Source organism: Scomber scombrus, chromosome 7 (assembly GCF_963691925.1).
Source record: "Scomber scombrus chromosome 7, fScoSco1.1, whole genome shotgun sequence".
Taxonomy (NCBI): Eukaryota; Metazoa; Chordata; class Actinopteri; order Scombriformes; family Scombridae; genus Scomber; species Scomber scombrus.
The window spans coordinates 4,545,675-4,617,763 of NC_084976.1; the positions used below are offsets into that span (position 1 = coordinate 4,545,675).

The window sequence follows — 72,089 nt, forward strand, 5'->3', positions numbered from 1 at the left end:
ATGACAATAAAGGCATTGAATTTCCTTTATTAGTTTGTCTTAACACATATGCATCAAAGCTACAGTAGTGTGTTTGCAATTAGAGAAAGAGGAAGATCGAGAGAAGAAGTGAGGAAGACGGGTGTCATCGGAACCTATGTGATGTCTCCTGCTGTGTGTGATCACATACACTGTTTTAATGCAGCTGAATTCACAATGTAATTCACAATGTAATTGACATTTTCATGTTTTTCATGTTTTTCATGTTTTTCATGTTTCTGTTTCTGTTATCGGAAGTAACGAGATTTGATTGTGGCTAGATTTTAGTCACTAGTCACGAGCTGCCGATAAACTCGATATGATCAATGACATCTGACAAAAAAGAACAAAAACAAAGGCTGATGGCAGCTGTTTTTCTGTGAGATCAGCTGTAATGTCATGTAAAATGAGTGATCACACAGGAAGCTAGAGACACAAAGGATTGTCATATTGAAATATAGCCACGTTGCATCTGTTACCACATCTAAACAAGCTACAAATGTGTATCGAATATGCTCGCAAAACAAGAAGAAAAATCTGGAAAGACATCTCTCGAACATATGAGAAAACATGGCTGCTCTGTGAAATGTTTCCAGCGGACGTTAAAACAGCCGACGGAGCTGTGGCACAGCCGCTCCTGCAGACACGAGTGAGCTTGCGACACTTGGAGCTGGGGATGATTTTTTGTCCCCCAGACGGTCGGCCTAAAACATGGTGTATCTGTTTATACGTCTCCCAGGGCTGACGAAACAAAACAGATACCACATGAATCAAAATAAAATATTCTTTTAATAGCTTACTGAGCCAACATGACAGCAAAAAGTCTGCTGCTTGCTCCCATCTGTGTCCAAGTTTCCATTATTGTGAAACTCCCCTGGCAAACGGAGTCTCGTACAATGGTCCGGAGAGCTTTGAGACACTGTGCACCATCACACACATCGAGGACGAGACAAACATGACAAACTTGAATACAGAAACTTGAATAGTCAGTTGGCAGGTGTTAAGCAGCATACGGCCTAGCACAGAGCCGACTGTGCTTCTTAGAGATGGTCAACCACTGGCGATGACAGCTGAAATTGATTTTTAAGTAAGTACACACACGCCCACACCTACACACACTGTCACATGTAATAAATCGGTCGAATTCAATGTGGGTGTTCATGGGAATTACTTTTTCTTACTTTGGATCCTGAATCCATCCCATAACACCCATGATCTCAGCGGAGCAGTCACGACCTCGACCGATCCACGCTCGGAAGCTTCAGAGAAATAAATCGCTGTATGGTTTCAGATTCTCTGAACGACAGCAGATATAATGTTGCAGCGTTCAGCCTACTCCCTTCTACAAGCAATTATCATAAATCATGTTAAATCTAGCGGCCGTAGTATCATTTACCAATTCACACACAATAGAAAAATCCAGTTGCTAAGGGTTTTTAGCATTGATGTACTTTCTCACCCGCATGGTTAAAGTGTCATCTATATGTCCTTCAGACTGGAATGTATGCTGTTTTTTTTATCGGTTCACATATACAGTACATGCAAAGTCAATGTGAACTTGAAGGCTTTGCCCAAAAACGGCCAAGAAAGTTTGCAAGATATTGTTTAGTTCCACATGGTGACTGGCTTTCATAAATACAACTAATAGGAAACTGCTCTGCTTTCCATTAGAAGAGCCGTCCAACGTCTAAATATATCAAGACAGCTTTCATCAGCACAGCTCAAAGATAAAAGATGGATTTATTTATTATTGCAACATCAGTTTGTTTTGTCATGATTTTGGTCATATTACCTTACTCAGCATTTCAAAAGAGAGCACAAGCACCATCCAAAATACTTAACAGGAGAGACAATAGGCCTTTTTTGACATGTCACAGTGGGAAAACTACACATGTAAATAATAAAAGGAGGGATGGCTGAGTTCCATTGATCAGTTTCAGGGTCCTGTTGTTGTGCGTTCTGGCTCAGAAACACATTATCATGGTTTACGGGAACACCTGCATACAACGAAGCCATTGTTAATGTTATTAGTGACACCTGTGCTTTTCCTACAGGGGAAAAAGGTTTCTTATCTCAACCAACTCTCTTATCTAACCAACTTAATAAAAGATAGGGATTTTGTATTTTCCTTACAGTCAATAAATCCCTTTGTGTGTGTATCCAAAGTCTGATATATCTCACTCCTCAGCGCCATGGAGCTCCGTTATTGTCCGAAAAATATTAAAACACATCAAGGCACCACACTGTTGCACTGAATGACATGTTCTTTCATTACTATGAACACACTCACTTTAGTTTATTGTGGCTCAATCTCATACACACTGTCCTCCTGCTGGAAATACTTAATAAAGCTCCAAATGTGTATCAATCCACGCCTGAAAATAGTCCCCAACAAATGCAGTATTTCCTCCTGATTGTTAAAAATAACAGTGTGCAGGTGGTTTGGGAAATTACTTTTTTATTTTTTATAATGAAACTTTATATTCCTGATTGTGATTGAGCCACAGAAAGGGTAGGAAGTAAAGAAGTATAGAGTAACACACTGGTGCATTGTTGGTTTTGTCTTTTTAATTATAATTGTTGACAAAAAGTCAAATCTGGAAAAAAAAACTCAGCATCATCCTTTAAAGGGGCTATATCTTTTTCTTCTTTTTTCTGTTATGATGTTGGATATCTATGCTACTAAACATGGTCAAAGTTCCAAAAGATGAATGTATGTAGAAATGTTGCCTGCAAGTCAGAAAGCAGGGCTTCAACCAGTTCTTAACAAATTGTTTGCAATATTTTTTTCTATCTTACCAAAGAGCTGACATCTGCTCTGTAGCCTTGGTATCTAAGGTTGTTGCTAAGATTTTTCCCATGTGTTCCATGTGTTGTTTACGTTGTCCGCTCTGGATCAGATTCCGGCCCCGACATGTACGGATGTATTTGAGAAGTTGATATTTTAAGTAAAGAGCGAGAAAAAAGTAGTGAAATCCTACTACCGCATTTGTTTCATGGTTTGTTGACGTGGCTTCCCAAACCAGCAGATGTGTGGCGAGAGAGGGGTGGGCTTCTAGGAAGGTGGGCCCTTAAAGAGACAGGAGCTAAAACGGCCTGTTTCAGACGGAGGCTGAACTGAGGGGCTGCATTAAGAGTCAGTATGAGTTAAATGATTTTATAATATAGTTTTTCTTCAACTGTTAATCTCGAAAGATATTTCATTGGAGCCCCAGATTTTAAAAATCACTCCCTATTGTAAATATGAGATCTTGGAGGAGCACTTCTTTTATGTATGTGTGCACACACTGTATTACAATATCCTGTAGTATCATTCATCTAGTAGGGTTAAATTTTGCCTGATAACTTGTGCTAGTGATTACATGTGGACTGTTATAAAGCTGGAATCTCTGTGAAACCAAATGTCAGCACTTAGTTGGTGAGTAAAATGTTTTCATAACAAATGTGGCCGGACCTACATATAGGCAATACTAAAATACTAAAATACACAAATTCTTCAGTGGTTCCAAAGGAAAGAGAAACTTCCAAAGTTTCTTGAGAATAGACTGCTATTTTAAGACCAAAATAAGACCAAGGTTGTAAACCCGGGAATTTTCCTTGCAGTTCCTGCTTAATATAAAAGGATTCCACTTTTTAGACATTAAGCCAAACTCAGTTTATTTAAAGTCCCGGGTCATAAAACATATTCTACTACAGCTGTCATGTGGGACCCAAAACCAAACAAGGCTCCAGCTCGCTGGTCCCTGACCTGCAGGCTGAAAGAGCGAGGCTCCAGAGGGCTGCTGAGGAGAGGGGTCGACCAGGGCTGTGAGACTCTAGAGAGTGCGTGGCTCGGTTCCAGTGTTGGTAAAGAGCGGCATGTCCAGACCTGCTGCCTCATATGACCAGACAGGCAGGCTCGACTTTATTATCATCTTGTCACTATGGGCTCAGTTTCTGTGCTGCCGTCAAAATACAGCTCAGCTCACTGCCAGCGCTGCCATCAGTCAGCAATCTCATCCATCACATATGCACACAAGCCAGTGTCCCAATTGTTCCTCAGGTGTTATTTTAGAATGTGTTTTGTGGATGTAATGTAATGATGAAGGATTGGAGCATGTCTCTCCAGGCTGCATGTTTGAAATGTGCACAGTTGACATTCAGATGTTCAAGTGACTGTCTTACTTACATACTTGTAAAAATATTCAGTATTGCAGAGGGTTGTAATCCAAGCTTTACACAATGTTTCACAGGCTGCATATAGATCTCTGAAACCTGCCAAAACACAGGTGATCTACTCTCAATACTGCGCCTGAATGCATCGTGTAGAGATGTGCAAACAGAGTTGATATGCTAGCATGCTTCTTTTTCTATGTAGTTCTATGTAGCCTGTGTAGACATTGTGTTACACTGGTCAACATTGACATGGATGAACTATGCATCTATGCAAGGTACTTCATCACGTCAAAATTCACATAGAAATCAAATATTTCCAGTAAGGAGGCCTTGCTGGAAAAATATGTGGTGGTTGACATATTTCTGTCATCTCATGGTTTATATTGTCAGTCTAAGAATTAGATGAAGGACTTTATTTCAAATCTTTTGTAAAATCGTCCATAAATGACAAATGTATAATATGGATACAACAATGTATAACAAATACTTTTCATATACAGCAGCAATATGAAAGTAAAACATACTGTTTCATATAATACTGATCTAAAAAAAAACAACAAAGTGTGACAAAGTGGTTGTGAAGCCACAATATGCCCCGATTACACTTTATGTGTCTTTCCACTTGTCATGTGTTTGTTTAGCCAGTACTCTATATGTAGAATTCTGTTCCATTCACACCTGCATTGTTGGTTTAATCAAAACAGGCACTACTTTAAATTCACTTACTGTTTATTTAATTAAATCCTACATTTCTTTAGTTGTAGATCCGCTTGTGTTTCTTACCTTACTCACCATGCACCCAGAGGACACAGGGTGAGCCAACCCAATGACTTCCTGCTTTTATACTCTCACTGACATCAGCAGTGAGGTCATGGGTTAGAAGTCTCCGGAGGATTTATTTTACTTGGTTAATGTTTTGTTTAGTAAGCTATAAATATGTACTTATTTTGGCTTGTAACAAGGATTGATGATGTGTTTTGTCATAAACATTGTTGACTGATACAAGTAGCACTGTTATATGTCAGCTGGTATAAGGGAAGAAATGTGGTTCTGCATATAGATTGGAGGGCCAATGGGGGTTTAGGGAGAGCAGGGATGAGAGGAGGACAGAGTACATGATTATGTTAGTTATTATGTTAGGTTAGTTTGAGTTATCCTGATTTAATACAGTTAAATTAGATTACTTTTTGAATACAGAACCTTTCATAGTTACACTTGTTGTGTCACACTAAACAGAGTAAATCTCTATTTTTACTGATTCAGCAAGTCTGAGTCTACCTCTACCCCCTTCCTAGCCACTCTGGTCAGGCTTCCTCACAATCTTTATCAATGTTTGTTGATCCTCTTTAATTTCCCAACAAAAAAAGTTTATACTGTACACCTTAAAAATCCCTTTTGGACACTTTTTAAGACTCCTACCACTAATGTCTTCAATTACATGCTCTATAGATTTTTTTGACACTCAAAATATTCCATGTTGATAAAATAATTAAAATTCCTGCTGCTGTATGTACCCAAGCAAACTAGTGAAATAAATCACTCATATTCTGAGGTATGAAAGTGAAAAATGTCTTCTCCTGCAGGCTGCTGGGACTCTGTTAACTGTAAGTCTACACTGAGTGAAAATCTGTGGGGGTACTGTGATGTTATGCTGGCAACATTTCACTGCCCTGAGTTTATGTAAATGTGTACAGAGCTGTTTACTGTTCCGATTTCCAGTATTTGGATAGGTAATTACACACACACATACACAGGCAGAGAGAGAGAGAGAGAGAGAGAGAGAGAGAGAGAGAGAGAGAGAGAGAGAGAGAGAGAGAGAGAGTCCTCCCTCCTGTTTCCTGTCTTGTGTGTGTGTGTGTGTGTGTGTGTGTGTGTGTGCAGTGTGTGTGTGTGTGTATGGATGGTTCAGCAGTGAGTCTCCAGCTGCTGAGCGGAGTGGAGCGGACACAAACCCGACTCATTCCTCCACTGGACTGTGGTTTAACTTTACTTTGAATCTGAATGAGAATCTCTGGGGCAGAAGACAGAGCAACATGAAGCGACAGCGCGGTTCTTTATCTTTACTGGGAGCTTTATCTATATATTTCGTTACGGCGCTGCTGGAGCCCGGAGCTGCCGGTGAGTTACGCGTAATCTTAAAACTTAAAACAGCTCTCTGTGCTTGTTTCTGTGCCACCGGCTCACCACACTCATGTCCTCTGACAGTTTCCGTGTATTTAACCAAAACTTGAAGGTTGTAGTTGTTATGAGCATGAGAAAGTTTCCTTTCAGGACGTTACGCATGGCTCTCCGGAGGGCAGCGAACAGCCAGGCGCAACAGGTGACTCATACAGCGGTCTGATACACAGCTCAGCTATGCTCCTCACTGCTGACTCCTCTTAACGTTACCTAACTGTTGTCTCTTGTTTAAAGCTGCACATGTGTTTTTACACTTGTGAGAAAGTCATTTTTTTCGTTATCAGGTCACCACAGCAGCCTGATCAAGACTTTATTTTTTTTAATATAAAGTATGAAGAATTTAATGGTTAAATTAAATGATTGTTTGAATATGGTGTAATAATCAACTCAATATCAACCACTTCCACTGCAGTAAAGGTTCAATGTAAACAACATCTCAAAAAACACAAACCAAAACGATTCATCTTAATATTTCCATGAGATTTGTCAAATATAGTGTCATTTTCATGTTTGAGGACTTTTGGGGACAATTTTACACAATGAGATCAGCTTACATGTGACATAGAGTCTCAGCATGTGTACACAGTTGTATAATGACTGCTGTGACTCTGGAGGAGCTTCTTAAAATCTAAAAAAAATAACTGATGATGTATCTTGGAGGCAAATTATTTAACAGAAAGCTTGTGTTACAAATTTGGGATGTGGAGTATAAAAAAGTGTAGACAACACTACTGGGTTGCATTATGGGAATTGTAGTATTGTATGATTTTGAACATTCTTTTACTAAGTCTGTGTCCTGTGAGTCTCCCAGCTTTCTGAAACTTCACTGCTGAATCATGTAGTTGCTCCTTTAAGGTTCTGCTTAGTCTTGCAGCATCGTATTTCTTCTGTATCAGCTGCAGTTCTTTATTGCAGCTACATGATGTTAAGACTAAGGGGAAGGTGTCTTTTCATACACATTTCACCCCAAATTAAGCCTGGCATGTGTGTTATCAGTGTAAACTTTGGGGATGGGATATCTACTTGAATTTAAAACAAGGCTCCGTGCATGAGAACCAAGTTTGGGTGCACAGCTGTCTCATTCGTCCATACGTGAGAATTAAACCGCATGTAATGAAAGAAACACATAGTGACAGAAATGTTTTTGTGGTAATGTTGTTACGTCTCTTTGTGAGTCATTTGAAAGGCAGCTGTCCACTTTCCCTCCTGTGCACTGTAATTCTGTGTTAACAGTGGCGGTTTGAACTGACTTGGCTCATCTCCATGTGTCATATAGTAAAAGCAAGAAAAAAAAGTCTGAACACCAAAGCTCCCAACACAGGTAGATTTGAGCTTGAAATGTCACTGGTGGTATCTTGTTAAATCTACCTGCATTGGGAGCCTTGGTGTTTGGACTTTTTTCTTGCTTTTACAGATTTATTATTTGGTCCAGCACCTGCTTTCTCACACCAGATGTGGGCATCTACCACAAACTTTTTTTTTTTCTTTTTTTACATCTGTCACATATCGCTTCCTGTTTCAATAATCAAAGAGATGCCCCCAATTTTTTTGACAGGTGGTTGAAAAGCCAAATGTGCATCATGTGTGGACTTTCCCCCCCTCCTCCTCCTCTTCTTCTTCTTCCTCCTCCTCTCTTCTTCTCTGCCCTCTCTTCCTTGTCTCTCTGCCGTTTGTTCCTGCCCTCCTCCCACGGTGCGGCCTATTTTGAACCTGGAAATCCCACATACCAAAAGGACTGTGTGGTCCTGCTTGCATTGTATGTGTCACAAATAGACACACACACATACACACACACACACACACATATGAACACTGACACATACAAACTTCCACCCACAAACCCCCACGCTCCCCACAAATACGAATACACACACTTTTTACGCACACACACTCCTTGTTATTCCTCAAGTTTTGTGTAGTGTAAGAGCACCTCGGGACAGAGGAAGTTGCTCACCACTCTCTCAGCGCCTGAGCAGCTTGACATTTTGGTTATCCAAACACCGGGGCCGGACCTTGTTGTTTTGATCTTTTCTTCTTCATTTCTTTGCTTTCAATTGATGTCGATAACCATCCGCTCGCTGGGCCGTCACAGGAAGATTCCTCCTTCCTTCCTTCCTTTCCAGGGAATCTCTCCCTCTCTTGTGTCAGGGCAGAGGCCACTGTGAGCATGTGCGTTTCAAACTTCTTGAGCTTAGCCAAGACGGTGCTGGACACAAGATGTTTTGAAGTTGTCATTCAATAATGAAAGGCAAAGGAAAACAGTAGGCAGTATGTGAGAGGAGAGCTTTGACTTTAAATGGGTTAGTCCACAGAGTTGTTTGTATTTTGGGTGATTCTTTGACTTTATAAAAGAGTTTCCTTTGTATATTATTGAAGCTGAATTAGATTACATCCTCAGAGAGCCCTTCTTACTGTGAAGTAGTACATGTGTGTGGGCTCTGCAAAGCCCCGATTCCATATAGTGTTTACACTGACTTCACTGGGCTTTAGAAGAAGAAGAAATGAAAAGAGAAGAAGGGGTCACCCACTTTAACCTCACCGAAAGTGTCTCCCTTTGATTTTTTTTTACCATATTAGCCGACTTCCCCTTATACACGCTCCCCCTCTCGATTCGCTTCGCTGAATCGCCGGGTCAAAACAACAGGCGTACGGTGGCAGGAGGAGAGAAGGAAGAGAAGAAAGTTAAAGGAGGAAGCTAAAGACAAAGGAGGAATGAGAGGATTAGCGGCGAGTTTGGAGAGAGGTGGATTAAGAGGCAGTTAGAGAGGTGGGAGGATAACTTTCAGGAGCAGAGGGAGAGAGCCGAGCCTCCCGCTGTGGCAGTTATGTAGCCCCGCGCAGCCTCTTGCCAGTTGTCTCCCCTCATTTTGGTGACAGAAGGAGACCCAATAGCAAAAAGGAGTCTTATTTCCACAGCGATACTGTCAGTTTTTATTTGACTCCCAAAAAGTGTCAGCTCATTTTGTAACCTGACCTTCTGTTTAAATGACCCTGGCCTATACAGTAGTATTCCTGCCTGGTATGCAGATTTTTTTTTTTTTCTTTTTTTAAAAAACTTTTTCCATTCACATTTGAACAGTCCTGAGCCGTCTTTTCCTGTGAGCGGGTGATAAACGGCAGTCAGGCTTCCTGTCTGTACGCCCCGTCCACTGCGAGCTCACATTCTCAACGGTTCGGAAAAAGAAGGAAAGGGGGAAGACGAGAGGGGCGGAAACAGAGGATGGTATTTCAGCTGATGGGACAAGGTGCTCTGTCAGCTTTTTATATGACAGGAGCTGGAGTTTCAGAGTGGAGCTTCAATGCTGATATGCATGATTGTGCTGAAGAAAAATACAGTTTGCATTTGAACTTGGCAACAGATTTATTAGTGGATATAGGATGTGATGGGATGATGTTTTTATGGGCTGTTAAAAGGTCAAAAATGTCAATACTAAACATTTAAAATGTTTTTAAAATTCACAATCAAAGGAGTTAGATGGATATCAATATTACTCACATGTCTGCACAGTAAATATGAGGCCAAATATGTCTCAAAATGTCAAATTTAATGGCATACGTATGGGGTTTAGTATAGGTTTGTGGATTGAAAGTGATAGCAAATAGGAATGGACTTAAAGTGTTTCTGTTATTTTGACCATGTATGCATTTCCCATTATAAAAATCACATTATGCATTTTATATCATTCGAAATGTTTTGGGGCCGTTTTTATCTCTTTGCAGCAATGATTTCTTTAACATAATGTAAAAATGTACCCTTATTTTCCATTGACTCACCACCATTAATATTTAGAGGATGATGTTGGTTCCAGTCTTTACACTTTTTCTTCCCCTTGCTGGTGCTAGAAAGCTGAAGACATGTATTTATCACGTCTCCTCTTTGGTCTGACGGCCAGACGGAAGCCCGGTCACAGTAGCATGATTTCCCCTCCCGCTGTAACAGCAGCACAAAGAAATCTCAGCTTTCAATTACAGCCCCTTCAGGAGCCATCAAGAGCACGGTTAATGACGGTCCACGCTTTCCTTTGACGCACTGGGGTCACTCTTGTTTTCATACTATGATTCCTACACATGGAATTGCAGCAGGGAAAAGTTCAGTTGTAAAAAAAAAAAAGGAGAAAAAAAAGGAAAACGAGAGAGAGAGAGAGAGAAAGTCAAAGTGATTTAGCAGCTGGAATAATGACCCACATACCTCCACAGACCTTTATGCGCAGTTGCCCTTTAACTTTCTGCACCGGCACAATCTGCTGGAACTTCAAAGTAAAGGCTGTAAAGCTGCAGCCTCTAACTATCTTGATATCAGCAGCACTGTTATTTTATCATAAATCTAGAAAATATAGCATATAAGGACATTTAGGGGAGCGTTTTTCTTTTTTCTTGCTTCAAATAAACTGAGTTCCTCTAATTCTTCTAGACAATAATTGATCTAATAATAAAAAGCTAATGGCTAAATGAGGTTTTGATGTGCAATCAGTGTTGCACAACAATACAATAAAGATTAATCAGCACCATAAAAGACTCACTGGCTGCACAGAGGGTAATTCTAACCCTGTTGCTCATTCAGATCCATTCGCTCTGTAGCACTTTGCTGCACTAAATCAGCAAGATTTTATTTCTCTCTGAGGTTGTGTGTGGGTGTTAGCGCTCTGCTATTTCACGCTCCCTGTCCTGCCCCTAAACCGGAGTCTGTGTGACGGAATGTGTCTTGAAAGTATATTAACCGTGCTTCCTGTTAAATGAATAACCTGGCTTATATGAGACTATGATCAGGTGTCACATAAGCGCACGCACACACACACACACCTACACCCAGATAAACACACACTGTATCAGGGGGCGCCGGGGTCTGAAAGGAGAATCGGTGGACTTTGACGACATGACGGAGGGTAATGAGCGTTCGTGCGTGTCGGACCTGAAGCCCTCCCGTTGTTCAGTTTCACCCGTTTGACTGCAGACGTGGTGCCGTGTCAGTTGATGCTACGATAGCACAGACTGCGCCTCATGCAGATGTTTTGTCTATGTCTTGGGTTCAGACTGTTGTTGTTGTTATTTTTGAAAGAGAGAGGCCTTTCTCTTCATGGTGATGTGGTTATCTGCCATATCAGACATCCTTCGTTTCTAAATCTGTAGAGTGTCTTAAGTCAAAAGATGTCTGAGTATGTATTTCACCTGCATCTCTGACCCATATCTTTATCTTAAGAGTTCGCATTGAACCTTTTAATGCTGTTGATACTGGCGAAAAAACCTAAGAAAGGGCCAGCTGATTAGGATTTAGTACAGCTTACTAAAATTGACCTGACAGTAGTTCAGTCAGAGCTGTTGCATTCACTGATCAGCATCAGCAGATTCATTCATGCCTCACAATCACTGGCTCATTCACCAGCAGTTTGGCTCCCAGCTGACGAGCAACATCCAATCATATTAATAGTCGCCGTAACCTGACACTTTTCTCTATTACGCCACCCATCATTGCCATCCATTCAAACCAGAACTGTAGGTAAGACTGATGAAAATGGGACAAAGCTGGAAGGAATTCAAGGTCCTGCTCAGTGAAGCTGAACCAGGGCAGATGCTTGGCGACAAGGAGGCTTAAACTCAGACCTCCCAGCTCAACGAGGGTTTCCATAGCTCTGGAACCACCCTGCTACACCTAAACCCTACTGTATATACCGGCGTCTTCATGCCACCCTGCAAGTCAGGATTATTTAAACACAAAAGCCCTCATGGAGCAACTCATCCCTTCCTGCCCTTCCTTCCCTTTCTAGCTTAAAAAACATAGTTTAAAAGGCATTGTTTAAGCTGTGCAAACTTCAAACTCACACAGGTTAACGTGGCTTAGTTGGGTTTTTTTTTTTCCACAGTCTCTCCGAGGCCAGAAGTCAGGGGGGCTTAGAGGCAGAGAGGCAGGTCTGAACAGGTTGGGAGATCAGAGAGGCGTAGGCGGCTCGGGTCGCACTAGGGAGAATGACAGGGATAAGATTTGACTGATTATGCAGCCGGCCCACGAGACACGCGACCTACTGTACCATAGGCAATACCTTCCAGGCTGCCAGAGTGATGATATCTGGCAATGAAACCTTATCTGAGGACTGATTATCCCTTTTAATAATAAAAATAAACACAGGACTGGCTGAAAATAGAAGGTGCTTGTGACATTTCTAAAAAATAATACATGACAAACAATTGTCATGTGGAGTTACCGCTTCTAAGTCTGTGCCTACATTTATAATTATCCACTGTTAGTCATGTTTTTTTGTTTTTATTCTTGGGAATCTTGTGAGTCATTTGTTAGATGGATTCGACTTCACACTTTACGCATCTAAACATTCATCTTTCACACTTTCAGGAACCCTGCAGCACTCAAAACAGTAAAACAGATTAGCAAACACTCCACAGTCTATCTTTGATGCATAAGTGAATTTTTAAAAAGACGGAACTTGATTTATTGCTCCTTTCAGAAAATTGCTTTTTTTTTTACAGTCATTTTAAAGGCATTGGTTATGTTTCTGAAGTGGTTTGATCTAAGAAATTGCTAAAACTTGGCACAGTCATATTGATTCAGCTGTGGTTGTCTGTGCCGGTGGTTTAGTGTGGTCGTGGCCTATTTTTGCATAGCTCGATGGTTTCCTTTGGCCTCTTGGAGTATATCTGAGGTGGTCGATCTAAGCACAGGCAATGCAACTCAGTGGAGGTGTTGACCCGGTTGCGGTTGTCTGTGCTGACAGTTGTTTATGGCCCTGACCTGGTTGGATCCCGGCAGCTGATGGTGCTGTACAGTGTGGGATCATGGCTCCAGTATAGGGCTTGAAGTAGCAAACCTGTGTCTTCTGTGTCATGATCTACTGCATGACTTCTGACAATCTTGCCAACCACATCATCATGTTCACTGCCTCCGCTTACTGTTGCTACGCCTGTCAAGTTTTCCCTTCTCATGCAGCATATAACGCAGTTCCAGTGGTAATAGTGGCACATTAGTGGCACCACTTGAAACTCTAAGTGAATTTTGAAACAGTGGGTTTTTCGGTTCATACTTCTCATATCTAGCCACTGAACATTGATTTTGTCAGCTAAAATGACGATGGTCGTAGCTAATTAAACTTTAGCTCCATGAGTCGATTAGAAAAGCAGTCTCTGGCTAATTTGTAATATTTTACTAAATATTGTACTATTTTAAAATGAGAACCCAAAGCGGTCTTAAATACTGTGATATATAATAATATAATGAAATAAAGCACTTGTGTATACATACACGATATTGTGCTAAAAGACAGAAGCTAACTAGCAAAAAGGGCGGCAAAAAGCTAGGATGGTAGCTTTTTTTTGGGTTGCATTACTTGTATTGTTAATATCAGACTATTTTCATTCTAACATAACCCTGTTTAGACGCTTAACTTACATACTTGGACAAGCAAGAAGTCAGATGTATGTTTTATTGTTTGTATTATCATATTTGTTCATATTACAGTATTATTGGTTTTGGACAGGCTTAGAAAAGGAATTGCAATCCTAACTCTTTATAAACATAGTATTGCTCTAACTGCACCGCTTCAACATGTTGTGAAATCAAATGCTTGACAGGCCTGCCTCGCCTTGTTACAGTTGGCGATGATTGAACATTTGCTTTTGGGGGGATGGGGGGGTCAATAGCGGGGCAACAATTGTAAAGTTTTCACTCAAAGTGGCTCTAAGGAAAACATGTGAGATTTCTCTCCTTGTAGGAATATGTTCAGTAAATGTCACTGTTGAAACATGAAGCCAGCCTGATTGATGCTTTTTGTGTGTTTTCTGCAGGTCTGCCCCAGTTATTCCCCTTACATCAGCTTTGTAAGTTTTGTGATTTGGAGCTTTCCTCCTGTAGTGGTACAGGAACCTGCATGTCCAACTGCTCCATCACATCCACCTGCTCATTCGTCACTGAGGTCTGTGTTGCTATCTGGTAGGTACCTGAGAACAGAAAAAATGCCTTCATCATCTCACGGATGGGATTTATTACATAGCTATAACAATGAGTATGCTGTTTGTTCATTATATTTCTGCTCTGTCTGTCTCAGGAGGAAAAATGACACCAGCTTCTCCATTGAAACGCTCTGCCATGACGCATCCAAGCCACTATACGGCGTCATGCTGGAGGACTACAACAGCACCACCTGCGTGATGACGGAGAAGAACACAACGAGTGGGATGGCTCACTTCTGCTCCTGTACTGAAGAGGAGTGTAACGACAGAGTGTCATTCTCCCCCAGTGAGTGCATTTATTTTAACCATGGATCAAATGACTAAGCGTATTGTGAAATGGGTCACTTGTAGTAGTGATCCAACCCACAGAGAATTACAGCTGCAGTTCCCTGTCAGCTCTATGGAGCATTTTTGGCATCTTTCATTCATTGTTGAGGTTTTGCTACCCACAATTACTTCATTAATTTAGCTCACTCCCAGCACACCCTCGTTAACTTTGTTTCAAATGAAGCAAGCAGCTGTTTTTAGTGACAAAGTTATGATAAACTCATTGCACACTACCTGCAAAGGACCAAACAACTGAAAAACACAGTAAGTGACCAGCTGAGGAACATAGTGGAACATTTAGCATCTAAAGAAGCCTCTACCACCTCTCCTTAGGAGGTGATAATATGTCCCTAAATGGCCAAAAATGTAAATGAATACAGGATTAAAGCTGGTTATTATATCACCAATAAAAAGACCAAAACAGCCATAAGACTATAGGTTCCTACTGAAGATGTTGATCTCATAGATGTATAGTTTCATGTTTTAAAAACACAATTTCTTACAACGTCTGGACATTGTAGTACAATTGTTACCCAAACAGCAGCAGATTGTGCACTTGTTGGGGACTATTTTCAGCCGTGGATTAATACACATTCGGTGCACTAGTGAGCATTTATTGCATTTAGTGGGATTGAATCCAAATAAAGTATAGTGTGCTCAGAGGAATTAGACATTATCAGGATCTGAATGCACACACAATACTTCAAGGGTCAATTAAATGACAGTATGAACCATATGGAATATTGCTAGCCTCATCCTTTCTAAAAAATAAAATAAATATGTACAGTATATTTGTATGTTCACAGCCTGTTCTGAATGTATTTGACGCAACTGCCTGCACAGGAAGAAAACAGACCAAACGTGCAAATCACACCCACGTTTGCACATCTGTTGCTGCATGACTAACCATCTATAAAATCAGTTGGTTATCAGTTAAGGCAGCTGTACAGTTTATCAGAAGCCACCAAGCCTAGCAGAACAATATGCAGTCCTGCCCCATATCTCAGCTGTAAATGAGTAACCAAGTGTTTGCTCTGTCTGTCCTTGCCTCTCGGTTCCCTATAACTGTAAGTAAACTCTGTAACTGTAAACCATCCATCATCGCTTCTTTCTTTCACTCATCAATACATCATTATTCCTCTTCACGGTCATCTTCATACCTCATCATCCTCCTTCCTCTCTGACTCTGACGCTTAAAGGTGTTCACATGTATGACAGAATTCTGACTTTGTTGTGGGCGGGTTTTTTTTTTTTTTTTTTTTTTTTTTTGCACTACTGTTTGTGGTCTTGTGGAATGACTGCAGAATGCACCATCATCACAAACAGGAAGTGGAAACCTGTTTGCATCACACGTAAACATCATTTGGGGGAATCCTCAAGTGTGGTCGCTGACAACGCAGCTGGGGGCGTTTCTACACTGCATGCGTGTTTTTTGGGCTGCTGGTTCATGCAGTGCTGGGAAAAAGAATTTGGGTGTCTGTCTTTGCCTCTGCATGTGTGTGTGTGGTTGCGTAGGGCAGCCACGCTGGAGAGCTCAGACACATGGTTTCCTGTCTGTGTTTAACTCAAATCAGAAACATCTCCAGCACATGGTGAACAGGCCCCGCAGATACAGAACACCTCAGTAGTGAATGACAGTGAGGTAGACTCAGTGGGTTGTTCTTTGGGTTAGGTAATTTATTCTCTTTTCTGTGTTACAGTATAATTAAAGCAGATTACATTCCTCCTTTTTTCCCCTCAGCCCACTGATTAAACTGTAATGTTTATGTGTCGCACATACTGTATCTTCTGTAAATAACACGGGAGGTTGAAGGGTGGCCATTTTAACGCCTACGGTTGGACAACATCGCTGAGAGATCAACATTCACTGACTGAACTGCATTTCAAACAAAAGGCATGTTTTGTCACTTTTATCTAGTGGTATCAAGCTATGCAAAAGTTAGATTTTATTATCAGGGTTTTGAGATATCTGTCTCCAAGGTTACTGCCACCACCCCTGGGGCCTGATAAAAAAGCAACCAGTGATCTAAATCTGAGGTCAATCTAATGTCAACTAGTTTTTAGATTAGATAGGTTTGTGATTGTTTGATAATGCCTGGTGCCACCCAAATACAATGAAGGTGAGTGGTGAATTTCATTTGTGGTGATCACAGCAGTGAAAACATTAAGTCATATTACTTCATATAACTCTAAATAATCCACAGATCTCACTGCAAACAACTTTTTATTGGAAATACTGCTAAAAGAATAAACCCTATTAGTGCTGTGTATCGTTAAAAAAATGACAATACCATTAAAGTGATACCGATACCAACTGAGTACTTAGTAGTTTAGGTGGCATCTTGGCTGCTGAACTGCTAAGCACGCTAATTCAAATTCACCGCGACTTCACCACCACAGACGGGTTGTAGCTGCTGTGGCAGTGGACCAATCACGTTGCATTAAATCAGAGAACGCTTGCGTTGAATGGCTGTGAGCAAATCCATATAAATAGTCATATTTTCTAGCTCTGGGTGCAAAAAGGATCGATTGCAGGTATCGATTAGCGGGAAAGGTTTCGATACTACTTGGTATCGATTCGGTCGATACCTTGAAGATATTGAGTGCTGATACCCAGCCCTAGAGCCTATGGATTATCCTGAGAAACAAGGACATGCAGCTTTTCAATTTTATAAATGTTGTAATTCTTAAAAAAATATTTATCCAAGTTATGCTATCACCACACACTGTTGTGTGAAATGCGGTTCTTGAAGGGGTCAAAGGTTAAGTAGGGTTGGTGGTCTGGTTTAGGGGCCATGCAGGAGATGAGGGGTTTTCTTACCTCCATCGTTGCTGTTTGTACAATGTGGTGTGGTTTCCTTGGAGGCTGAGAAAAGAGCCGGTCCTGTTTTTGAGTGTTTGTACTTTCTGCATTCAAAGCGACCAGGGGACTTTCACCTACAGTGTCATTTATCCACGCTGTGAGCGCCACACATCAAATTCTTCTTAACTGCATCGTGTTGGGGTTGAGGCAGAAGTCTCACAGCCATAACACAACATAAAACCACACCTTCCTGTATGATACTGTACAGTAGATACCATTAGCGGTAACTGAGAAAGTCTGTGTCTTGTCATTTTAGTGAACCATCATCTCTTAATATATACAAATAACAAGTACATATTCACCACATACACCCTTCATTACTCACTACACGAGCAAACTGCACACATTAGCTATAAAACTGACACATCAAAAGTGGCACCCTCGCTCTCTGCACCGCCCTTTATAATTGGCATCTTTTGATCCTCACTTGCCTCACTTGCTTGTGGTGATGTTTCAGTGTCATGATAATGAACGCAGCTACCAAATGATCCTCTTTGTGACACATTTTAAAGAATTTACATGCTACGATTATTGAAATAGGGATGAGGGCAGTAAATTAGCTGTGATTGAAATATGCATAGGCATGAATCGCACTGGTAGTGAGGTTCAATAGGCTGTTCCGTGCACACAGTTTGCTGGAATTCTGACATCTCTGACACTGCACGCTGATCTTCCTGTTATTGATTCCATACAGGGGTCGACAAGACAACGCTGGCCTAAGAAAAAAAAAACACTCCAAAAAAACAGATGTACTGTCACAAGAAAGTCCGGGAACAAAAAAACAAACAACAACACAGCACTTCATACTGAATTTGGCAATCTCAGTAGCTCTATTAAGGCTGTGTACTTTAGTCTGTTTAAATTATAATCCATCTTTGTGTTTGTCTGTCTGTATCTCTTACTGGAACACACACACACACACACACACACACACACACACACACACACACACACACACACACACACACACACACACACACACACACTCTGGCCTAAGGGTAAGGGTTGTGGTTCCTTCCTCCCATTGAGGACACATGCAGCAGGAAGTCCCTGTTTGTTTATTGGACCAGTGCCATGGGTTATTCCTCCACAAATGCCTTGCATTGTTCTTCCCCTGCATTACATTCTTATGACGTTCCCAGTAATAGTGTTTTTGCATGTGGTTTGTTGCTTGGGAGTCACACTTGCGGGTTCTGGTGTGTGTGTGTGTGTGTGTGTGTGTGTGTGTGTGTGTGTGTGTGTGTGTGTGTGTGTGTGTGTGTGTGTGTGTGTGTGTGTGTGTGTGTTTGTCCATCCAAACATGTGCAGCAAATGTCACTCTTGAGGCGGTGAACATTGTGATCCCACAGCGGCAGACACAAACAGGGCTTGTTGTGGTTTGATGGACAGCCGAGTGAAAGCCTGTTAGATAATCAGACGGGGGGGAAACATGGGCTGTGTTGTCACTGTGTCAGCGAGGTGATAACATTGGAGCCGCTGTTTATCAAATCAGCTCAACGCTGGATGCACAGTTGTGTCCAGTTTAGAGATGTAGCTATTGAAAAAAGCTATTTTTTAAAAGAATAAGTTCAAAAAATTTTCAAGTCATGTCCTAAACCAGCAGTGAGGTGTCCATATGGACATGCTGTATTCACTCCTCCTGTTCATACTGATTATTAAAAGATCTCCTTCTTATGTGCTTTCAATGGAAGTGATGGAGGACAAAATCCACAGTGTGTCCACACAGTCATTTAACAGTAGATGATCAGCTTCTATTCAGCTTCAGCAGTCCGAGTTAGTCATATCAAGTGATATCTGACACATTTACAGTCTTTTTAGCATCAAATTCACTCTTAGTGTTTCCCTGTTGAGCTGTGGTGGAAGTCTAGTAACAAAAAGAGGAATGTTAGCACTAAAAACACTGTAACGTTGAAACATAGAAGACTTGATTTAACTCATTTGGACGAGTGAAGCTTCATATCAGCTTCAGATCAACTTTTAAATACATTTTTGTGGATTTTGTCCTCCGTCACTTACATGTTAAGTGCATTATGAAGGGATATTCTAATGGTCAGTATGAAGAGGAGGGATGGTTACAGCAAGAAAAACAGGTTTCAATGTTCATTTAAGCTCCTGACTGCTGTTTTAAGACAGATTTGAAAAACTGTGAAACTGTCCTTTAAGCTCTGTACATTTCTGTTACCCTGCTTAACAATCGTGCAGTACCAATGTAACACACAGCATCATGTTATTGAATAATTGACTGTCTTGGGTCTGAGATTTCACTATTATGTTATACTTGTTAGGTTACTTGTGTGCTTTAACACACACAACACCACTACTGAAAATGACACATTACATGGTGAATTGCTTTGGAGTCCTAATTTGGCCAAAAAAAAAGATTGTTTTTCAAAGCTGAGGACAAGCCATTACACCCCTCCACACAGCATTTATGGAGATGTTCATGGTGCATTCTTTTTCTATTTGAGGCAAATCTGTCTTTCAGCAAGCAGTGTGGGGAATGCCACAACTGTAACTTGAAAAGTTACAGCAAATCTGGATCCACGTGCAGTCTTTTTGTTGATTGTGTGTCTTTAGTGGAGGTGTGTATGAGCCTTCTAGTTTGTTATTGATTCTGAATTCTAATATGAACAGCAAGATTTTAGAAAAGTAAAGTGAAAACAGAATGGACAAAATCTCATTTGACACATTGGCAGATCTAACCACATTAGTGACACAGCAGTTGTTTCCAATTAAGAAGCTGTAAAGATGATTTGGGGCAGGCTCATGTCGCCTCTCAGGCAGTGTCAGTTCCACATGTGTTTTGGAGCTTGTGAACTCGTTTTAGTGGGAAGAGAGGCATTGATAGTAAATGCTGCCTTGTCATAGTAACATGCTGTTTGTTTTAGTGCTGTATTTACGGCTGTGCTCTCGTGAAAGTCGGTCTTACATGCTCGGAGGAACGGTATGTGAGGAATGAGATGTAGGTAATTCATTTCTAACGCGGATTCCATCACTTGTACTGTCTGGTGTTTTTTTCGCACAGATGTCGCCTGATCTCCTCCAAGTTATTTCATGGGTTATTTTGGCAACTGTTACGATGAATGAAATCTTCCTCATGACATGAAGAAGTGGGGATTTTTTGATGCCAAAGGGGTCTTTCTATTTTGATGATTAAAAAAGAAGAAGAACAAGAGATAAAAATAAGAAATTTGTGCCACCTCTTGTGTGCAGCCTGCAAAGAGGAAGAGGCAAAGGAGACAGATATGGATATAGAGGGAAAAAAATGTCTGTGCATGTTCCAAAAAGCTGCTTTTTTTTCTTATTTTTACAGTTCCTCCTTAACTGTGGAATCTTGGCTTGCCGTCAGAGAGTACATCAGTCATTCAGTCACACAGCAGACCGCTTTATAGAGAAATGAGTCAGGCGGGCCAACTTGAAGATGCATAAAAAGGAGGGCAAAACAACAGCACGGTGTCCAGGACAAAGAGATGAGATGAGGAAGTAGATGAGAGACGCAGTGATGGAAAGACGGAGAGAGCCGGAGAGATATGAGCCATGTTAATGAAGTAGTCTGGGTCGTAAAGGCAGTGCCGTTACCATAACAAGTAAATAGTGACTCCGATATTCAGTTTTAGTCAGGGCTAGCAGCCTCCCTGCGGCTGGATTCCTCCACGCTCCGCCATAATATGATACCAGCCTGGATAAAGGCAGGTTATTTATATGCATTTAGGAGGGTAAAAACTCCACAGAGAAAGATGGTAAACAAACTTTATTGATGTTAAACTTCTTCAGTGTGAGGTTTCTATGCTGTAGTAAAACCCATACATATTGCAAACATTACCCCAAGAAACACTGTGTGGAGATAAACTGGAGAATATCCAACAGCAAATATTAAACAGAGCTACAAAATTAAGCAGAAACTGTTCTATTTAAAAAAAAAAAAAAAAAAAAAAAAGCATCTTATGAAGTAAATTTTCATCTTTATTTAAAATATATAAAAATCAGCCATGCCAGTAAGGTTAATGACTTCACACAAATGATTTAATAAGGATTCAGTCACCTTTTATAACAGTGCATCAACCCCTGAGAAAAAACATCTGGCTCTTTAGCTGCTAAATGACAGCTAGTCGCTCACTTTGTCTGTCTGCTGTTCGGTGCTGGACTCATAGTGTGTGCAGTGGGTTTATCAGCGGCTTTTTCACTGAAAACAGCTGCTGTTGCTACTGCTGCTGCTGCTTGAAAACAAAGTGCGCAGGCATGGAAACCACAACAATGAGATACTCAGCAGATCTCAGAGCATATGTGCAAAATTGAGTGAAATATGTGTACTTTGTAGTTTTCTTATACTGACGTGGAACCTCTGAGCCTCTACTCATTCACTTATATGCACGTCATTAAGGATATGGGGAGATCAGAGTGCCACAAAGTCAGTTATCTTTCTGTTGTGGTTCTTATCAGCAAATAGCAACTATTTTTAAGACATGATCATAAAGCTATCGTGCACTAGACATGATATCATCCTTCACCTGGTAGCTGTTATCTCCATATCACTGTTATGGTTGTTTGACCCCAGGTGTGCAGCAGTAAAGTGCCAAACAGACTTTCATTATGTTTTGAAAGATGTCAGGAGACTTCACAGCACATTAACTGTAAGAAACAAAAATCTAACATAAATAAAATACAAATAGCCTTTTCCCCATGATGTGACCAAGGACAGTTCACAAAATAGCACATCAGGATGTTACCATTACCTTTGAATGGAAATGTTTGCTCCAGTCAACATGAGTAATGATAGTAAAAACCCTTATTAAAAGTCTTTGACTTGCGCGACAGACAAACCGGTGCAGTGTAGGCCTGTTGGAAGTGATTCCAACCTCCTCGCTGTTTATAATGGATTCCATCTCTTCATCCATCACCTGTTTCGAACATGAAATCATGTCTGGCTCTGTCATTTTCCGAGGGGAAAAAGTTCCTCTTTAATATCCAACTCACAACTTTGTTATTCACAAAACACTGTGAGGATCCAAGTAATTAGCAACTGGTTAGAGCATTAAGAGCGTGAGTCATAGATTTAGTGGTCGCAGGATTCAAAATCCTAGCGTATACATCCTGAAACACACACTTCTACATACTGATGATGTGTGTAACTGCAAACCGAAGGCGAGGATTGCTCTATTAGTCCAAATGATGTGTCAAACCCCATTGAACAGTGCATGAGAACACTCTGGCATCCTGATTGGAAAGCAGTAACATGAGTCCTATTACCAGTTTGTCTTGGCACTGCCTGATTGGCTGAGTTTCTAGCTCTCATACACACACTCTAATCACTGTAGAAAGACAGCAAGGAAATAAACGTGAAACCTCAAAAACCTCTAAGCAATCTTAAAACCCTTAAAGCATACACACATGTACAGACACATGGAATTTGAGAAGTAGTGTCTGACTGTCTGGCAGTCTTATTTCGCAACCCACTTCACTTGCAGACTTTTGAAGTTGTCTCAAGTGTGTGCAAAACTCTGTGCATGTGTTTGTGTTCAGTTTTTTTGATTTATTGCGTCCGCCGCTTTGCCCAAAGTAAATTCATAAAGAGATGATGTATTCAAAGGCAATACATCTTCATAGAAAAGAAGAGTTTAAAGCATGTAAATCAGACGTACTTAACAGTTAACGAGGCTGTATAAGTTTATGTCAGTTGTTGGTTTAGGCACAGCAGTTCAAAATAGCTGCATCTATTACGGCAAACATTATAACCAAGGTTTGAGAACGTGTGTGTTTATTTCACACAGTAGGGCAGACTTTGCTTCTTCATGATGCTATTGCCTGTTTATTGTTTCTGCACCTAAAAAGCTGTCCATTCTCACAGGGTACATCCACTTTTAAGTGATGCTGGCAGGAGATTTACCATCAAACACAGTCATTTTTTAAATTATGAGTCTCTGATTCCAGACAAAGGTACATTAGACAAATGAAGGCTTCATATCTAACCTGCAACCCTTGATTTTGCTGGCTAACATGACAACTGTTGCTGGCGGGGGGCAGGGTAGAGCACAACCTGCTATATGTTCAGCCAAATGAACCACTCTTTGCAGGGCTTTGCAGTCCTTCTCCATGCTGTTTCTGTACCAGGCAGTGATTTTCCCAACGAGGACCCTGTCAGTGGTGCAGGATTAGAAATTCCTCAGTGTTTGAGAAGATACCTGGAATTTCCTTAAGCGTCTGTGGTGAAACAGTCCCCGCCTCACCTTTCTTACCACTGAGCTGGTATGCAGCGATGCAGTGATGTGGACACCTAGGTATTTAAAGCTGTGTTGTCAGCAAACTCCAGTGTTACCTAAACCCCTTAGTGTCTGCCTGTCAGGGAGTCAATAATCCACATGTACGGTGAAGTGTTTAATCTCAGATCCTTGAGCTTTGTGATGAGCCTGGAGGGAACTATGGTCTTGAATGCTGAACTGCAGTCAAAGCACAGCTATCCTCACATAGTTACTTTTCTCATCCAGGTGAAGTAGGGTGGTGAGGAGAATGTGTGCTGTACCCTCTTCTGTTGATTGGTTGGGATGGTAGGCAAACTGTAGTGAGTCCAGTGTGCTGGGTAGTGAGGGGCAGATTTAGTCCCTTGACTGGCCATTCAAAGCACTTCATCACTGCAGGGATGAGTGCCACTGGGCAGCAGACATTCAGGCAAGCTGGTCCTGTTTTCCTGGGCACAGGAATGATGGTGGACTCCTTTAAGCATGTGGGTATGACAGACTGATCCAGGGACAGCTCGAATATCATTGCGAACACCAGCACTAGTTGGTCAGCACATAGTTCGAGGACCTGACCACTGGTACCATTTTGTAGTGCTGCTTTCTTGGTGTTTAAACATTTGAAAGCCTTTCTGGCGTCATGCTCAGAAAGGGTGATAGGTATGAAAGTTGTACCTGCCCATGCATTAACCTCTGCTTGAGCTGTTTTTGCTGGCTGGCTGCCGACGGTCTCAAAATGCTTGCTAGAGAAACATCAGCACTTGACATAATCCTTAGACCTTCCTACATGCTTCTGGGATTGCCCGCCTGGAATTGTAGTTCCACTTTCTTCCCACAGTCCCCTTTTTGCCTCCTTTACTCCCGTATTTACATTGTAAGCTGCTGCTTTGTGTTAAGGTTTCCAGAGTGCAGCGCATAGTTGTAGGCTGCAGTGCTTGTGTTTAATTGCATCCTGGATGGTTCTGGTAATCCCTGGTGGCTGGCTGTGCAATGATCTAAATGTAGCGTAGAGTACTTATTTTCTTTTACAAATGAAATCCACCACAGACATAGTGAATCTGTTTGTCATCTGTGGTATTAACTGTGATGTCCTGGAATTTGCTTCAGTCTGCATCATGTAATACAGACTGTAAGGCGGCCTCTGACTGGCCCGACAATTTCCTTACCTCTGGCATCACTGACGTGCATTGTAGTGTGTTTACCTCAGCAAGATTGCTGCATGGTCAATCTTCTAGAACATAGGTAGTGATTCTGCTCTATAACCATGTTTTAATGGCATGTAACAGTGATCCAATGTTTATTCCCCTTGTGGTGAAGTTAGTATTCGGTGAAACACAGGACATTAGAGATCCTGATATGCTGTTAGAAACTCATGTGAGCTTGGAGATCATCCAGTTTTTTATCCCACGCCTGTACATTAGCTAGCAGGATGCTTAGTAGAGTGGATCCATGAGGCTGTGACCGTAGCTGGTGTTTAAACCCTCCATGTTTTCCCCTGTGCTTCCTCTGATGTTGAGATGGATGAGATGGTCTTGCTGTCCTCTGTGGTTGCTATCGTAGATGGTGTTTATCCTCCTCTCATTCCTCCATATTTACATTGCTTACTCCAATGTTTACATTTGAAAACCTCGTCCGGCCAAGTAGCAAAGTCGGCAGGAGGGAAGTTTCCAAAGTGGTGAGTTGTACATTTCTCTATCCTGATGACTGACTCATAGTCATGTTATCATTGTCCAGCATTGTCCAGTATTGTTCGGCGAATGTTCACAGAGCTGATGAGTCGAATGGAATGTTCTGTTCCTTCTAGAAGTCAAATGTATCGCTGAGTATTGCTCCTATTACAGCACTGTGCACATTAATATGTGGAGAAATAGACAGGCTGTGCTTTATTATGGCTGTTAAGCTCTGTTTGGACAATTACAGGTTGCAGCATGGGTGTCAGTTGAAGCCGTTACAGATGTTTCACACGATTTTGCTCTATCGCTCTACAGAGTCATGTACATGGAAAATCCTGAAGTACTGATTCATAAAAGATACAGAGTGGTGAGACTTCTTCAATGGTCAGTTCTTGGTCCGAGCTCCTGTATCCTGCCAATGTGGCAGCTTTGCTTAGGAGGGTATAGTGTTCCCCTGAGAGACTCAGTGAGACACTCTTTGAAAAGGTGCCCAGCCAGAGCAGACCAGGCCGGGCCAGGCCAAGCCGAGGCAGACAGGCTCTCGACTGTTTTCTCACTGCCACTGGAGTTCTGAGGGTTGGCTGCCGGTCTGTCCAGGCTGGCAGTCAGCGTCAGAGGAGGTAGTTAATGCTATAGCTCATGAAGCTGTAAAAGCTGCTCACACTGTTGGCAGTGTCCACTGTAGGCCTATTGACTGAGTACTGAGTCAGCTCCCTACTGAGATCACAAACTTTAATATACAGACCCATATGTCGTGTATTTTATACTCATTGTTACATTGAAAAGGTCAAGATTTACAGCTCTCTGTGAAGTGGGGAATAGCATATTTTTTTCATAGCATGGCATTCAAGAATGACCTTACTGTGGTGGCCTCGCTTGTGTTGGACTGATACTGTATGGGTAGTGGGAGGAAATTGCAATGAGCTGCTGCTGCATGCAGCACCCAAAGCACACAAATTAGGCCGTGTGTCCTACGAAGACCTATCTTTACATCACTACCTTCTCTTTCAGTTACTCATATGTGGAAATAGTGGGCTGTTGCTTCTTTTTGTGTGTGTGGGAGGTAACCTTAGAAATGTTTACGAGCACTGGATAAAATAGGGACTGTCAAGGCAAAAATGGAATCCAGGCAATGTTTATTCTTCTTTAGTAACTTGTAGTTTGCAGCCTTTACAACTTGTTTTAAAATAATTTCAGTGATTTATAGTTACAATCCTTATAATTTAGGATTTTTTCTGCGCTAGACATTCAATTATATTGACTTTAAATTCAGTGATTACATTTCTGTATAGTAGTTTTTGCTGTTAATGGCAGGGTCTCACCACAACTGGGCTGGAATCAAATCGCCTTCACGTGTACGAGGGCTTTACAGGAATCAGTACAGCTCACTATGTAATCCATCAACATAACACATTTCAGCCTAATGGCTAAGCTAACCAAAACAACACTGCCAACTATGCCCAGTATGGATGGTGAACTACTGGAGCAAGCAAAAAAAAAAGATCTTTGACCTTAAGGAAGTTATGTGTAAAGTGCCTTTCATGATGTCTGATGCAATGTTGTTGTTTTCATGTGTGTCTTGTAAGGTATCCTTGCTTTGAAAGGCGACTTTACATAAAATACATTGTTGTTATTATTATTATATATTTACACCCACCTAGGAAACGCTATATATTTGGCGTTGAGTTTAGTCCTTATGCTGATTGTTCATCAAAATACATCTACAAAGCATTGTTTTAGATTTTAAATATTTCAGGGAATAATGAAACAAGGAGCAGCAGCCACAGAACTCACAGTCACAATTTCTCAGCAAGGTTATATTAAACCACACTTCCTGTTTTGATGGTAACCACAGTTTTTGCCAAACAAGAAGGACTGAAATTTTAAAGATTATAAACAGAATCGTTGCAATATGTGTCACATGTATCAGATTTATCCTTAGCCCCCCAAAGTCCATGGGTGGTGGAAATGAACCTGTTAGTTAAACTCAGTCCACAGTGAAACAGGTTTATGTTACTTTTGCTCCCCTGTCATTAGTTACTGCTAATATCTTTTTGGCAGCTATTCATACTAACTCATACTAACATACTAACTCATACTAACTCAGTTGTCCTTGCTCCTGGTGCCAGGACCAGCAGCCCTGCCCACGCATGATAATACAGCCCTACTGACAACTCAAGGAGGAGGTGAGCAGCATTGTGTTAAATTACATGTCACATAATATAACTGAAGGGGGTCTGTGGGAATTTCTTTTTATTATTATTGTTGTGAAAAAAAGAAAAATTGATTGAATCATTTTCAGTAATAAGAACTGGTAGTATATTAAGTTCAAAATGTGCAGCTGATTGTATAATTTTGGTTGTTATTATAATTTTATAGCTGACAATGTTAATTTTACTTGCAGAAGTTAATTTATATTTAAGTAGTATTTTCCTCTTCATAATTTTACCATTAAGATTACATTTAGACTGTAAAAGATAGTCTGAAGCATATTACTTCAAGAGAATATCAGCTTGCATCAAATATTGAATTTAATGTCAGTAAATATTGTACAGTTAGTATTGAACTACAAAAGAGTTGCAAGCATGTACAGGTAGAGGTAATTTAGTTTTGAATGGGTATGTTGGGCTCTGGAGGTGTGGTTACATCAATTGTTCATGGTTTTCTCACGGCGCCTTATACAGAGCTCCTGTGTTGGCTGTTCAGGTTAGCCCAGTTCTGTAAGCAACTGTAGCCCTTTGCCTAAAGTAATCACTAAACCAATTTACCAAAATAACAAAATCGTAGAAAATGCTCAAATATAGATTTAGACCAAGTTCAACTTCTAACTAGTCTGACTTGTCCTGCAGCTGCTTCACAGTAAAGCCGTAATCTCTTCTCTTTACTGGCTTTTACATCAAGGCATCCACTTTGCTTAGATTGCATTAACAGCCTACTGATATTCCCAAAATGACCACTACTTTGGTTCGTCAGCAGCACTTGGCCCCTATGTTAGTGGTTATAGAACTCGCTATGTCAGCCTACCTTAACTTTAGATCTGCAGGGGAAATCCTGCATACGCACACATTCATGTATCTAGGTGAAACAACGGGCATGAGAAAAAAGCATTATGACTCATGCTTGCAGTTTTCACAACAAAAATCCCATGCTACATTATAAACATGTTTAGAGCTGACATTTAACATTTAGTTCAAAGTGAGTCTTAATGTCACCAAGAACTCACAAGTACTTCAGCTCTTGCATGGTGGAAATTTTATTTCTTACTAGTAATTAAATATAATTCTGGCATATCATGAATGGTGTGTTGAATTTACCCTTCACTACCTCATGTTTGTACATGTGTTAATCCATTTTATTCTGAATTAACAATCTAGTATTATCTAACCCTAACCCCTACCATTTGAGCCTTTTGGTATTCTTGCCACATTTTTACTTATCTCTTCTTCTTTCCTTCTTTTCCAGTTGTGGATCCAACTCTGGACGATCCATTGGTGTCTGTGATCCTAGTGACACTGCTGCCACTCCTGCTGGTGTTGTTCGTGGTCGTGGGCATGTTCTACTGGTACCGAGCCCATCGGAGGCGCATGCTCAACCAAGAATGGGAGAGCAGCATCAAGAAGCGCAAGTCAAAAGGCGGTGGATTGGACTGCAGCGACGCCTGCGCCATCATGATGGATGACGACCGGTCAGACAGCAGCTCGACGCACGCCAACAATCTGAACCACAACACTGAGCCGCTGCCTATAGAGCTGGATCTACTGGTACAAAGACATAGTAGTGTTTTCGAGTTGTTATGTCGAGCTATTCTACTCTCAGCTATCCTAACAAAAAACGTTTGATTCTTTCCCAGGTGGGAAAAGGTCGTTTTGCCCAGGTATACAAGGCGAAGCTGAAGCAGACCACATCAGATCAATTTGAAACGGTGGCTGCGAAGATCTTCCCCTATGAGGAGTACGCCTCATGGAAGAACGAGAAGGACATCTTCTCTAATACAGACCTCCGACATGAGAACATCCTCCACTTCCTGACAGCTGAGGAGAGGAAGGTGGAGAAACAGTACTGGCTCATCACCGCCTTCCACCCCAGAGGAAACCTACAAGTTAGTAACACTGACTATTATGTTGTAAATTGTAAATTTTGACTGTAGGAAAGGTTCTCCAAATTCAAAATACTCCCAATCCCATCATCCCTTTTCCCTCCAGGAGCACCTGACAAGGAATGTGATCAGCTGGGAGGAACTGCAGGTGCTGGGCAGCTCTCTGGCCCGAGGTGTCGCCCACCTCCACAGTGACCGCCTCCCCTGTGGACGCCCGAAGGTAGGACCGTGTGAACGTCTGTTTGCTCTCTATGCCTGTCATTGAGCGATATATCATTGATTTATACGCTGAATCGACCCAAACATAAGACGAAACTGATTATAAGACAGAAAATGGAAAAAAAACCCACATCTGTCAGATTTGAGTTGAGCTTGTAACACACCCACTCATACATCCACACTCTCTCCTGTCAGGCTCTTGGAAGCAATTAAAGTTATTTTCTGCGGCGGTTAGTATTTGTCTGAATTTCTTGGCTGCTTGACAGATGCTTGACGTGGGAACCCGCCCTTTAGAGTTTCATTTTCCCTCTGCACTGGCAGAACTTGACTGACAGTGGTGCTAAAAGAAGGGTCAAGTGGGGTCACCAAAACACATGCTAATTATCCACAGCAAATTCCAGGCCAGTTACTTAACATAAAATGTGTGTATTTGCTATTTGTGTGCACTTTAAATTTTCATGTCTACCATGTTTTTTGTTTTTTATTTTGAAAGTTAAAATGAGTTAGCACTTTTGACGCCTTTACTTTGATTGTGCCTGAAGGTCCCAATAGTCCACCGAGACCTGAAGAGCTCCAACATCCTGGTGAAGAACGACCTGTCCTGTTGCCTGTGTGACTTTGGGCTGGGACTCCGTCTGGACAGCACCCTGTCCGTGGATGACCTCGCCAACAGTGGACAGGTCAGATGACAAGTTTGGAACTACTGTTAGGAATATGTGTAGTGGGACCAGACCTCCCACCACTCCAATTTTGCCTTCAAATGTTATTATGAATAATCGTCATAGGCACGGATCCACAAGTTTTGTGTGTTTGTCCCAAGTTGCCAAGTTATGAAACACAATCTACGCTTACACAATCCACACACACTGCATACATCAACTTATCTGTTACCACAACCTGGCAACTGACAACCGGATTCCAAGGGCGTGTGTGCAGCTGTTGTAAAAATGTCAGTGCAGGTTGGCGCTCCACCTAAAAAATCGAAACACACATACTTACAAGCACACAACAACAACAACAACAACAACACACACATAGAAATATAGAAGCAAATGCATAGATAGACACATTTATTAATATAATATTCATGGGATAATAGAGTTAATCCTCCTGTTGTCTTTGGGTTAATTTTGACACAAGGACAACATGCGTTAACTCAAATATGAGGTATAATTTCATTTAAATGAGGCCTATTAACCATAATTTCCAAACATATGTGTAAAACTTGTGGTAATAAGTTGGAATGAAGTTGGCTTAAAAAGTCTAACACAGGATTGGGTGATCATTTAGATCATATGCTTTATAAACAGTCAAACCAGGTCAATTTTGAGATGCCCGGTCAACAGGAAGCCAACAGGAGGGTTCATATGAACTGATATGTGTTTTGGTGATAAATTGCCTCCTGTATTTTTAAACCTAAATGTTGGCAGGTATAAATGGAACAGCTCTCTGTAAATCTTTAACAGTGGTTACAAACATAAATACTACTGTCAGGTGTTGAATATGCGGCTACAAGCTGCGGCTTTTGTAGGGAAATCATATTATCTGCTGTTATGGTAACTCTCTCTGTTTGGCATCAAGGCCCTGCATTAGAGGGGCTTTGGTCTGGGTTTTTGGCGAGGTATGAACTGGCTGTGTTTGTTTTGCCGTCTTATATCTAACTCCTTCTGTTATTAGTGTGTTTTGATGGGATACACCTTGTTTGCTGACACAAGCAATCTGAAAGAGACAGACAGACAATCAAAGGATAAAGAGAGAGGCATTGTTGTGACATGCAAAGTCCCCAAGGCAGATCCCAGCTCACTCTCAGTCCGTGTGACTTTGCCCTTATTTGTTTGTGATTTATGGTTTCCTGGCTGGAAATGCAACCGTGACAGGTGATAGGGTGTCGACTAACTTGCTAAACAGACACTTGTGACCCCTCTTTGCCACCCTGTACTCACACACATCCACACATACAGTACATTCAATTCAAACACAGAAAAAGCTCTTGCTCTTGCACATCTACCACTGCCGGCATTCTTGTTTAACGGTTACCTTGCGAGGCAGCCGGATTCCGGCGAGATCACAACATCACAAGATCGTGCCAGAGCCCATCCTTGTCAGGCGTCGAGTTATGCGCTTGTGACCAACAGTTTCCAAGGACAACTACTCAGATGTTCCTGCGTAACAAACCATGTGGTTAATTTAACAGTGCAATACTCTACAATTGTTCCTGTGCTATTTGCAGCATCAGTTTATCCGTTCAAATGTTCAAATCATGATCCTTTCCTGTCACGTGTTTTCCCCTTCACAATTGGAAGCTGGAATTTCCCAGATTGCAGGTTGTAATTATAACCTCTGTGTGTGTTCAAGTGCGGGTCCAGCTCGGGAAAAAATGTGTTTAGAAACATACGGACAGCCACAAAATTTTCATTTGCTGCCTAAAAAAATTGTGTTAGGCATGCAACAGCAGGTATTATGTCAGAGAATACTTTGCAAAAATAGCAAACAATCTTGTTTAACTTTCTGTGTTTAACCACATACCACCAAGGTATTTTGATGGATTTAAAGTTGTGCAATGTTGACAGTCAAACTTAAGAGTTGTTTGATGGTTTGGAAAGCAGCGGTAAAAGTAATACCGTGGAGCATTTACAATGTTTTAGTTTCTTCGTTTCCTAATTCTGACATGAGTGACCATGATCTTTTTCAGTTCGCTCCAAAAACTGTGTTCCCCATCTAACAGCAGATGTTATGTCAATACGATTTTTCGAACACAGGCAGCGAGCTTTTTCAGCTTTATCAGTACACCACAGAGGCATTTTCATAGATTTGAAGTCACGCAGTGCTGAAAACCAACAGTTAGAGTAATGCTATGCAGCCTTTATAAAGTTTTAATTATATTCTTTCCTTAATTCTGACATGAGCAACCATAAGTTTACAGTTTTCCTGGTTATAGAATGCAGATGGAAGGTAGCATCAGCAAATGATGAATACTAATACTAATGAATACTGATTCGTTAAAATGTCGCTTATTAAAAAGGTCAAAGCTGTAATTTGCAGTCCATCCATTAGCTATAGTCACTTGTCTTTGTCGAGCTTTTGCAGGGGGGCTGAAAATGATCCCAGCCGACACTGGGTGAGAGGTAAAAAGAACATGTCGCCAGTAAATTACATGACTGACACTTGAAGACAGACAACTATTTACACTCACAATCACACCTACTGGCAATTGAGAGACACCAATCAACCTAAACAGCATTTTTGTGTGTGTGGGAGAAGGGAGGAACCAAACTCTGTGCCAGGGCGGTAGAACTGTCTTGCTCTTAAGGCCAAATCAAAACCGACTCGTAGCTCAACCGTACTCGTGACTCCACTTGGAATTACTTGATATCCTCTCCAATCTTAAAGTGGGGGCCAATGTGTGATTATTGAATAAAAGCTTGCAATAATCTCAGTTTACAGAAGTACTGTATGAGTGTTACATTTATATTATTGCAACCAACCAAAGGAAATTGGCCGTTGGCCAACAGAATACAAACAACTTCTTAATTTTCACTGTGACTGACAGGCCAATAAAAACAAAGACATAAAACCTGCTGCAGTGATTGTTAACAGCTGTTACAGGAAGTGTAGAAATAAGCACCACAAGCATCATCACATCATCAAAACCTCATCTTTCTTTTTTCTCTGAGGTTGTCATAAATCACTTGTTTCGGCGTGATGAAAGCCACCTGTTCATGAGGAGGTGAACCTTTGTGATATTTCATTACCAATATAATTGAAGCTCCTAAAGATGCCATTATTATGTTACATGCTCTGCTATAATTCTTATCAAGTTTCATTCACAAAAATGTTACCAAAGAGTAAAATAGTTACACATTGTAGATTGTCATGTCCTATTTTACCTAAGACATGAAAATATAACATAGCAATAATGATTGAAATGTATTTTATTGAAAGTGAAAATGACATCATAAAAAGAAATCCTCATAACTACTATATTATTAAAGCTATTAACTATTCATTTACCTATGTCAATAGATACGGCTCAAATTCGACCCAGAACAGCCTCAATGGACAAAAATCTGTACCACCTATACAAAAGTATAACACAACATAATATTTAAACATTTTTTTGTTTTTTGCGCCACTTTAGGAAAAGTAATCAAATATCAGGGTGAAAGACTTTTGGGTGTTTTTACAATTGTCAAATGTCAAAACAGGTCAAATTTGACCCGAATGGTATGTAAGGGTTAAAAATATGAATAGTAAAAAGTCAACAGTGTGTCATCAGAGCGGTGCTGTACTGTGACAGAAATAAAGGGGGAATGGTTCGACATATGGTTCGTTGCCAAAAAAGCAAGTGTCTTTCTAAAGCAAATTGGTATGTGACTAATACGGGAGATGGTCAAGTCATGTGGCTGTCACAAGAGAGATAATATTATAGTCTACAGTACTTCTAACATGAGGCCCGATGACTTTATGTCACCTCTTGTTGCAAGTGCCGAACTCCCTTCACAGATTGTACAAGGTTCTCATCTGGATGGCACAGAAAACACACTGCGACACAACACCAACGTGAAAACTGTAGAAGTCATGTTAGAAAATATAGTGAAAATGTGTAGTCTTGTATCTTGTCCAACATCTCATCCAGTAAAAAAATGAAGCCAGGAAGTGAGTCACATTTACTGTCACTGACGGCCGCTCCTGCAACAGCACCATAAATCAAAAGTTAGACAGAGAATGCTGTTGATCCTGTATTTTATTTTAATTAGGCCATAAGAACAGAAAGTGAATTCTTATATATGCTCTGTGAATGTGTGAATTCTTGTGTGTTAACCCCTTCCTCCTCGTCTCTGCACCGCAGGTGGGCACGGCACGTTACATGGCTCCGGAGGTGCTGGAGGCCCGGCTCAATCTGGAGAACATCGAGTCCTTCAAACAGACTGACATTTACTCCATGGCCCTGGTGCTGTGGGAGATGACGTCGAGGTGTGAAGCGATTGGAGGTGAGCGCACGCGCGCACGCACACGACGCTAACACATACACGCTTAGTAATTAGCGGGCCTTGAAGCCGCAGGAAGTGTGATGTCATGCGTCACACGAACATGCACTCACACGTAGGACAAAACAAATCACGCTGAGGTTAAGTGTCAACCGCTGAGATGACGCAACAGCGACAACATATGTCAAAGGTTTCGGGGTTAGAAGAAGGTAACAAGCTCAACAGGCGAGCCGATTGGACGGCGGTGATGTCATGTTGTCCAGGGGATATTTTTGTCATATAATGAAAGGTATACGTCAGGTATCACCTATGGATCAGTGCTCATATGTAGCAGTGGAGGCAGCTCGTGTAACATCTGTAATGTCATGTGATAAACACGACTGCTTGGCCTCAGCTTCTTGTGAATTTTTCTGGAGATGATGATTCATCAAGTGCAGGAAGTTTCCTTGTAAAGGAATATTTTTATACTGTTATATTTTCATTTTACTCGAGAAAAGTGTTAGAGTAATCCACTGCTGACAATGCAGTGTGCGCTTACTGAATGTCTGTGTGTGTGTGTGTGTTTGTTTGTGTGTTTGTGACCTACATAGTGCAGGCAGTGGGCACAGGCCTACTGTTTCCTGTTATGCAGTGAATGAGTTTGTGTGTCAACAGTGAAGCTGATGGTCTTGTCTGTCGGACTGCACCTCGACCTCAGCTCCAGGTCTGCAGTGGGAATCTGTGGAATGTTTGATATGTGAGGGAGACAATCTAAACTCTGCTGTTGCCCTTCTTTGGGCAGGAAATCAGGGAGAGAGTTGAAACTGTACCTGTTTCAGCAGTGTGTGTGTGTGTGTGTGTGTGTGTGTGTGTGTGTGTGTGTGTGTGTGTGTGTGTGTGTGTGTGTGTGTGTGTGTGTGTGTGTGTGTGTGTGTGTGTGTGTGAGAGAGAGAGAGAGAGAGAGAGAGAGAGAGAGAGAGAGAGACTGTCTGTGCTCATGAGGCTTTAAAGTCCTCACAATAATAGGAAGATTATATATTCATTATAACTGAATGCTTAACCCCAACCGCCCAATATTTAGAGAAGTTTGAACCAATTTGAACTAACACAAAATTAGTTCCAATTATTTTGAATGCAAATTAAACACAGTTATACTGGAAATTGAATGCTGGTTGAAAAATGCCTTCTCTCACCATAATGAGAAAATCTTGTTCATTAACATATTTGGCAAGTTGCAAAAACATTAATAATGAACATATGAGCCACAGAGCCAGAGACAACATACCTAGTCAAAACATCCGATCTTGCGGTACGATATCCGCTAGAAGCTACAGCATTATATAACTTTTTTCGGTTATGTTTAGGCACTGGCAGCACTTGGTTAAGGTTAGAGAAAGATTGTGGTCTTGGTTTAATGCAGAAAAACGTCAGCAGTGACTTGTTCAACATGTTTATGCGCATTAAAGCGAAACCAAAAACTTTCACTTACCTTAACCACAGGGATTTTGTCGCCTAACATGAACACACATGGGACTCAAGATGTAAACCTGAGTCTTGCATCTTGTATGTTCTCAATCCACCCAATACCTCCTGCCTCTGACTTCAGAGCGATATATATATACAGTATATATATATATATATATATAAATGTAGCGTTTCATTCTTTCAAAAAACCTGTGAACATAAGGCAGCGATTAACATATGCCAGTGCAAAGTAATTGGGAAAGCAGTTTAGCAGTATATGAAGAGGGAGACACGGTTGAGCTGTGAAAATATCCCTTTCTAATGCAACTTCATTGCAAAAGAAGCGGGCACAAAATCACAGTCCTCAGCAGTCTAAGTTAGCCATCAGTTATAGTATTGCATTGTACAAAATGCCACAGAAAAGAAAAGCAGAGATATGTACTGGTGATATAAGTTTGTTATCGGGACAAAAAAAACGGCCACTAACTTACAACTGGCTGCCACAACAAAGATGTACTTGAACTAAGACTTCTGAAGACTCATAAACTTGAATGGTCAAACTAGGCAGCTGGACTGATTATAGCAACCAATGACTTAGTATGTCTTTAAAAAATTGAAACCTACCGCTCAACCCTCAAATTAAGTCTCAACCCTCAAAGAAACCTTTGAACGGGATAAAATGTCCTCGCTTTCCAAAAATGTCCCAAGTCTTCATTCTCAAATTGGACCTCACAAAGATAGATGTACACACACACAAATGATTTGCTCTCCTGAGAGTGGAGAGAGAGAGGGAGTCTCTCCGGTCCACCTCCTTCCCTCAGTCTAGTGGGCTTTTCTAGACAGTCTGAGACATTTAGAACTAGACAGTCACATTCCAACATGTGTCTAGTATGTGTATTTATTTCAGAGAGTGAGGTACATAGAGATAGAGGAAGAGAGATTAAGGGACGCCCTGATCTAGCTCTGTTTCTATGTCTCAGTCTGGGATTGTGTGTATATATGTGTGTGTGTGTGTGTGTGTGTCCTCTGTCTCCACCCCAACAACAGGGGGCAGAGTGGTGGATAGAAATACTACCCAGCACTGGCATTGTTGTTGTGGTCAGTTATAGTACATTCTCCCGGAGCATTTTATTTACATATCCTAAATTAGTCTGCAGGGCGAGGCAGGGCCTGTATGTTCTGTCTGAGCTGAGGGTTATGCAGGGTAATGGAGCGGGACGAAGAGTTTGGACTGTGCCAAGCAAAAGGCCTGCGGTCCACGAAGGGAGACACCCACTGGCAACAGCTGGTGAAGGGGAGATCATTGTACAGTATCCTGCTGGTGTAAGGGCTGTGAGATAGAGGACACTTCTCACCTCTGTACCACTCTTGGAGATGGGAGACAATTATCTTAGTTTGCATAAAGACTGAAGGCAAGGAGAAACAGTTGGCCTGGCTCTGTCAAAAGTCAGTTATCAGTTAACATGTTGTATCACATTAACATATTTAACGTGGCAATAATCGATATTTTTTTAGTCATAATACATAAAATGACTGTGTAATGTGGACACACAGAGGTTCATATCGTCTTCCAGTTTTGCAGACTACAACTTCACTGTTTTGGTTCACTCTCACTGTTTTCATAGCTTACTTTTCATCCACAGCAGACAGATGTTTTCAGACAATACACTAGATTGTGAACATATTAAAGCATTTAGCACAAACTGAAATGTAAAAACAACAATTTGTAATTTAATGGAAATCATGTCCTGTAACTATTTCTTGGTGAACAACAGCCAGGCACATTGAGTTCCTAAGGCCGCCTGTACAGAAGTGCTGGGCAGACAGAAAAAATAGAGTTAAAGCACAAAACTCTCCCCCAAACTGACAAAAACAAAATGTTCTTGCACTTGTGTTTGAATATGGATTCAACAAATGAGAAACAGTGTGTTAACTAGTAAGCTTTAGATGCCTTCATAGCCTTATTATTGAACTTTGTAGAAAGCCAACCTAGTCTCAATCACATTAAGGACATTTAAGTTAATTTAAGTTAATTTCCGAAATTGTCGAATTCTTTGCTTCTTTATTATTTAACTTTGCGGAAAGCAAAGCTAGCTATTTTCCTGTCAAATGTTTCTGCTTAGCTAGGCAAAAAACCTCACTCTGGCTGCACTTAATGCAGACATGAAACTGATGTGGTTTTGTAGTGTCAGTCACATTAAGAAAGTTCATTTCCCAAAATGTCAAACCACTTGCTCCGTTATTTTTGCAGAGACAAACCACATTAATTAGCATCATTATATGTGGCTCAATGTTAGCTATGTGCCTAATTTTCACATGTATATTTTGCCATTAAAATTAAAGCAGACAACAGAGAAAGGCGAGTGAAGCACAAAAGCAAGTAAACAGGATGAAAATCTAAAAAACGGAATGTCAACCATTGTGCATAGCAGGAAACATACGATGCAAGCAATTTATACAATGCAAAGAACGTGCAGACGGTGTAAGCAGTGAAAGCATGGCCGCATATAATAATTAGCGGATGATAACAGGTGGTAAAAACATCAGAACAGTAGTGTGAAAAAAAGGGAACCAAGAAAATTAAAACAGATAAGTGTAACCTGCATTATGTAAAGAAGCACAGTCCAACTCTGGCCTTTAACTCACAACCCCGGACATGGGAGGCGGGTGCACTAACAAGGAGGCTAAAACCTATTGGCGCTAGCATCTGTAGCCAGCATGTCTCTTAAAGGTGCACTGTGTAGGATTTAGTGACATCTGGTGGTGAGACTGCAGATTGCAACCTAATGAACATCTCTCCCCTCCCCCTTCCCTCATGAAAGGCCCTCACTAGAGCCAGTGTTTGGTTTGTCTGTCCTGGGATACTGTAGAAACATGGCAGTGAAACATGGAGAGAACCCACTCCCTATATAGCTATAAATGGCTCATTTTTAAGGTAATAAAAACACAACTATTCTTATTTTCAGGTGATTATACACTTATTAAAACATATTTATGAATCTTATATTCCATTTTCTGCCAATCCTGTTCCACTAGCCACTACTAAATTCTACACACTGCACCTTTAAAGTGTCAGGGAATGAGGTTTACTCACTGCACAGCACTGTCACCACTGCCTCCTGTTACATAAGCAAGCAGGTATGATAACTGATTACGTAACACCTCAACACCAAGTTTCAAGATCATGCACAAAGGCTTAGTAGTGAAGTCAATCATGTTCAGCATCATAAATGAACTTGCCGTCAACAGTTTTTTAAACAGCAACTATATGAAGTCATTTTCAGGCCCTGGCATAAATACAACTAATTTACATTCACCTGCCTGCAGCAAAGGCGTTCCCACTTTTATTTTAGCCCCATCAAACTAGTGGTGCTGTTGTTAAACTTTCACAGCACCATAATGTGTTAGCCACAAACCTGCCGCAGGAATTCAGCCCAAAACCTTCTCTGGAGATGGGCGGATACCCCGTTTGGACGGAGATCTTGTTTTGATGAAAGAGTGGGGTTCATTAGAGGTTATGCTGGTTCGTTTCTATGTAGGACATAGTATGTTCTGCATCAGTGTGGGATCAGTCTTATGTTATACGCCTATTGAGGGTCTAAGATCTCTTGAACTCCAAACATAGAGCTGTGTTTCTTTCTAGATAGCAGATCCCAGACAGTGTAGGCAGCCACAGAGGTTTCTGCTAACCTCCAGGCCACAAAGGTTTCAGACAGATAATCTGAAAAGGAAACTGTCGTAAACCACTTTCAGCCCCTTAGATTGGATATACCAGGGTTTTAACTACGGGCCCCAGACAGCGAGGGAAAAGTGAGACTGAGGCTCTGGTTGCAGTCTCTTGTGAAATCTGTTCTCAAACCACAGATGAAATTCTTCTCATAGCTTTCAAATGTCCAGAACTCCTTAAGAGACGCAGGCCACACCTCGTAGACTGCAATGATAGACGCTGTGTCCACTTTTTTAATGCCCCAGATATCACTTATAAGGACATGAGGACAAGTGTGTAATAGGCAAATCAACTAGAGCATGAAATGAGATTTCTACAATCCATCATGTCTTCATGTTTAAAAAGTGCTCCACCTCTTTTTATTTCTGTTTTCGACTTTCTCGTTTTAGAATCAGCCCTCTGCTGTTCTTTCAGCTGTAAGGAGTCCAGGAAAATGTGTGGTATTTATACCAGCTCCACAGCAGGAGATCTAAACAGCAGAGAACAGAGCACAATACTAGCCCTGGCATAAATAACCTCCAGGGGAATGGGCCGGGCTCAGCTCGGTCCTGTTTTAAAATACTAAAAACGGGGGAAGTTCCACATGTCAAAAACAGGAAGTGTGGGCCTGTAGAGTCAGCTTCTCTGCGCAGCCCCGATCCCAGCCTTCCAACTTCCTGTCCGGGGGTTCCACTCAAACCTTCCCACTTCCTGTGTTTGAAGACACAGCGGCAGAGACCAGAGAGGCCTGGTTAATATGAAACTACTGCACCTTTTCCTAGAACTCATCATACCATCTTAATGCTAATTGACATGAACAACATATGGTATTTGCACCTGAGAAAGCAGAGGTCTAGGTCCATGTAGTAGCAGTTTTGGAGCATTTGTTCATATGACATGATCATGGAATTATTGATCCATGACATAACATGCTCAGAAAATAATGGATATTTGATAAACTACAATGGCCCGTTCACTAAACCTTTACTGCAACACCTATCAAGCCATCCACATTTTCACTGCAAATGTTCCGCTTCCAGTAACAAATTTACAACTTGAAATGTATTAGTAAGTGATTCATGATTTGAGATAGTGGAAATGAAAGCAGGCTTTTCATTTCTTGCTGACAACTCATTTTGCTGGATGAAATGAGAATTGTCAGTGGCAGATTTGATCAGTTTTAACTTGATAGATAATTAAATTGACATCAACTCCACGTTTTGGTTGAAATTGCTCTCACTGACTTATAACATAAAAACCCTGTAAGAGGTCTTAAACATGCGCATGTAAAAGGCATCCATGTAGAAGGCATAGAGATAAAGGATGGAGGGGTTCAGCAAACAGTCTATTCTTGACAACTTGGCGAACTCCATCTGCTGATGATGGTGTGATCTGATTGAAAGCTCCACAACAGCGACTAAATGTCCCGCTGGGCTTGATTATTTTCTCAACGGCTGTTCCCAAGGTCAGGAGTAAAGTTTGAAGACTAGTTGAAGTTTGATTTGATTGGAGGTGAATTCTGAAGTCGGTGTATGCGTTGTAATGTTTAGTCTTAGATACTGTATGTGGGCGAACACACAGATGGAAGGACCAGAACACCAGCTGTGTTTTACAGTACTAAGTACTTGTAGTATTCTAGTGTTCAAGTGGTTATTTGTCTTGACAGTAAATATTTAAGATATTTTAGTGAACATGCCCAAAAAAGGCTCAGATGCTGCCAAATATAACACGACCCAAAAAGTACACCTAAGTGAATAATACTCAGTGTTTGACAGGTTGTGAAATACATGAAGTAGAAACTGTTACATGGAAGAAAGAGAGAAGGTACTTGAACATGATGCTTCTACTTTTGGTGAAATATTTGTGAATCATTTTCTGGCCCAGATGGGTAAACAAGGATGACTGTACAGTGACTAGTGTCTCATTTCACAGCAACTGTGAGATCTTGACAGCTTTCTCTTCGGTGGCTGGAGACAGACTGCAGCTGTTGTGAGTTCGGTTTCATGAGGTCTGGACCAAATCCCGGAACTTTGTGTTTCATTTTTCATGGTTTTGACGTTATACTCTTTCTTTCTTTCTGTAGTAAGAAAAAAAAAACAAAAAAAACACAGATTGTGAGTTTGTTGTTTTGTATGGTCTGAGGTTGCGACTAATTGCTTGTTAGCGGAAGCTGATTTGTTGTTTTTAGAAACAATCATCGTTCAAGTGCCAGAGCTAACATTTTCTCTCCCATGGAGACATCATAAAAGCCATTTTATTTCCCTCTGTCAGCATAACTGGTGCCAGTGCACAAAGCTGGCAGGTCACGAGAAAATCACTGCCCAGTGGTTTGGGGTAGGATGACCTCATACCAGGATGCTTTCACACTTCAACACACCACCTGTTTCACTCTGTCTTCCTCTTTCATATTGTTTTAAAAATGTAATAACATGACAAGTTTGACTGTGTCAGAAACCTTACCATGGTATGTGTGCTTGTTTAGTGTCCCTGAACTCATCACACACACACACACACACACCTGCCGAGAAATTTTGCAAATGACCCGAACAAGGAAAATGTGATTTTGCTTAATTTGAGACACAGGTGATGACTTGCAGTCCATATCTGATCCACGGTTTGTGTTTGTGATTGCAGAGGTGAAGGACTACGAGCCTGCTTATGGCTCTAAAGTGCGAGAGCACCCCTGTGTGGAGAGCATGAAGGACAACGTGCTGAGAGACAGAGGAAGACCTGAGATCCCTGACACCTGGCTCAGGCATCAGGTCAGTCACATTAGTGCACTGTACATACTGCAGGGATACACCACAATTATTGATCTTTCTGCATAAATATCTGAGGGGAAAACTAAATCTGTACATCAGCGCTGAGAATGATCTGATGATGTGTGCATTTAGAAGGGCAGTCATTAGAATACATGAAAACAATGTTTTAAACGTCTCTTCACATATTTACTCAAAGCTGCATAAACTGACCCCTCAGAGACACAGAACTGACAATTAAAAACCTTATAAAGTTGGTATGATAAACGTGTTAGTAAGCAGATGCCTCTTTACAACAGACACAGCAAAATTAACATTTATCTGGGGTCATTTTTCTCTAACACAGTTAATTGATCCATTGTTTATATTTATTATAATAATTATGCTGTTGATGTTAACATGCACACCAAGTTGTTTTAATCTTTACGTGACAACAGTATTTCTTTTTAAAGGGTTATCTGATTGCACTGCTCTCATGATAATGAATTAAACTTCTTGTTGATTGATAAACCAAGCCTTTAACAGAAATATCACACTCATTTGACACTCAGTCACTTACTGCTGCTCACACCTGCTCTACTTCTCCCTCTGCAGGGCGTAGCGGTGATCTGCGCCACCATCATGGAATGCTGGGACCACGACCCCGAGGCCCGCCTAACCGCCCACTGCGTCTCTGAGCGCATTTCCGAGATGGAGGACGAGATGGACAAACTCTCCAGCCGTAGCTCCTCAGCAGAGAAGATCCAAGAGGAGCTGAAGATCCCCATGGTGGAAGTGGAGATCCCTGAGGAGGAGGTGAAAATCACAGAAATACAGGAAATCATAGCTGCGGACTGCTCCGTGAGCGATGAGAAGTGAGAGGAAGCTCAACATCTCCATGGACCCTGAGGGAGATTTCTCTTAGCAAGGGCACTTAATTTCATTTTGATGGGATTGAAGACCTCAACTGTGGGGATCGGGAGCTGAGCTCCTGGATCGCAGGATTTTGAGCCAGGTTGAGTTACATTACAGTGTCACATCTAGTTCTAACCCAGAGAGGAAGAAGAAGAAGAAGTAGAAGAGGCTTTTTAAGACAAACTCTGGGTGATGCTTTTGGACTTCACTGCTTCAAAAATGTAACAACTCACCATAATCAGCTGAGAAAGCTAAAGAGCCAAAAAAAAAAAAAGCCAAAGTTAACTGGAAGCGTCCAAAGATGTGCTGAGCATGGAGACAGTATTTTATAAGAGTCAGACAGGCTTCTCTCTGAGCAAAAGGTCACTCACTTAATGAGAAGTAAACTATTCAACCAAAGACATTTGATGTGCACTTTACCATGTGATACTTATGCATTACAGACATTTGTCATTGTATTATCTTCATGTATTCTAACATGTTGGAGTTAAGGAGAGCTTCCGCCTAAAAGTGCCTTTGTGTGTCCGACTTTGAGCCAAAATTTCAGCAGAGATGTTGCCTTAACACTAATGATGCTGTGGACTCCATCCTCACCAGCAGGAATTCAAAGGAATGTGTGTGTGTATGAATGACAGTGTGTGCGTGTGTGTGTGTGCATGCGTGTGTGTGTGTGTGTGCGTGTGTGTGTGTGTGTGTGTGTGTGTGCTTGTGTGTGTTTTTATCCAGCTATACTTGTTTGCCAGATAAACAAGCACAATGTACATAGAGACAATAACTGTACATAAGAGACAAATCAGCCGAAAAAAAGGGAAAGTAATCCTACTACTTATCTTTGAATGCAGAGATTAAAAGACTTCATAGAGATGTATTTTTTAAAAACATTTTGTATGTTTTCTGTCTATATCTACAGTAAAAAAAAAAACTGAGGTGTGCCAAAGATATTTTACCCTGCCTTACATACAGTATGTGTCATATGTAAAATATTGTAAATCTTTTATGAATTAAAGATATTTCTGTATACTGAGATTATGTTTCACTCATTCTGTAATCCAGCCACGTCTGGGAGCACGATATGGATTTTCCGTCTCATTCAAAAGTCTTAGTGTTTTTTTCATGCCTTTTTTTCCCCTCCAAATAAGAACGTGTAATCTTGGAAGTTATATTTCCGCGTACTTGCTAAGTGGTTAAGTAGTTTCTCTCTGCCACCTTCCTCTGTGGATTATTTCATTTTGCAAGGTCTTTGTGAGCCTGAGCTGGCACAGAGGGTTCATGTAAACTGTGAAAGCAGAGGGGTCCTATAAGGGATTATGAAGACATTTTGAATATTGAAGTTAATATGAAGTGATTTTTAGCGTTTCTTGGACCAGCATTGGTTTATTAGAGCTACAGTATAGTTTGTGCATTTCCAGCCAACATTTTGTCACCTGTGTCTAAGAGGCAGTGAATGAAAGTAAAGTGACACTCATTAGACAGTACTCTACATCTGTTATGGGCAAGGCTTGGGCACTGAAACTCATGTTCATTCAAACAAACTCATACAAACTAACCACGGTACGTTGTGACCTGCAAACCAATCATCACTTACCCAGCTATCAAACTGACAAATAAAACAGTCAATCATGAGACTTATTTTCCTGGAAACAACTTTAATTTGATTCCAATTGGATATCGCTGCTGTTGGGTGGAAACCTTGTAACTCCATATTTTATTACTACATACTAGGTTTCTGAGAGCGACGATAATTATCAACATCAAAAGAATGGATCAAGTCTTGTGTTATATTTTTGTAGAGACTGACCAAAAATTTTGCACTTTTTTCTCCCATCATTGAAGGTCCTTCTCACTTGCCCAGATTGCCCTTATGGGAGATCCAACCATCGTTATGGGTTCATTTGACTCTGTATTAATCATTCTGATAAAATTTGGGATTTTAGCGGGCCATATAAAAATTAATGTAGTGTGCAGTGTAGCAATGTTGAATTGGTACAACTTGTTAAATCATAAAAACTTATAGTACAAGAAATTGGGATGGTGTACTATTGTAAACCCAGTATGGGAATGGAACAATTATTTTCACATCAAATACATTTCACATGAGAAATGGTCATACATGTAGAAGATATAGAAGTATTCAAGCCGCTAAGTGAACTGTTTGATTGTGTCAACTTGATCTGCACAGATTCGACAGCTCTTTGCAGTTCAAGAGAAAGCTGGAATTAAATATAAATATGGGGCGAGGAATATGTCAAATATAGACCAATCATTTTCATACAGTCTTTTAAGTCGAAGATGAAAGTGAAAATGCATCGTGAAATTGCATGTCTGCTAACTTGAGAACTCGAGTTATTCATCATGTTCATCATCATCAATTTTTTCAAATTTCCATTATAAACTGTTCACTACTGTACACTATTAATGGAGCACCACTTTCAGACATAGGTAGTCATGTGATCCGCTGTAAATATAAAGCTGCTTTAAGATCTTAAAGCTGCATTAATTAAATTCATTTTGCCAACTTGTGGACAGCAGAAGAAGCTGTAAATACAACATGGACTTATTAATACTTTATAATGCTGATGTGGAGAATGTGTAAGCAAACAGCTGCCCATAACACATCCACCTGACACAGAGAAACATATATTTAGAGTCATGTCTCTCTGGCCACTAAATTAAAGCAAGTCCAATATTCACTCTGTGTGTTCGGTTTGGTCCTGAGATGTGAGACTAAACCAAAACATTAAAATTACAGCTGTAATAACACTCGACTCTCTGTAGGGCGAGGAGAACTGGAAAGTGATAATTCAGTGTGGGTTTATCACTATGAGTACACTCCCCTTTCCTAACACACAGTCATTTGATCCATTATAAATATAAAAACATTGATTAGTGCAGCTTCAAGGGAGCTCTGTAGCCTGTTGCAATAATAATGATAGTCTTCTGCACCTCCTGAGACAGATTCTGGAATATTTCTTCAATATATCTTGATTGGTCATGATTAAAAGTAAGTCAGCAGATATATTGGGTCATTTTAGAGGTCATTTTAGGCTTCATATTTGTTGTTGGGCAATCTGGCAAAGCTCAAGATTGGTTATGTTTTTTCCCCTTCCTTCTTAGCTTTTATTCCCTTTCTCTTCATTCTTTCTTTTTGTGCATTCCTCTTCTCCTCCTTTTTGGCCTCTCAAGGAATTCCATAGGAAGTGCACCACCCTAGTCTGTTATCCACACACATCAGAAATGATACCAGACATAAAACTTTATTTTTAAAACGCCGTGCGGCGTGAGGTCAGAGGGAAGAGGGAGCTTTAAAGTCAAGCTTAACATCTAACAGATCACTGCTGTCCAAGTCAAATCTGTCAGCTGCACTTGTGGTGATTTTTATGTTTTAACTGCACTGGAAAGATTACATGATCCCCCTTATAGGCTGATAAACATTTATGATACTTACGCATTATTGGTCTATGATACCCTTTATAGACTCGTTGGAGTTACTATAGCAGGAGACTAAACTGAGCTCTGAAACATATGCAGAGCACACTTAATGTACAATAATGGAGTGAAAAAAATGTGTAAGCACAATAATGTAAAGTAATGCAATGCGATACTGTAAACTGCATGTCATCCTCACTGCTTCTACTTATTGAAACATGTTCATATATAAGAAGGCGTAAAGTTGGCAAGATGTAACTGTTCAAACTGGGAAATCTGAACTTTACATAACGAAAAATCATGTTGGGGCAAGTCCAAATCATGTCTAAAGTCAAAGCAAGAGTCAAATCTGACGTCTTTTTATAGAGGATCCAAGTCATAATGAGTAAACTGCAAGTCAACTCTCTCTGAATGCTGACTATTAAAACGGCACAGCTTTGAACATGTTTCTTTCGCAGTAGTGTTGACAGTGCTTTACATAACCGAGATGGATTCATTTCAATACAGAGACACCTGCCTGTCATTAAATGTTTTTTTATATCATTATTACTACTAGGCTAATTTTTCAAGTCTGTCCTCACCAATAATTACACAATACAAGATCCTTTACTAATGTGATTCAAGTGATGAGGGCTAAATCCAAACCATTCCTTTTTCATTAACTATGTGTCAAAGGTTCTGCTAATACTGATATGAGGCCCCATCAGTCTGTGAGGAAATCTTCTTAAGAAAACACAAAAGTGGATTTTTGTACAAAGTAGACTGTAACTTTGGAGGATAAATTATTGGTGAGTCAAACTTAGAGAATTGAAGCCTCATATTTGCATCAGTTGAACTTTGTAATAAACTTTTTGCACAGAATGCAGAATGCAAATTTCATCCCCCATCGCTTACATTGGAATTGATTTAGATAAGGAATCTTTTCACAGGCAGTATGAAGAGGAGGAACAATTACCAGCGACTAAAATAGACATATAAGCATGTGAGGGTTGTATTAAGATTATGACTTAAAAAATGTGTTTATGTTTTTGCTTTTAAGCCTGAAATTGAGTCCTCGTAGACTTTTTAATAAGTCTTGCCATTGTCAAATCTACATCAAGTCTTCATTTTTGTGACTTTTGCAACCCTGCTTCACATTTGTTTACACTGAACTTTATGTGTGAGGGTGTGAGAAAATAAAGATCAAACATTCATTTCAGGGTTTATTTGGACAGTTTAGCACCAGTTTGGAGCATGACTGCTGTCACAGTCAGGTGGGTGACGATGCATCTTCACTCTGAGAAAACTCCAAAATAAACAGCAGCATTAACTCTAAATATAACCAGTAAGGGTCAATTGAGCGGACTAACCCTTTTTAATTGAAAGTGTGTTTTGAAGCGTGGAGATGTTTACTGTGGAATGAGCGGTGAGTCAGACGGGGATCTGCTTGGTGTGTGCGCGTGTGTTTGTGTGTGTGTGTGTGTGTGTGTGTGTGTGTGTGTGTGTGTGTGTGTGTGTGTGTGTGTGTGTGTGTGTGTGTGCATGTGCATGTGTGTGTGTGTGTGTGTGTGTGTGTGTGTGTGTGTGTGTGGTGCAGACATTCCACTGGAGACCAGAGTTTGTACCAGTGAAATGTAATGACAGACCTGCAGAGCCCACAGAGCGGCTCTGGTCAGAGAACAGGGAACAGGGGCTACCACATCACACAGACTCTCATACAAACACACACGCGCGCACGCACACACACACACACACACTCACTTGTATATATCCACTGCCCTTCTCTTGTTCCTCCTCCTTCTCTCTGGCTCTCTCTTCTTCTTTCCATCTTAAAGCCTAGATTTTGTTGGTATATTCCTGGCATCACTGAATCTCCTCAGGGGCAAACATCCTGTGTGCAGAATTAACTCCTGGCCTCTTTTCCATTCTTTTATAACCATCAGTAGCACTGCAGTGTGTTGTATGTATTCCAGAGGCTTGTCCCTCCCTACTCTCTCTCCTCTCAGTGTATTAGAATCACCGCAATCTGAATCCAACAGTCATTGCTTTTACAGATTATTTCCAGGTGTGCTGCACCTGCCTGGCACAGACATTGGAAATGGGATTACTACTTCATTTTTCCACCCGGTGTTTAGCAAATGTAACACATGGAACAAAAACAACATGGGCGCATCCAAGTTTGAGTTTTATGTCTTCCTTCAGGGTGTAATCACTGAAACAATTACTGCCATGGTATTATTTTACTGCAGTCTGTGGGGAAACAAATGGTCCCTATTCTTAAATGCGTTTTCCAATGCATCATGACTGTTAAGAGACAGGACTTGTGTGCCCTCTGGTGGATAAAACACAGCCAGGAGTCAGACTTTGACTAATGTGCTTCTTCTCAACAACATTGATTTTCAATGAAAAGTGCTGCCTCAGTGTTTTTTAGCCTGTGAATATTGTTCAAAAGCAGCGTGCCGCTTGTGCCTTGACATGATAAACATATTGTTGCTGTCTTTTTCCCATCAGGCAAGTAATTCTTGGTTTAAAGTTGTTGTTTCTTTGCAACATGCATGAATAAATATATCCAACCTCAGTTTGCAGCGGTTTAAAACACAGGCAAGTGTATGCATAGTAATAACGGTTTAATACATTTACTGCCTGACAGGTACTGAGGAAAAGCTGAACACAGAATGATGATCCCTGAATAATTTAACATATACAGTGTTATTGTACACATGAAGTGCTCACATACATCAATGCAATTTCCCTAGCTGCCTGACTTTATAATATATGTTCCAATATTACAAATGTGAAAAATGGAGTGATATACTCTGCCAAAAGTATGTGGACACCTGAACAAAGATACACATGTGATTTTGAAACATCTCATTCCTAAAGAACTATGACAACTTTAGTGTAATTTTATATTATAAACAAAGGACTTTCTCTCCTCTCCCTGCTCTGCAAATAAAGTCTACATACTATTTCTTAGTACTTAAAAAGCTACTGGAGAAAGTAGAGGTTTGTGAATCTTGCTGTGAGCCAGCACTGTAATGTCTTTCATGAAAATAAGGATCATCAAGACCCTGTAAAAAGGTCAGTTTCCGGCCAGTCATCAGGCCACATTTCTCTTTCTTTCATTCTTTCTTCAGCCTCACTTGCAAGCTCGGCCCCCCTTTTCTCCTTCCACAGCCTCTTTTCTTCCTCTTTTATCCCGGTGTAGGTGCAGTGGAAGGTGTGGTAGATACAAGTGGAAGGAAAAGCCAGAATCAGAATGCCTGCCAAGATGGTGACCAGCGCCACCAGCTGGCCAAGGATGCTGAGTGGCACCATGTCGCCATACCCAATCGTGGTCAATGAGATGATGGACCACCAGTATGATGCCGGGATGCTGCTGAAGCTGAACTCCGGGGATCTGGCGGAATTTGGCACCAGCTCACTCTCAGCAAGGTGGACCAATGGGGAGAAAAGAGTCACAGCGACACAAATAAAGAGCAACATCAGGCCGAAGTCTGTCATACTGTTCTGGATGGTCATCCCCAGAGTCTGCAGACCCAGAGAGTGACGGGCCAGTCTCATCACATACAGGATACGCAAAGCCCTCATCACACGCAGGATTAGGCCCAGTTTATCCATGGTGCTCTTCCTTGCACCGGCAACAATATCCTGCACAGACTCATCTTTGATCTCCAGAAACAGAGAGATGTAGTAAGGCATGATGGCAGCCACATCAATGACGTTGAGAGGGTCACAGGTAAAGTGCAGCTTGTTATGTGCATGGAAAAACCGCACCAGAAACTCAAAGGAGAACCAAGCAACACAGACAGACTCCACCACGAACAAGCTGCGGCATTTTCGGGAGCATTCACCCTGTGGAGACAACAAGACAATGTTTGATGATGGTTTGAAGAGTTTCAAGGGAATTCCTTCAATGCAACAGTGAATGTGTTTTAAATGATCTGGGTTTTAAGGAAACTGATGGTTACCTCTGTGACCTGAGCATATGCTAATACATGAGAGGCACAAACTGGGTGGGGCTCGTCTAAGTGCTGCTAACAAATCTGTGCCCTGAAAACCAACCTAAATCTAGCAGCCATTACTCATTTCATCCTGTAATGCCAGAACGCAGCTAAGGGTGCCAAAGTTAGCTTAAGACAGCTGGCCACCTGGAAACTTACGTCAAGCTTTGAAAAATGATCATGGGCTAAAACATCTAAAAACACAGGAATTACTTTTTAAAATACAAGACAGATCGCATTACCTACTTCAGACATTAACTATCCACCAAGAGGCAACACAAGATGAAATATGGTAGCTGTAGTGTTCATTTAACATCACAAGCATGGGGATTACATTTCCAGGGAACTTTAAGGCACTTATTCCTGTAATTTGACAGTAATGTAGAAACCCTACTTGCGGCCCATTTAATGTAATTCTTTCATTTTGCATTGGGTGGGCTCAGAATCTAAGTGTAAGACTACAATACTCTTAGCAAATGATGTAATGTGCTTAGGACTGGGTTGGTAATGCTCTGTATTTTGACTTGTTTGTCTAGCTCATGCACAGCATTTCTTTGGTTCATGGTTCGTACACACCGTGGCTTCTTCCTGTTGGTGGTCTGACATGGTACTGATGCACAGGCTGACCACAGTGACCACCACCATGATGACAGACAGGCAGGCAAACACTTTTCCTGCTAGGCCTGAATCAGGGTTATCCACTGCTTCCCCCAGCATGTAGAACAGGCCACCCTTCACCCCGGGAGCCCTGTACACCTTTGCCTTGCGCCTCCTCTCGTCCTCCTTGCGCTGGTGCTCGGCCATCTCCTCCACAGAGCACATCATACGGTGGCGACAGCAGAACTCCATCTGTTTTACGTCAATACCCCAGTACACCAGCTCAGCGTGCAGGGCTATGTTACAATGCTCGTTCACCAACCGTAGCTTCCCATTTGCCAGGTAGTTGAGGATGGCCCGAAAAGCTAAAGGGTCACGGTCAAAGAAGAATTCGTGTCGCTTCTCATCATAGTCGTCGCAAAACTGTGCTATCTCCTGCAGAGTGGAGCAGAAGCGCAAACGACTCAGGCGGCTCTTGGGGAAATCCTCCAGGGTGCTCCAAGGGAAGGCGTATCGGATGCCCCCCACATTGATCAGGGCCTGCTGGGAAGGATCAAGAGACTGGCATGAGGCCTCATGGTCACGGAGCAGCTGAGCACGCTTGAAGTATGAGCCTTTGACTGCGGCACTTTCTTTGTATGTTAAAAACTGGTTGAGACTGCCTTCACTACTGAGGGACTGGTCATCGAAGCCAGTTCCAATGATAGGCATGGTAGGTTGGTGCTGGACAGGACTGTATTGTAGCTACGGTGTTGTGACCTGTTGAGTAAAGATTTGGAGGAAACCATGTCATTATGGAATATACTGTTACTCAGATTGCTTTTAAGTTGTTTTAGTTTATACGCAAACCCAAATTAAATGTTTTCTTTTTTTACTCATAGATACATTTCAGATTTTCTGGCCTTCAAAGTCTGTTCTCTTGAATCTTATTCCCAGTTAAAACAGACCACTTTTTTTTATCTAAAAAGCTCTGTTAATGGCACTGTATACTACTTGCCCAGCACAGCACACAGACAAAATTATAGAGAAGCAAGCTATATTTTCTTCTCAGAAGTTCTACCAACTTCTGAGAAGAAAATATAGCTCAACTGCATGAAAATGAATGCTAATGTTGTTCCAATTGCCTATATATAATCTGATGGGATTGTAAATTGGCAACCAGTTAGCAATAATTATTTCATAAGGGTTTCATCCTGCTCCACTGCCCCCTAGTGGGCAAAAATAAATACATGCAGCTTCAAAGTATTTATTTTACTTTATTTGAACTTGTCTTTGTTTGCCTTTCACCATTATGGCATTTTGCTAGTTATATACATTTTCACTTAATTATTTTCATCCCACTGATAACAGTCATTGTATGAGTTTACGTTCAATATTCAAAGATCTCAATATATGATAAATGAAAACAGATGAAAAAATAATATTTGTGACCATTCTGTTTTTGTATCAAAAGTAACTCTTAATTTAGATAGTTCTGTTTTGCTTATGGGCTGTCAGTTGACAGTGATTTAAAAATGTAATATTTGGAGACTTAACACTAATGTTTTATTCTCAAACTTCCATACTATTCATGACAATATATCGACTATTGTGCTGTACTCATAAAAGTTCTGTAACTCACCTCAAATTAGTGTCAGGATGTTCAACTCCCGTCAAAATGAGTTTGATTCCAAATCCAGTCGCTGTCTCTGATTCACTAACAGACTTTGTGTTCAGAAGTTTTTAATATCTGCGGCGAAATTTATCTTTATACCAGCAGAATTCTGAAGTTGGAGCGAAAGATAAACTCAGACAGAATGAACAAAACTCTCCAAACAACAATCCATCTACTCATCCTATTTATCCGTTCCTCTCTAAACTCCGGTGTTTGGGTGACTAATGGATGACCCTCAATACACAAAGCACACTCTGTTTCCAGTTTGGTATAAAACATCATCCATTAACTTTGTCACACTCAAAGCTTTTGGCTTTAATGCCTCAAAAGCCTGACCCACAATGCCTAAAGACTGACTCATCCACAGGGGGGAAGGATTAATTTGATTAATTTCAAAAGGATAAAGAGCCTAAGACAAAAACACACATGTAACAGAGTATGTAACACACAAATTATATAAACAGCAGGCAAATCGTGCATGTGAAAATAATGAGGGAAAAAAAGGCAAATGTTGGACTGTATAAAATATCCCTTACCAATGGTTATCATAACTCACCTCTAGGAACCAGTCACCCACAGAGACTAGTTAGGACCAACTTACTTACTGTTACTGTGATTTTGCGACGCAAATAAACAACCAAAGAACTTGTAAGTCATCACCACCAACAACACGGACAATGTTAACCCATCCGTGTCATTATTAGATGCCATGAGACCAATGACGTCTATATAAGCTGACATTTTCATTCTTAGGTGGAAGTAGGTCTAAATGACACACCCACTTAGGATTAGTGATGTGTGTCATGTAACATCCTATTTACTGTGACAACATCAGGTGGGATATGTCATGTAGGTGTGCAAGACTGCAGATGAACCCTTCTCAGGACAGTTTTTTGTTTTACCTTAACAACAATGTTTCCCTAAACCTAATCAAGTCTTTTTTGTGCCTATAGGAAATATGGAATGTGCTATGGACCAAGAAATGCTGACAAGTGCAACAATTGAATGTGACATGCAATAAAAAATTACATTATGTAACAGTGGAGGTTGAATTGTTAAATTCAGTTTGATGAAATATATGAAAGTGACCAGTGCAGGGATTAAACAAGGAATGTGAGATGTAAAATCCAGTTTAGTAGAGCAACAGCTTCTGGAAAGAAGCTGTGTCTGCTGGTGGGGATTTCTCATCTCTTTTTCATGAGGGAGGAAGTTCAAAGAGTCTGTGTCCATGGTGGGATGGGTCGGAGGTGTTCTTGTTTGCATGCTGCCTGGCCCTGGAGGAGTGCAGCTGATCAATGTGGAGGGAGTTTGCTGCCAATGATCCAATGAGTGAATGATGCTCTAAAGCCTCTGAATGTCCTGTCCAAACAGTGATGGATGATGTGAGGATGGATTTGACGATGGCAGTGTAGAACTGGATCAACACTGCCTCTCCTGAAGTCTACTGTCAACTCTACTGTCCTGAGGGTATTAATTCAAGGTATTTGTGGATTCTCCAGGATGTTAAGCACTGTCTACTCTGGACTCGTCATGGATCAAACCATTGTATCATCTGCAAACTTGAGGAGCTTTACAGAGGGGCATGTGGAGGTGCAGTCATTCATATACAGACAAAGACTATTATACAGACTCTCGTGAATTTATATCACTGGAAGAATAATCTCATATTTATGTTGTGTCATGCACAGTAATAATTCATAATTCCCCCTTAAAATCATAATACTATTTGAGTGCCATAATAGTATTTGACTGCACCAACACGTATGACATAGATTTTCTACTGATTCATACAAATCTACTGAAACCATTATTTTTCCATGCCATTGTTGCTCTAAAGTAACAAAAACAACTAAAGTTGATCTTCTGACAGAGAATTGGAAAAATATCCCTAATGGCACCGATCACAGTTTTGTGGTCCAAGTTTCCCAAAACACACGAGCATTGTAAAAATCTGAAAAGGGAAGAAATGATGATGTTTGCAATCTTGCTGAAATTTGTAACTTTGCACATTTTTTCTATATCATGTTAAGGAACCATGCAGGATATTTTTTTATGATTGTGCCTGAAACCTTTTACTATGACATGATCTTGATTTATTATCCATTATTGCACGATTTCAGCACCATAGCAGATCTGACAATCCTAAGATTTAGTCATCTTCTCATAAATCTTATATAACATTATGAAACTAATATAGTTATGTAACAAATGGAGCATTTGTCACTGCTCAGACACAGCTGTATTGAGGATTTTAGAAATACTGAAGGTTTCTTCACATTGCCAGGAATACAAATCTGGTAAATGAATCCTTTTGAAATATTGTTGATTTTAAAGGTAAATGAGTCTAAAAAAATATTGAAATGAGCCTGTAGAAAACTTTACACAACCTCAGTGTCAGCTTCTGCTCTGAGCTCGGGGCCAAAAATGTTCTTTCCAAAAACTTTTTTAGGAACAATGAATGATTTTAATACCATACAAACTGGAGGTGCAGTAGTGTTTAGATGAAACTTGAACAGTTCTCAAACAGAAAATATTTGAAAATAAAAGAGTTGATCCTCTCAATATACATGTTTTTCTCTAGTCACAGTTTTTCTTTTCACAGGACCAAAATGTCTAAGAATAGACTCCAACTCACAAATGACCTCAATAAGATTATGTATCTTAACTTGCATTTATCCAAGCCTACACTGATGTCCTCCCATATCGCCTCTGTCGCCTTCTCTTTCAGTACTCCCTCATATAGTGATCTGAATTTGGATGGAAAGTGAAAGAATTTACTGAAAGTAAAAATTGACCCGAGAAGAGGTCAGTACATGTTGGTTCTAAAATGTGTCTGAAATGTTCCTCAGGCTTGGTGGTATGCACCAGAGGCAAATGTCTGTATACTCAGGCTGCATGTGAAAAAGTGATAAAAACATGGCATATCATCCAGAGATCATTGATTACATGATACACAGTTTTTTTCTTTATTCTTGAGCAATAGTAATAGAATAAGAGAAAAGTGTGAATAACATGCATGTAAGATGTTGGAATTTGACTTTTCAATTCACCAACATATTGATTACAATCAGACTCACACTGAATTTCAACCCAATTGAAATTAAATAGCTTTTTTAGTCAGATACTGAATACATATCTGTTCTGTGAATCACTTGTCATGTGATCACTGATACCGACACACACACACACACACACACACACACACACACACACACACACACACACACACACATTTGGTTGACAGTCTTGATTTTTGGACATAAAGAAGAGTAAAGTAAGTCATCACTGGTAGTAATCAGTTAACTTCAGCTAACTACACCTGAATCTCTGATGGATAGGCCTAATAAAAGCCTGGCTGCCTCATTTATAAACTGGCTCATAAAACTAACAATTATTCTACTTTTTGAGGAGCAATCTTTGGTATACTGCTGAGGGCTTTGGGTAAATTTCCAGTTTCACAGACTGGTACTTTACAGTCATTTGTATTTACATTCAGTATTTATATTTAGTTTCATGCTGATTATAAACATGAAAGAATAGATACTGCTCACTGAATAATGATCACTCCATCACCTCTCCTGACACCTAGGTGTATGAGAGTGAGTCAGAGACAGGTGCAGGATGCAGGGACACTGCAGAGATCCTTTGCTGTGGTGAGTGATGAAAGGGATTTGACAGTTTAGAATAATTTGTCAATGGGAATATTGAATGTTAAACATTTCAGTCAAGGTGTCCTGTATGACCAATAAAGTCAGGAGAGCATCACTTATTTGAACATTTGATAACTTAATATCATACTGTTCCCGGGTGAACCATATTAGTGCTATGCTCACTTTCAAACTGTAAATCAACAATGGACTCTTAAATTCATTGTCATTTATTTGTAAAGGCATAGACTGCCTAAAAAAATCTGAATTTGCGAATGACTATCTCACCTGTATATCACTCTAATTATTAACTGAATCTAAATGTCAAAGCTGTGACATATGGATTCATCAATTTGTAAACGTTTAGCTTTTTGATATCTTCTAATATCACTCTGATATCACTTCACACTGTGTGTCCACGACATTAGTTTTAAAACGTTTGCAAATATGTTGAAATGGAAACATAATGGAAAGTCAACCATGACACCAGACAGAGGATCACATCCTGAGTCCTGTTTAAGCAATAAAGGTACATTAAAAGCATAATAAAAACATAATAAAGCATAATAAAGCATAATAAAAGCAGGGTATGATTAGAGAAAAGGTTGTTTTTCATGAAGTAAACTCGTCCTGTGTCATACATCAAGACACTTTTGGCTTCATCAGTATTGAACCAAGACCACAAACAGAACCATAAAAAATTATATTCATGCTTTAAATGCTATGAGTGGATGTTGTGTTGCAAGAGCAGATCTGTACATTTATAGCCACATGTTCAATCATACAAGACCACAACCCATTTCTCTCTATAGGTGGTCCATATTCTCGTTCACTCGTTCAGTCTGCATATATAATCTGTGATCATCTGCGTAACCTTGTGCATCTCGTGCTTTGCCAGGGCGGTTTATGAGGCCAAACTACGTCAAACTTTTCCCAAAATAGAGCCACACTCACAAACTGAAATGCATATCGCTGCAATAAATGGTTAAAAACGTTTGATGTGACTCCTGACCAAAGTAAAGTATGTTGTTAGCAATATTATCTTGCCAAAATGACAAATAAGTTTGCAGTACATTTCTCTCCAAACATATAAACATTTCTAGTAGACAGGGTTGCAACCTTTAAATTAGTCTTCTATAATCATGCCTTGTGGCTACTCTGAAAAATCTTGACAGTTTTGCATGAGAGAAATATCAAAAAGACCCTCTTAAACTCTTGAGACTGAGTGTCAAAGCAGCAGAGGCAGCAAAGTATAAAGATCTAATTAATACATGGCACACTAGAAGATGTAGCTGCAGGGAAGGTTAAGGTGCACATATATAGTCTTTTCCTGGGCGGCAACCTGTAGTCATTTCAAAAGGGACACAATTATTATGTCTTGTAAGTTAAATGAATTTTGCACATTTGCATGAGCTGCCAGAGTTCCAATTAACAATATGATAAATAACACATTTTTTAAATATCTTTCCAACTTTGTCTCTAGTATTAAGAGACACCAACACATCTCTATTCTTATCAGGTAACGTTTCAGTTCAGATTTCTTGGAAGACTGGGAAAGTGACAGGCAGAATTTAGGATGCTTGTGGGTCACTATAGGTATTTAACTCGCAGGGCAGAAGGTACTGAAGTGTCCCACATCGATTGGAATGGATTGCCATGAAAATTTGTACTGAAATTCAGGGTTCCCAGAGGATGAATCCGGATTACTTTGAGGATGTGCTGACTTTTAATCTAGCACCACCAGTTTTTATATGCATGCCATGTCAAATATTGAGCTCACCTCATATAGTATGACAAGACACCGCTATACAGTATATCAAACATGAAAAGTAGAATAAGTATAAGAAAGCAAAGTCCGGTAACAATAGCAAACAAAACCAAAAATGTGTTCTATAACATTCTATGTGCTTCATATACTTTCAACTAATGTTTATCTATGTGCAGACTCTCAATTTAAACAATGTAAACAGTAATAATAATGTAAAAGTAAACTTTACTGAATATATAGAATAATAATGTACATGGGACAAATGTCAAAAAGGCAAGTACCAACAAAGCCAGATAAGCCTGTCAAAACTGGTGAAATGATACCCATCAGGTCGAGATATAAGCAGCTTATTTTGAGGTTTGAGAGAGTTCAGTCACGCTGACAGTTGGGCTGATTCCATGATAAATGTGTCCCTTGACTGTATATCAAAAAGTGAAACCACTATCAAAGGTGAAAAAGAGATCGGCTAGCTCATACGTCAGTTAATAGCTTGGACTCAGCAGTGCAAGTCTTGTGTGATCAAATGAAGCCAGAAACTATCTAAAAGCTGGAGATGACACACACACCATCTAACAATCCAAGCAGCAAAACAAGATATTTTAAAATGCTGCACAATGCTCACCAGCTAGCGGCCAACTTTGTACGTCTGCTGTTTGTTACAGGTCAAGTAGCAAACAGTAGATTTACTAGTGTTAAACACTGTTGTGTAGTGGTGAGAGCAGTAAGATTGAACCAAAACAGAACATGCTCTTGCATTTATACAAAATTATTGTTTTTCTCAGTTGACAAAGGGTAAATTCAAATGTTAAATGTGCCCAAGACGATTACCTATGAATACTATATTGTACAATTGGCAAAATGATGTGTTAAATAAAAAATTATCTGATCAAAGAATATGCCAAGAATACTAAGGCCAGATTTCAATACTTAATAGTTTCAGTCAGTAACAAATTGACTCAATCCTACTTGTGCACAGGTGGAAAAGTCCTACATCTAACTTTCCAAAGTATTCACTAAAGAAAGTAGATAATATATAAGAAATTATTTCTCATGTAAAGTAATTCAGGGTCATGCTGCTTAGATCTGAGCAACTTTAGTGACAATCAAGGTTGACAAAACCCTTGCTTGCTCAGAACTTATACATATACTTGATTTCTTTACCCACACACACATCTATGAATAATATGTTTCTTCCCTCTCTCACACATGCACTGATCCGCATCATGACTAATCCAGATGTGTGTCGTATGTGTGGCTCTGTGGTTAACTCTAAGGTAGAATTGTTCCTTTTTCTGTGTTTTTGTAGGTCCAACATTGGCCTTCAACTGCTGCACAACATTTCGAAACATCTTGAATATATGTAATTATTTGTTACCATGGTGAAGCTGACCCATGTAGCTTGGTCAAAGCTCTTAATGGTCTCCTTCTACTATAAGCTTTTTGTGTGTGAAAACAGATAATTGTCCACTGATCGATGGAGTGAATGTTTATTGTTGATGTCTTTTTTAGCTACTTCAGCTTCTGCCTCATGGGAGAACAAAGCTCATGGATCTACTACTCATCCATTTTAGGTCAGTGACACCTGCTAGATATATCCACTTAGCTGGATAAACACAAAGGCACGCTGTGACTTTCAAGTTGCTCTCCAGCTATTGATTTCTGTCCAACTAAGTCTTGAGGGCCTTTGTGGACCTACTGGGCTCTGATAAAACATCCAGTTTGTTTCTCTGCTCAGTGATGGGAGCTTAAGTATATTACTACTGATGCACTGAATAAACTGTGACCTCTGTTGCATACTCATAAGCAAAGGTTCTTTTTGAGGTTTGATTAAAATACATAGACACCTGTAAAAAGAAGATTTTTATTTTATTTAAGACAGTTATACAAAGTTACCCACAATGGAATTGCAATTATATTCAAAAACAAAATTCAAGACTCCCTTGAGAGAATAAATTAGCAGATGGAGATTAGCCAACATGAGAAATAGTTTGAGTACAACCCCAAACCCCATATAAATATAAAACACAAACAATATTACAGTCTCTCAGGCTCCCTACTTTAAATATTCCTGACAGGCATGGCAAATCTCTCCCTTTAAATAAAATTACCTTCCTGTCTTTCACTTCATATAACACACAATATATATTGTCTGGGGACCTCAAAGGATCCTGGATTAAGTTCCAGGAGATCTTCACATATGTAAAACAGTGACAGGTATGAACACACTGACTCCCCAGATAAGATCATTCAACAATAGATAGATCAATAGATCATAGAATCCCCTTAACATCTTCTGATACACACACAACTGAGGCATTTCAGTTGTATGTCTTGCCAATGCAGTGGAAGATCAGTGGAATCCAGCGGGTGCAGTTTCCCAAAAACAATTGAGGAACCTCTCACAAGAAGGACGAAAAGGTTTGATGATGGTAGGGAAAAATGTCCTCCCTTTCACATTTATAAGAGTGGCAGAGAGGTTCTTCACTGACACTGACAGTTCTTCACAAGTCCTTCCCCAGATTGTGTATCTCATCCAAGAGGAAGTCCATGTCCCGCTTGCTGACCTGAGGGCTGATGATGATCATCCTGAAGAAGTTAGCCTTGTCTCCGTGCGGCTGGTAGCCCACCATCATGCTGCCCTTCTTCATCATGCGTTCCTTCACCACCGGCGCCACCTACAGAAGGAGAGAGAGGACGCTGCAGTGACTGACTGTGCTAACAACAGCCTAACAACCAGATCTGTGCAAATGTATTGATTTGATGTCCATCAATGGTTGATTTGAGCACCTCATAGCAGAATTCTATCTAAATGTTCAATGTTAAAATATTTCTGTTCAGTAATTGGTTACTTACTTCGTGGAGCTTTTTCCAGAACTCAGGGCTGTCTGGAAGATTCCTCAGACTTGGTGGAATGTACCAGAAGCAAACATTCGTATATTCAGGCTGTAGATGGAAAAGCAGATTTTAAAATGTGGCATCTACTACACATATAACTGATTATTTAAATATGTCACTAACTTAAATAATAAGTGTCAATCCTACTGAATTCAGTGTTTTTTTTATGTGATGTGAAATTATTGACAAACTTACTTCCATCAACAGACGAAACCCTTCTCTTTTCTCGATTTCTTGTGTAAGATACCTGTAAAAAAGAAAGAAAAAAAAGAGCACATTTAGTGTCAGAATATCACTTTCCCTTTAGGTTCATATCATTCTTCAGGCTCATTTCTGCAAGTGTTGCAATTCATTCTATTGTAAAAAATAATCCAGAATAGTAACATAAATTACACAAATTACCATCAAGAAAAAGTCATAAAATATAAGACATACTTCTCAGCAAGACTGAGAAATGTGGCTATTCACAAAAATACCACTAGAGTGCGCCATCTACCAGCTCGCTTCTCTAAATCAAGCTTGAGAACTGATCTGATGTCTTATAATGACTTGTTAGTGTGTATGGATTTTACTGGGGCTCTGAAATTGTCTGAACATGCAACTAAATACTGCTAATAAGTATGTTTTCTTCTGACTTACTTGGCCATGGCGAGAGCTCTGTCCACCCTCTTCTCCATCTCCTTGGCTCCCAAAGCCTTCCACATCAGCCAGAACTTGAAGGCGTCCGGCTTCCTGCTGCACTGAATGGATTTGTCCCCTGTGTCATAGCTGACATCATAGAACTTATCCTGCTGGAAGAGGTAGGAGGCCTGAGCAGAGTAGCAGCGCTGGAGGAGACCCTGAGGAGACACAATGACAAGAATTGTTTATAAAGCATATTGTATTATATCCGCCTAAACCAGTTACAATCTGACTGTTTTATGAAACAGCCATTTAAAGAAATGTTACAACAACATAGTTCAACATGGGAACACAGGGAAATACGTTTATTTACTTGTATCAAGAGTAAGAAGAGCAGATCATCACTATTCTCATAAACTGTGTGTCCGTTAAATAGGAACCTAGGGTTGGCTTAAGCCAGGCATGTCCAAACTATTCCATAAAGGTTCATGTGGCAGCTGGTTTTTATTCCAACCAAGCAGGAGCACACCAGGATTGATTCATTTAATCAACTGATCTCAGACTTGTTTGTTTAATCCAAGCAAAAAATTGTGTTAAAAAAAGTGTAATGTTCTATTTTTACAGGATTTATGTGCAGTACTATTTATTGTCTGGAAGCAGTGACTGCCTGACATCTTTAATCAAGTAAGCTTTAAATCAGGAAGATACTTTGTGCGAAGATTGTCCGCTGTCATATTTATACATTTAAGAAGTTGACATTTTAAGTAAAGAATGAGAAAAAAGTAGTAAAACCCTTCTGCTAAAGTTTATTTCATGGTTTGTTGATGTTGCTTCCTGAAGCTGGCCAATCACAACAGAGTGGGCTCATTGGAAAGGGAGCATTAAAGAAACAGGCCTGTTTCAGACAGAGGCTTAATGAGGGGCTATGTCAACGGTCAGTAAGAGTTAAATTAGGAGTTTTTTTGAACTGTAAATTACGCAAAGATATTCCAGTAGAGCCCCAGATTAAAAATATAGACCTGGAAATCTGCATATATCCCCTTTAAATAAATCATATCCCTATCATATGCAATATCTGTGATTCTTTTCTCGCTTAATGTTGCATTCAAAGACACTCATTTGAAAATCTGAGATGTTCACATATGGTTGCCCGTCTTAACTGCTTTTTCCTGTAAAATATTTAGTAGTCGACAATATGAAATGGTTTCACAAGCCAAACAAGAAGAAGCCTGAGAACCACTGAACTGTATGTGTTGCCTTATGTGGAGCAGATAAGCAAGTCTTACCGTTTTGTCCCTGACCATGAAAGCACAGCACTGCAGACATGCCATCAGCATCTTGTGAGGGTTCCAGGCCACAGAGTTAGCCCTTATCAAACACAGAGAGAGTTTGCAGTTAGCATATTATCACTGAATCTGGTATCACATTTCGCCATGAATGTGGCTTATCGAACTTTAGGAAGTGAGATCAAAATGCTTCCTCCTTATAACTGGTACAGTGCAATGAAATTTTCACTAACAGGTATGTTGCTTTGATTTGACTGCTTACCTGTGGATGCCCTTTAACAAGTGTCTGTGCTTCTTAGACATGAGAGCTGCTCCTCCCCAACACGCCTGAGAAACAGGGAAGAGAAAGGGAATTTAGATGGACTGTAAGACAAGGTTTTTGGCTAGTGACTGACTGAATGAATGAATGAATGAACTCACGTCCACATGCAGCCACAAGTTGTACTTCTCACAGATGTCTGCGATTTCCTCGATGGGGTCAAACGCTCCAAGCACCGTGGTCCCTGCTGTGGCGTTTACCATGAAGGGAGCTGCACCCTGAACACAGACATAAATAGATTTTATTTTATGGGTTTTTTTCAACATTTGAGAATATATAAGTCATTTTGTAACAGGAAAGATGGCTTCCTCACCTCAGTTTTAGCCTTCTTTATTAGCTCCTCCAGAGCAGAGGGGATCATCTTCCCTCTGAAAAACACACATAATAATCCATCATTCATTTTGTGATAAAATAGTCTATATTTCCTGCCTGAGTTCAGCTGCTCATTAAACTTTTACTGTGGCACTGTGGTTCAGTGAGTAAGGTGATGTTTTTACAAATGAATGTCTTGGGTTTCAGTGAGTGTCAACTGTCAGGACTTCCTTTAGTAAGGCCTCTGTGTTCACAGAGGAGCAACCAGGATATCAGTCAGGATTATAAAGTGTGTGTGAGAAGCAGTTTACCTTTTATCAGATGGAACCACGTAGACATTTTTAGTGCCGATGCCCAGGAAAGCCGCTGCTTTGGAAATGGAGTAATGACACTGAAAGAGATAAAAACAAGAGACTGTCAACAAAAAAAAAGTATTTGCTCTGGTCTGCTTCATTTATTCAAACACAACAAGCAAGATAATTATAATCGCACATATCAGATGTCATTTGTAATTCTCCATAGTTAAACCGTGAAGGTCTGGTACATTTTTGAATTAGGAGTCCCTCATGAGACGTAACGAGGATTGATTTAATCTGCTTAATCAGGCAAGTAAGTCATTCACTTCAAGATTCACTTCTGTGAAAAAACCTGACTGACAAACAATTATCAGTTCATTTAGAATTGAGGAAGTGTACAGGAGCTTTAAGACAAACAAGGTGTGAAGAACGTCAGAAAAAAATCCAACTGCTATCTTCATTAAATCTTTAATTTCAGAGAGAGAAAGCGGTTACTTGACATGAATTGACAATATACCTTGACATGTTTAACCCTTACATATTGTTTGAGTCAAATTTGACTCGTTTTGACATTTGACAGCCCAAATATTTTTTGTCCATTGAGGCTGTTCTGGTACAAATTTGACCCGTATCTATTGCCATGTGTTTTAGTGAAATGAATAGTTAATCGTTTTAATAGTAGTTTTTATGATGTAGCAGTGAAGACTGATGGCTCTAATGGTTATACAATAAACCCCAAAGTTCCATAAAGGTCATTTTCACTTTACATAAAATACATTTACATCATTATTGCTATGTTATTTTTTCATGTCATGATATTGTGTGATAGTAGCTGTTTTTTCTCCAAAAGAGTGGTGTAAAACCTAAAAAATACACTCTCTCTGCTCTCTGAAACATGAATCAAGGTTTAATCACATTTATTGATCAGTCAGATCGACTATTGATGCTTTCTAAACACATCTGTGGTTCAAAACTTAGTTTAGACACTTTTTATGAGGGAATTCTTGGACTGGGTCGAAATTCAGCTAGAACATATGAACAGTATGTAAGAGTTTACTCAGGTCTACAAAAACACTACAAACTCTTAAGCTTGACAGGTTCCAGTAAAACGTACCTCCTGTGATGTGAAGAGGACCAGTCGTTGAGTAGCAGAGAGGCCGAGCTCTTTAATGTCGGGACTGTGATGGTACCTGGCTAGGTTCACGGCATACATGTTGGACAATGAGCCACCTGCAGGATAAACAGCACACATTATTAATTATATATTTGTTAATGACCTTATTATTGATCTGCTGTCATAGCTGCAGAGGTGTAAACACTAGTAGCTGTCAGTGATATGTACCAGAGTTGAAGATTCCATCTCCTCCTTCTTCCCAGCCAATCACCTCTATCATCTTCTTCAGAACAGCCTGCTCCATCAGAGTGAAGACTGGAGCCACCTCATAGGTATACCTGATGAAAATCATACAGCATGAACATGATTTCAAATGTTGGTTGTGCAAGAATCCTGCTGGGTTTCTACAAAAAAACATTTACAAATGTGATTGAGTTACGACTAATTTGTGTGACTCACAGACTGGGTTTGAGGGCTTCTGTAATGAAACTTGCCACCATGGAGTAGGGCTCCATCCCTGCATACAGCTGGTTGAAGAAACGAGGGTGGGCTATAGAAATGATACAGAACAAAAGAAAAAGATTGGTTTTTGTAAGATGTTGCAAATTCAACATAATTCATGCTGTGGCATTGGATCATTTTATTCAGAGTTCATGTAAATATGAGTCTCTGTCTGTCCTTGAGAAAGAGTGCTGGCTTGGTGACGGTCAAAATATCAACAACTCTCCTTTTGAAACAATTTAACTCTGAAATGCTCTGTTCTTTCATATTTTATTCATTCGGTTTAGTGTTCTCCACACTGCCATTAATCAAATATACAGGATACTAAATCCTGAATGCACTATTGCACAATGAAAAGTCCATCCAATTAAGCCCCCCCAAAAATACAGAGTCCATGCATGGCCAGATCTACCATACTGGGCAAGTTCCCAGGGGCCCTTGAGCAGAAAGGGGCCCTTAATGATTTTTTGTTGGGGTTTATAGAAATAAAAAACAAGGCATGACCCATAAAATGAAAATTATGGTCACTGTCAGAAACCTAGTACATCCAAAACAAGATATGGGCTGACCCGGATCTACCATACAGGCAATCTGGGCAAGTAACCAGGGGCCCTTGATCAAAAATATTTTCATATTTATATTTACAATCATTATTATTTTTTATTTTTTGGTCGGACTTTACAGAAACAGACACACTCTCTTGATGATAATCATCACTGTTGCTTTCATACAAAGAAAATACAGTCTGATGATTTACAGTTTAATTTCTCATTTTGACAGCTGGGCAAGTGACGATTGGTCAGCATGTCACAATGCCCTGTGGTTAGTTTGTATCATCTGGTGTGTGGGAAAATTCGTCACTTAGCGGAAAATGGACAGTGCCAACTATAACTAAAAGCTCAATGGGGAAGCCAAAAAAAAAGAAAAAAAGGAAAAGAAAGAAGTGGCAGCAATAAAATAAAAGTCCTGTGAAAAAAGACGTATTTGCATTAAGGAGGCTTTCTGCGCTCTGTTTGATGCCTCGAGTTTATGAGGTTGCAAGGTTTCCAATGACAGCAGTGTTATCCAATCAGAATAAAATAAAGGTTTTATTTGGGGAACAGGAGCTTCAGTGCCCAGGGGGCGGGGGTGTACTAATGCAGCCGTGAGTCCGTGGACATAGTGTTCTCAATGCTACAATCTTCCACCATGTAAAAATCACACAGCAGCCTACCATTTGTTTCTGAACTGCAACATACCCAGGATAGACAGCTAACCACTGTGATTGTTTCAACTACATTTATAAGTTATAAGAGCTGCTTTTGTGATGGAAACATTTCTTGAATTGAACTTCCTGAACTGACTCTGATCTTATAGTAATTCATTAAAGTTTAAAGACATACTGGTCTTGACGCTGTACTTGATGGCATCTCTGCAGCGTTGCAGGATCTCGGTCTCAGACTCTCCTTCGTCTTTCAGCTCAAGGTCCAACAGCTCCTTCAGCTGCTCGGGGGAGCGCCACTCACAAACCTATGGACAAACATCTTACTGTCAATGCAGCAGCAGTTGTTCTGATACAAATGTGAGATTTCTTTGAATTTGCTGCATCTGCACAGAATGAATGAACCTAATTACCTTTTCTCTGACATCGGTGGCCTTTTTCACAGCATCCTCCATGATGATGTCCATGGCTTGGTGGAGGAAGCTCTCTGTTGCGTTGATGTTCAGAGCGGGGCCATTCAGGCGAACATTGTCTATGACAACTGGACTACACGTCTCTGCCTCAGGGCTCTGGTTTTTACTGAGAATATCCTCTGAAAATACAAAACTATCCATGTTACATGGTCAAAAATGACATTTTTTCAAAAGCCAGTGACTTGAATGTAGAATTTCTCTTTGTCAGATATAATAAAAAATAAGATGCTATATCAGACTTGGCTGGCAAAGTGGTGTAATTTTACTTCCTCAAGTGTTCTGGGCAATGTGTACCAAGAGTACTTCTGAGGTAGTATAGTGTTTCCTGCTACATGACTCATGAACTTATCCTTCTCCTGGAATTTTCCACTTTAAGTTTCATGTGATAAAATGTATAATTTGACCTCAAATATAAGTCTAGCTGTGATATATTTGTTTGTTGTACAGTTATGTTGTATTCTTTCCTAAAGTAAATTAGATTGGGTGAATAACTGGATAGATACTTGGACGCAGATCAGTTCAGTGGTTACTGCAACATGACTCATGAACCAATCCTTCTCCTGTTATTTTCCACTTCAAATAATGGACCTCTTGGCTTAAACTTAATCAAACTTGTTACAGCACATCCAAAACATTTATAGTAACTGTGGGTGTGTTTTTCTTGAGAGAGAATAGTTTTGCATTTGTTCAGAGGTGCTATACTAAACACAACTTACATGCATACCCTGCCAACTGGATTAAACTTGATTATGTAGTTAAAAGGAAATTCACACCTCCTGCAGCTATCTGAAGCCAAGAATGTTTCTACCTTCTTCAATGCAATCCACTGACGTTGTTTAGCTGGAAAGACTGCTTTAACACAGTTGGCCACCCTTTTCCTCTTAATGCGGGCTATTTTATTTGTAACCATTTCCCTTCTCTTTGATGAGGTTACCTGTCCAAAACTGCATTGTAGCTGATGACGGCCCACTTAGATATTGGTTTCTATTCCACCATTGTAACAATAGACTAGACAAGACTTTCTTTGACATACTGAATGAGCTGATTCAGCTCTCTAGCTTTTGCTTTTTTGAAGTAATATTGTATTTTACATGAGAGGAGGCTGTCAGCCAGACAGCAAGCACCACAACCTGCCTGACAGCCTTGAGCTCTCTATAGGCCTCTACCACACTGCTGTCACATCTCATGCACTTAATCATTCGTTTCTTTAAAGTTTTATTTCCTTGTTGGTGGTGCAAGACATTTGACTTAAAATCAATCCACACCAGGTCTTACAGGTGGAAGAAGCCATGCTGCCTATAAAATAAATGTGGCCAAATAAAAAATCACATCATATATATTTGTTGGTTAATCTGTGGGCAGTAATTGAAAGTAACTTCTAACTTGAAAGTACTTGATTTAAGTATAATCTTGACATATGACTTGAATATTTCCCTTTATACTTCTCTGTTACATATCAGAGTGAAATGTTGTACTCATTACTCCACTACATTTATCTGATAGCTGTAGTTACTGGTAGTTTCTTTGCTAATATATTATATTTAAAAAAAACATGCCAGGCTTACAGATTCAACTACCCAGAAGTGTATTAAGTAAATCAGAACAGCTCTACTCTGCTGTTTAATCATTATATCAAGCCAATATTGGCCCCTGTGATCGTTATATTATGTTACATAATAATGCAACAGTCACAGAGATCATCATTACAAGTATCTTTACTGTGACTTCACTGTTGATGTTAGTTTAGTTTAGTTTAGTTTAGTTTAGTTTAGTTTAGTTTAGTTATTTCAAACATGTTAAAATAACACAATAAAATATATAGGCAGTGAAACAAACCAAATAGAAATGACAGCAAACTTTATGTAAACAACATAAATAATAACTATTCAATGTTCATAAAGGATGTAGGGTGAAGTAAAGAACTTTTCTAGTCGTCTATCAATCCATTAAAGCCAAAAACACTCAAAACAACACACGAAAATAAAGACAACCAGCACAGTAAAAATCACAACAACACAAGTCAAAAAGACACACTGTACCAATCATATTATTCCAGTCCACTTCTGTTCATCCATTATTTATCTGTTCAATATGTCATTTTTAAAGATTTGTTTGAACTTACTTAAAATCCTACTAGTTTTCACTCATGCAGATTCTTACCTTTCATGTGTCCTTCCATGGTTGATGCAATTCTTAACTTTGATGCAGCTGTACAGGTAGTTACTGTTGTCTGTGATGTATTGCGCAGTGATAGTAGGATGTCTGTATTTATACACACTTCAGATCCTCTTGGTAACGCTACCACCGCAAGACAATGTTGCGTCATAGCTTTTGACAAATACTGTAAATTTCCATGTAAGCCATTTCAGGTCTGTGCTGTGTGAGGGGTTTTTGTGTCATGAGGGATTAATTGTGTCATGTGTGTGTGTTAACTGCTGTAAACGCCTAAGCCTCAGGCATTAGGCATCTTGTCTGATTGTTAAATCAGACAAGACACCTGGTAGCAAAACTGACTGTTTCTGTTTTAGTAGGGGTCAGCAAAGGTTATCAGTATTCCTTGGTTGGTTTCTGTACTTTATTACTTTATGACTTCATGACTGTTTTACTTTATTACTTTGCTACCCTGTCTTATTAAAATTTCCACTAGAAGGTACAGTATAAAAGCTGAAACTGTTCTGAAACTTCTAGCACAAAACTTCTACTACAGCTGAGTGATGACAGATTCAACCAAGCATAACCAGACTTCATTGTGAAACTGATGAAACAACAGGCTGGTTTTTTTTGACTGGTTACATTTTTTCTATAGGTCAAGTATGCTGGATAAAAAGGTAAGCTGCTTCTGTTAAAGTAGTCCTACAACCTCTTGTCAAGGTGTAGACAGGCCAATATTTCTCTCAACAAACAACTGATATTTAACCTGACACCACTTTCCAAAGCAAAATTGGAAACTGCAGTTTACTTCAAGTGTCGAGGAGAGAGCTCTGTACGAGAGCTGAAAACTTCCTATATCTCTCTATATAAAGAAAGAAAGGGATATCTGTCTGTCTGTCTGTCTGTCTGTCTGTCTGTCTGTCTGTCTGTCTGTCTGTCTGTCTGTCTGTCTGTCTGTCTGTCTGTCTGTCTGTCTGTCTGTCTGTCTGTCTGTCTGTCTGTCTGTCTGTCTGTCTGTCTGTCTGTCTGTCTGTCCGGTCTCTTGAACCATTCACAATCAACTCCGAACTTGGCAGGTGCATTATTGAGGAAAATGGAGAGTGTCATTTTTTTGCATTACCTTGAATCTTTGAATACACCAGCAATCAGTGAGCTGTGGTGTGACACGAGTCATAGAAAAGTGTTCTGAAGAGAGAAAAGTAGACAGAAAGCATAGCATTAGCAGAGAGTGGCTACACAAGAGGTGTTCAAGTACATTTATGAACTCAAGTCAACTGCATTTTGGACACACTCAGAGCCAATGTCTGTAATAAAGCATGTAAAATGAAGGAAATACTTCCATGGTTTGTCTCATATGTTCAGAGACTGTGGCGATTGTGACAGACAAAGCTCAAATATCTGCAGTAAATATACGCACTCAAATCTGAACTGAAGGCACAGAAAAATAGGAACAATCTAAGATCCTAATATGATCGATCCACTTTTAGGATGTACATTATTTGACTTTTAAATGCAGCCCCTTATTTTACTTGAAATGAGAAAAGATCATGTATTTACTATTGGAGTACTTAGTCTGTTAGTTATATCATCTGCATATGATAGAATGTTAGTTTCTTTCATGGTGTTGGTGTATAAACTCGTTCACACATCACATCAACTGCATTCATTTTTATGAAGTTTTAACATTTTATGAATGTTAAAACTTTCATTCTATTAAAAGTGCATGTGTGACGTGTGCTGTGTCTGTTTATCCCATGGGCTTGAATTTCTTATTGCTTTGTAATGCGGTGTATTCAACACTGCCGGCTGTATGACTCATGTTCCTGCTGAGTCGATGAACATTACGTCATCAATGAAAAGGACACAGAGAAGAATGAGCTAACAGTACAGATTTCGAAATACTTGTGCATGTGTTTTAAATATGGAAAAATCCATCGGTTGAGTAATCTGTTTATAAAATTAAAAGTTTGCAGCGCCTCGAAACAACAACAATTTGAGACAGCAGCTCATTAGATCAAGGTTAAATTTAGCCCAAAGTCAATTGGCTTCATGCATGAAGTTTTTTTGTTTTTCTTGTGTATTTGTTCTGGTGCCAAGCAATTAGAAGAAAATCGGAAAATCTTAGGTGCGGTTCCACAAACTCCCTAAACTGCCAGAACTTGTCATAAATTGCTCATTTAAGCGTAATTGATGAATGTCACCTGCTTATGAGGATTGTTCATGCTATGTGATCATTAGTATAATCCACACCCCTAAAATGTCCATAAGGCTCCGTGTTCTGCTCCATTTTATTCATAGAAAGTTCCCAGTGAGTAAAAACACAGCACAGCTGTACTGTAAGAA

The 72,089-nt window shown here is 40.1% G+C and overlaps 3 protein-coding genes across 3 annotated transcripts; 1 reads left to right on the top strand and 2 right to left on the bottom strand.

The window, feature by feature from the left end:
• The first annotated feature begins 6,080 nt into the window (after positions 1–6,080).
• On the top strand, positions 6,081–44,528 carry tgfbr2b (transforming growth factor beta receptor 2b). The gene is made up of 10 exons (XM_062422749.1): positions 6,081–6,291; positions 14,140–14,284; positions 14,400–14,590; positions 28,860–29,158; positions 29,248–29,496; positions 29,600–29,713; positions 30,255–30,392; positions 34,562–34,703; positions 42,484–42,611; positions 43,203–44,528. The coding sequence occupies exons 1-10, from the start codon at positions 6,207–6,209 to the stop codon at positions 43,464–43,466; spliced, it is 1,755 nt and encodes a 584-aa protein (XP_062278733.1). The 5' UTR covers positions 6,081–6,206; the 3' UTR covers positions 43,467–44,528.
• Positions 44,529–49,970: 5,442 nt separating this feature from the next.
• LOC133983326 (potassium voltage-gated channel subfamily G member 4-like) lies at positions 49,971–52,219 on the bottom strand. The gene is made up of 2 exons (XM_062422380.1): positions 51,488–52,219; positions 49,971–50,762 (listed from the first exon to the last, which is right to left on the bottom strand). Exons 1-2 carry the CDS (start codon positions 52,217–52,219, stop codon positions 49,971–49,973), a joined length of 1,524 nt encoding a protein of 507 aa, XP_062278364.1.
• An 8,450-nt stretch (positions 52,220–60,669) lies between these two features.
• LOC133983327 (acidic amino acid decarboxylase GADL1-like) lies at positions 60,670–69,921 on the bottom strand. The gene is made up of 15 exons (XM_062422381.1): positions 69,756–69,921; positions 67,536–67,654; positions 67,304–67,430; positions 65,880–65,970; positions 65,649–65,758; positions 65,421–65,536; positions 64,322–64,401; positions 64,012–64,066; positions 63,800–63,916; positions 63,642–63,706; positions 63,380–63,461; positions 62,112–62,311; positions 61,668–61,719; positions 61,431–61,520; positions 60,670–61,252 (listed from the first exon to the last, which is right to left on the bottom strand). Exons 1-15 carry the CDS (start codon positions 69,919–69,921, stop codon positions 61,079–61,081), a joined length of 1,644 nt encoding a protein of 547 aa, XP_062278365.1. The 3' UTR covers positions 60,670–61,078.
• Between the last annotated feature and the right edge of the window lie 2,168 nt (positions 69,922–72,089).

Bases quoted from the DNA above. Each gene is read 5' to 3' on its own strand.
- tgfbr2b (XM_062422749.1), top strand. From the start codon at position 6,207: ATGAAGCGACAGCGCGGTTCTTTATCTTTACTGGGAGCTTTATCTATA. The intron at 14,285-14,399 runs GTAGGTACCTGA...TGTCTGTCTCAG, and splicing joins GAGGTCTGTGTTGCTATCTG to GAGGAAAAATGACACCAGCT. The intron at 14,591-28,859 runs GTGAGTGCATTT...CTTCTTTTCCAG, and splicing joins CAGAGTGTCATTCTCCCCCA to TTGTGGATCCAACTCTGGAC.
- LOC133983326 (XM_062422380.1), bottom strand. From the start codon at position 52,219: ATGCCTATCATTGGAACTGGCTTCGATGACCAGTCCCTCAGTAGTGAA. The intron at 50,763-51,487 runs GTGTGTACGAAC...TTGTCTCCACAG, and splicing joins ACCAACAGGAAGAAGCCACG to GGTGAATGCTCCCGAAAATG.
- LOC133983327 (XM_062422381.1), bottom strand. From the start codon at position 69,921: ATGACGCAACATTGTCTTGCGGTGGTAGCGTTACCAAGAGGATCTGAA. The intron at 65,759-65,879 runs GTGAGTCACACA...GATTTTCATCAG, and splicing joins GAAGCCCTCAAACCCAGTCT to GTATACCTATGAGGTGGCTC. The intron at 64,067-64,321 runs GTAAACTGCTTC...TGTGTTTTTCAG, and splicing joins GTGGTTCCATCTGATAAAAG to AGGGAAGATGATCCCCTCTG.